The 60,948-nt window shown below is 46.3% G+C and overlaps 1 protein-coding gene across 1 annotated transcript; it reads left to right on the top strand.

Moving 5' to 3' along the window:
- The first annotated feature begins 252 nt into the window (after nucleotides 1-252).
- LOC126516695 (large ribosomal subunit protein uL1-like) lies at nucleotides 253-20,087 on the top strand. The gene is made up of 5 exons (XM_050166791.3): nucleotides 253-420; nucleotides 680-835; nucleotides 8,517-8,665; nucleotides 9,532-9,704; nucleotides 19,865-20,087. Exons 1-5 carry the CDS (start codon nucleotides 416-418, stop codon nucleotides 20,033-20,035), a joined length of 654 nt encoding a protein of 217 aa, XP_050022748.2. The 5' UTR covers nucleotides 253-415; the 3' UTR covers nucleotides 20,036-20,087.
- Nucleotides 20,088-60,948: the final 40,861 nt, after the last annotated feature.

The following is a 60,948-nucleotide window of genomic DNA, read 5'->3' as shown; positions in this document are numbered from 1 at the left end:
TTACCTCACAGAGCCGGGACCATTGTGTGGGTTGAAATCAGCCCGGCTGATTCTTTGAAGAATTATTTGAAGAACTGCGTTCGGACAATGAGAGGGCCCAGCGTTGAGGAAAAGCACAGGGGAGAAGGACGGCGGCAATCTTCAAAATATGGCGCTACTTTTGTTCTTTATTGAGGGGTTTCACTCCCTCCCCCCCCCCCCCCCCCCCGACACTGCAGCGCTCCTGCCGGCAAAGGGATGAAGCCCGAACAGAGTTGTAGTCAGCTCGTTCTGCAGACAGGCGGCGCCGTTCAGACATCCGTCTGTTCTACCGTGATCTAGCCGATCCAGCTGTGTTGAAGCCTTACGAGTGCTTCCACTTCCGCAAGTTCTTTTGGTCGTCTGCGGTGTTCGCCTGAACGTCGGATCTCAAAGTATGAGGTATGTAATCCTTTGCAATCTTTCGGTGAATTAATGTACAATGCTCTGATTTGTGTAACGATCGATAGCTAGATGCGTAACAATACAGCACGTGATTGTATTTTAGTAACTACGGTCGTTTTATTGTGTGTTTGTAAAGCTCCTACCTATGAGTAGTGCCCGCGCATTCCTTGTATGGACACGAGCCTGCAACCGCGCCCCGCCCGCACTTTATTAAATAGTCGCTGTGACACTCATTGACGTATTGTTCATGCCACAGCTCCAAAGTGACCCGTGACATGCTGTACGACTGCGTCAACGCGGTCTTGCGAGAGTCGGCGCGGAACCGCCGCAAATTCGTCGAGTCGGTGGAGCTGCAGATCTCGCTCAAGAACTACGATCCACAGAAGGACAAGCGTTTCTCTGGAACCGTCAAGTAAGCCTCGACGCGAGCACGCCGTCTTTGTCCGCCCCAAGCATCGCGCAAAGCTGACCTGAAACGGACAGCGTTTGGCCGCGTCGTACAGTGAAGTGCACTGCTGTGCAGTCTGTGTGAGTGGCCCGTTTCACGTGCGCTCTACGAGGACACGCCTGGCAGCGGCTGCTCGGTCTGAGGCTGTCCGCCCAGAAAAGCATGCGAAGCCTAGCAGACGTGCAGAACGGCTTTTCACGAGTGGCGACGTCGATAAGCGCCTTCGTTTAACCGAGCATGTGCTCGGCTTCATCGCGCTCATGGTTTCGCTGCGCCGCAATGCCATAGAATGACGCGCATGGGCTGATAACGAGCGCACGATCCTTTTGCGGCAAGTGGTGCGCGCTCACTGTTCGATGTAGCGTTCCTCTACCACTGTCTGTCAAGGAGCCATGCTTAAAGTGGGCGTACGGTAAAGGTGTTTGGTATTTATCGCACGAAAGGTTTCCAGCAGAAATCGCTGACAAGGACAGGAGGGATGATGACACACGCTGGCTCCAGCGTGAGTCGTCGTTCCTTCTGTCCTTGCCAGTGCTTTCTGTTGGAAACTATTCTTGCTATGTGTAACCAACCGGTTCAGACAACCACTGTTCTGAGGTATTTATAGTTATTCTAGCTCCTACACGCGTTATATATAGTCGCTTTATTGGTTCATGACATGTTGAATCAGTGAAGGCGAATGCTGTTTTTTTTTTAAATATTACGTGACGTGACGAATCGCAAAGGCGCGTACCAACATCGTCGGTGGTTAAAGGGACGCTAAAGGCAAATGTTAAGTCAAGCTAAAGTGATAGATTAATGTTGAGAATCTCTAAGGTGTCAATATTATCGCGAACAGAGCCTTAATAATCGAGGATTCGAGCTAAATTAAATGCAGGACATAATTAGACTCCCCCGGGCATTCAAGTACTTGCGCGATGACGAGAGCACTCCTCAGTTAAATTCTGTCACTAGTACTCAACCACTCGTTGCACAAAACATCCTTGCATTGTATTATAAGACGAAATAAAATGCTACTTGTCCAGTTCTATTTTGCTTTCAGAAAACTCATTGAAATAACCCTGACAATGATGCGGGAGGCCGAAAGCTTTCGTTTTCGCTCGGCTCCGGGCCGCCCACGCTTTCGCGTTTCACTAGTTATCGTGTGGTGCTGCGCTGGTTTTGCTGGCTCACGAAACTCGCACAAAGCGCAAGTAGCGAAGAATTCAACTTCCATGGGAAGCCCGAACGGTCTACGCCACTTGACCAAAAAGCAGCTGCAGCGGCGAATCCGCCGCTCTAGCTTTGCTCGGTACCGCCGTCTGTCGGGCGCCGTTTTACTCACAGACGGCAACAAAGGGTGGCGATGGCGTATGCAACGTCGCCACTTCCCCGGTTCGGTGGCAGGAGATTTGAATTTCCAAATAGGTATTCGGACCCTTCAGATGCAATTTTCTCGTAAACTAAGGCTTTTCTTGGTACGAACAAGCGTTGCGAGGTTTCAGGAACGGTATTTAAACAGTCCACGTCGACTTAATATTTGCCTTTAGTGTCCCTTTAAAAGCATTGCTCGCATATCTTCTATTAGGCCGCGCATGGTCCTCGGCACACTACCTCCGACCCAGCAACCGTCGCATGGCGTGGTCCCGTAGGGCGAAGTGGGATGCTTACGTGCTCTACGCAGTGGACCGCGCGATACGCTTCTCCAGAGCAAACCATGCCCTTAGCCCAAAATTTCATTGTAGCGTGACCAATAAGACCGGGCGGTTTCTCTGCAAGCTTTAATGTGAATGTTTCAAAGACTTTGGAGTTGAAGAGATATAGTGGAATTGGCACACCCACAGCGCATGCACACCCATTCGTGATGCGCTGTGGTAGTGACTAGAGTGGGGGAGTGGGTCCAGAGGACACCTTGGCAAGCGCCACGGGCGATTCGAAAACGCTGAAATTGCGGCGGCGCTACCGTGGCCTTATCCTGAAGCTCTGGCTTTTCGGCAGCGCCCATTGGCTGAGGCGAGCTCACGGGCTTAGGCGCTGTCGTCTGCTTGGCGCACCGTCGTTGTTGCGTCGTTTGCATCGTTTTCATCGGTCTTCCTCCATTTTATTGGGTGATGAACATAATCACTGTTTAGGCGCCACCGAGTATCAAAACTATTGCAGCAGAATAAAATTCCTGTCAAAGCTACATGCAGCTGCGGTAGGGTTTCCTACGTGACAAGTGCGCCGCCGGCGCGCAGGCCGCTCATTCAGGTGAAAGCGACTGTGGTGCGACCAACTTTTCAACAAAAGCCTCAGCAGGGAGCCCGCGCTGGAGTCACTCCCCCTATGTAGTAATCTAGCCAGGGAACGCTGTGCTATAGAACCACGGCTATGTCAGCTGGTGTACCCCCCAGGTAAACGGGAATTGCTTCACAAGCGCCACTTTATACCCTGGTGGAAGGTAGGCCATGCTTCTAAGAAAAAAAAAGTGACTGACGTTTCACTTCGTGTACGCGGGTTACGCGCAAGCGTATGGACGCTAGGAACATGCACAGCGAGCACCACGGCGTCGAGGCACAAACGGAAAGGGCGCGGTCGCTACAACTTATCTCCATGGTGCTATACGCCTGCTGTGCCACAAGGAACGCACCATCGCTACACATGCGAAGAGCACGAAGGCAAGATTTCTGGCAGAAACGCGGCTTATTGCGTGGGCCTTTTCTTTTGTTATTGTTACGCACATTTTATAATATTTCAAGTTTGAGAAAATTTAACGTAAAAGGCATGCGCTGTCAGTTTGTTTCATGTCATTTGTTTGTGGGCTGTCATTCTCAAAGGTCCGAGTAATAACTTTGTAAAGAATGTAAAGCAAACCGTGAGCAACTTTGGTGGTAGAACAACTTTAGTGCCGTATAAAAGGGTTCACGGCCTCGGACGAACACTGCCGATTCAAAGTGCTGACCAGGTTCGCTTGCACGTTAAACTAAATAAAATCAAGCGCGCTGTCATGGCAACGGTTCTGTTGGTGCGTGAGTGGGAGACGCCATCCCGCTAATCTGCTACGAGTTCTCGGCAGACGCAAGAGGAGACGAGCGCGGGTTGTTTACTTTTGCAGTCTGTTTTTTTTCCGACAGCTATGTTCTTCTTGACGTGACAATTTTTTTTGTGTCTGGTTGATCACGTACTATGTGCCAGCAGCGCCAACCGTACTTCTTAAAAGTTTACCCTATGGTGCTTTATTTCGCATTTTTATTAGCAAATTTTGCACAGCGTGAGATGCAATACACAAACTATTAGAGCTGAGTATCTCGTATCTACAGTTCAAACTACATTCGATATGCGCATCAGTACATAACAAGGCTTCGTACAATTTTTCTGAATAGCAAAAAGTCATTTTCTTTTTATTTGCATGTGACAATCCTACGAAAGCAAATTGTTGGTAGCAAGTTATTTTTTATAACTTGTGCAAAACATCAGTAAGCAAGACCGGTTGAAAGGCCGAAGACCGCACATTGCGCATACCCTGACACAGGCGAGACAGATTCAGGGTAGGTGGAGCTCGTGCTGGGGGCTGCCGTCAGGAAAAAAAATTTGGTAATAAGTTACATGCTTACACACAACGCAATTGCTAGAACAAATTTCAGCACGTTTCTTGTGGTATTTGCGCTAAAAATATAGCACAAAATTTTAACAAGCAAAGTTCTAACTTTATAACTGCCCCTATATTGAAGCAACAGGTTTGGTAATGCTTTCTCAACGGCTGCATGAAAATACTGGCCAGTTTCTGAAATTGTCGTGATCCATTAATTTCTTAATTCAGGCTGTAATTAAGGCACTGACAGATGAGTTTGTTCAACCTTATTTACGCCCCGGATCGTGTTCTGCCGAATGCCTATTACAGGAAGGCTAGCTTCCAAAACTTGTAAGCCACTGGTCAGCTGTCTACGAGCATGTCCTGCTCTAGAAGAATTCGCTGCACAGGGGGAGCAAATCTTTGCAGGAACACGCGCCGGGGCGCGCGGCTCGCTAAGCGCCGACGTAAGCACTTTCGTACGGAACGAGAACGCGCGGCAGCGCGAATTGTCGCGAAGTCGCTCGTTCTTGGCAAAACCTGCTCGATTGCTTAGTTCTCAGTTAACCGCGAACATTGAACATCGCAGATGAATAGATGAATATCTTATAAAGAACGGATGAGCAGGCTGCTTTCTTTTTTGCGACACGGAAAGTTTCGCTCAGTAACGTAAAATGCGCCCTGCGCCGTAGCAGACAAAGCGGAGAAAACAGCGCTTGCAGTGCTTTTTGCGCCTGCGCAGTGCTCCTCCAATTGGTTTCCGCACCTCGCGAAGCTCCAGGCGGCTTGCAATATGTAACCAACAATTAATAGGCAAGCACAGCGTTCTCTAACTCAGCCATCTCGTCCGTGCCGCACGCATTTAATTATCTTCAGCAAAGATTAATAAAACGAAGTAGCTTTCAGGAAAACAAACAGCAGTCGACGAGATAAAACGAAGCGCAATTTCCGTCAGCGGTTTAGCTAGCACTGCACTCGACTCAGGAGCTGATGTGGATAGGTAGCTTCAATGCCTTTACACACGCACAAATCTACCGCGTACGGAAGACCCTTCCTGTCGTCTTATAGCCGTTTCAATAAGGTCAGTGGCTATTCGCTACAAAACTACTGCCTGAAAAGCGTGCTTGACTTTCATTTTCTTAGAAGCGGAAAAAAGTGGCCCTGCTGGTCCGTCTCTGTGTTGGCCCAACATAGAGCCGCGCAGAACACCCTTCTTCTGTTTTCCTTGATTTGCTGGAAGCACTGGCTGATACAGAAACAATGTTGCAACGCACAGTTGACGTCAAACGCGTGTACTATCGGCGTCAAATGAAAGGCCAGCAACGGAGACCAGAACTGAAGGTGTACAGGGCACGCCGTCCAGTCATCATTTACAGGCGCGCACTTCGGGTTTGACCGCACTGCGCGATGACGTGCCCGCTATATTGCAATATTTTTGGTTCTTCTGTTATTTGAAAGCGAGAAGAGATGACGGCGCACTAATGATTACTCTGCAAACTGTACCACGAGCACCGCTGTTAGTGTTTCATTTGACGCACATAACGCTTGCAGTTTCGCCGCACTGAGCCATAATACTCGCCATATACTGAGATACTTTAGCTTCTGCTTTCTTTGATTTCTTTTTATTTCTAGCTTACAAGTGAGAGGGCCAGGACGCAAACGAAAAGGGGGAGCATCATCGCCCACTGCGGTCAAACCGGATGTGCGCGGCTATAATGACTGGACGGCGCGCAATGTAAACATTCAGTTATGCTCTCCGCTGTTCGCGTTTCATTCGACGCCGATAGTACGCGTGCAGTGTGCGCCAGGAGCAGGCGAACTGAATGACAGCCGGAATCATAACCACGGCTTTGGCGTTGCGCTGCTCATACCGAGGGAGCGAGATCAAGTCCCGACCGCGGAGGTTGCATTTCGATGGGGTGAGATGCAAAAACGCCCGTGCATTGGGTGCGCGTTAAAGAACATCAGGCGGTCATAATTTATACGGAGTCCCCGTAGAGTCCCCCACTACGGCGTGGCTCATAATCGTATCGTAGTTTTGGCACGTAAAACACCATAATTTAACTTTTAGCATTAACCGAGATAGTGTCGCCCGTTAGCGCATCGAATGAAGCGACCAAATACAAAAAGTACGCCAAAAAAGTAAAATGCGAGCAGTCACTTTTTTGTCTACATATAATTCTGTAATTTTACTTCAATCATTCGTAGGGTTCATTGTTAGAGCCAAGTATATATGCAAAAAGTATTTCATTTTCTGTTGCCTAACAGAAACATAGCGATACATATCAGCCAAATGCGTCCCAGTCCTAGGACCGCTATTGTTTTTAATTTATATTAATATCACATAGGCTAAAAAAAGACGTCGAAATGCGTTTGTTTGCTGATGATTGCCTTCTATTCCGTTCTATTATTTCTGTAAATGACCAAATAATACTGGACCACTCTGTCGATGAAACCACTACCTGGTGTGACTGCTGGGGCATGAAATTAAACCCTGATAAAACTGTATTTATGCGTATCACTAATAAGAAACAACCATTTATTTACCAATATAGTATCCAAGGAATCCCTGTTTTACTAACAGACAGTTACAAAAATCTTGGCGTCACAATCACTAGCCAACTCACTTGGTCCTCCCACATTGAAAAAATTTGTTCGTCCGCACGCAGGAAATTAGGCTTGCTAAGGCACAACTTAAAACCGCTCCTCCTAACACAAAACTCCTTGCATATAATACAATAATACGGCCTAGCTTGGAATATGCATCTGAGGTTTGGGATCAGCACACTAAAAATATTTTAACACCCTCGAGAAAATCCAAAGTTTAGCCGTTCGTTTTATTTACAACCATTTTCGCCACTCTGACTCCCCAACTGAGCTAATGAATAAAAATAAAATCCAATCTTTAGAATGGCGAAGGAAAATCGCAACACTGAAATTTCTTTTCCACCTATCTAGCAAAAGATGTATTCTAGACCTAACAGACATCCTTGCTCCGTTATATTCACGTCCCAAAAAGCGAAACCATTCACACTTCACTCCTATCTTTGCCCGTACTAACAATTTTAAATGCTCTTTTTTTTTTTTCTCACACGATAACAGGTAACAACCTGCCGCATCAAATTTTTTCCGGAAGCATACTAAAATTTATTGATAATTATTGTGAACTGTGATTTTGATATTGTACTTTACTATTTTACGTACCTTACTATATTGCATACCTGTTTGTTATTTTGCCAAGCCTGTATTATGTATTTGGTTGTGCGCATTTTTTCTGTAACACCTCCACTCCTGCTTGGGCCATTCCTTGGCCTGCAGTTATTTCTAAATAAAACTACCGAAACTAGCCTAGCTGTTTATACAGCGGTAGAACACTCCGATTTATGAATTCATTGCCAATTCGTACTCGTTGAACGTAGCGGGAGATTTCGCTGGTTGCGATTCTCGAAACGTCAAAGGCTTGTAGCGCAACAGGTAGCTCAGTTTTCTGTTAAGGAAAGCCAGGTGGACTCGAATTCAGTCTTAAAATTGCGAAGCTATTGCGCTGCGCCGGCACGAATAATTGCCGCTTGGAGGCTCCTAGAAGCCGGCCGTTATATATGTGGCTGTTGCGCTTACAACATACATCAGTTTCTTCGGAGAAGTCGCAGTAGACGGACGTCCTAAGGCCGTATTGTGTAACGATCCATTTTTCGTTCTTATGAACCCTCGTACGATGTCACCGATAACGACTTCCATGTCTGTGACGAAGGGTGCGGAAAATGAAATGGATCTAAAGTATGGCCCCCCACACTACGCTAGCGTTACGTCTGGAGTGGAATAGTAAGCAAGAATTTGACGTTTTCTGCGTCTGTTGCTGCGTTCGAAGTGCTGTGGCTGTCGCTTTTATGTGATTAAGAAATATTTTCGGAGTGCTGTGCTGCGACTTAGCTTCAAGATATGCTTCGGTCTTTATAAACTAAAGGGCTGCTGGAGTTGTGTGTATGGCTGCTGTGGTGGCTCCAGGATTGGGCAATGAATTACACTGATTGCACGTGCATTTCTGTGCAGTGTGACAGTTTCGTTGTATTTGCTTTTGGCAATTGCGATGCTAAAGGTGTTCCTTTTACCTCACAGGCTGAGGCACATCCCTAGGCCGAAGTTCCGTGTGTGCATTTTGGGTGATCAACAACACTGCGATGAGGCCAGAGTCAACAATCTCGACTGTATGGACGTTGAGCAACTGAAGAAGCTCAACAAAAACAAGAAGCAAGTGAAGAAACTTGGTGCGTGCTTGCTTGTGCTTTCCGGGGCGCTTGGTGCGCTAACCTTAATTTTTCTGTGACCTTATGTGTTCAAGTTTGACACATGATGTGGTGCTCTTTAAAGTCAGATATGAACACTGTTTATAGCATGCACTAAGCAAATCTGTGGGACGGCTAGTTCAGCTGCTACCAGAGTGATTTGATGAAAACTGCATTTGGATTCCAAGGGAAGGAAAGCGTAGTAGAGGGCGGCAGAAAGTTAGGTGGCCGGATGAGATTAAGAAGTTTGCAGGAACAACATGGCCACAATTAGTACATGACCGGGGTAGTTGAAGTATGGGAGAGGCCTTTGCCCTGCAGTGGGCATAACCAGGCTGATGATGATGATGCATCTGTCAGCTGAAGTTAGCGCAAACCCACAAAATGCACACCCCATCACACAAACGTTGGGTGTTGCGACGCTGTCAAGAGTAGACTCCGGGGACCAGCTCGATCTTGTCAGGAGCACGGGCCGGGCGGCCAGGACTAATGGGGTCCTGGACTGAGTGCTTCGCCCACGCCCGGGGCCTTTGAAGGACCCTGCTGTTTTTCTTTAATTCAATAATCTCTCTCTCTCTCTCTCTCGTGGTTGACACGATGTAGCCTGAACTGGTAGCTGGAACTGGAAGCCAACAGCCAACATATGCCTGGGCTAAGTACACTATTTGAAAGTTGACTCGTACTCAGCGGTAGCATGAAAAAAAATCAAGCTGATGTGTTTACCTTTGGTTTAAAAGTACCTATCAAGCTGTTTGCTCTTTTTCTGTAGGCATCACCTAGGCCTTCCTATTGGTATGCCTTTAGGTCGGGTCCTCCTTACTGATTTCTTTCCATTCTCACCACTTCAGCCAAGAAGTATCATGCGTTCATGGCGTCTGAATCGCTGATCAAGCAGATTCCGCGTCTACTGGGTCCTGGTCTGAACAAGGCGGGCAAGTTCCCCACGCTGCTTACCCACAATGAATCCATGATGACCAAGCTTGACGATGTGAAGGCCACAATCAGGTTCCAGATGAAGAAGGTATGCCGTGTAGTCCTTGTTCCGATTTGACAGGATTAGCTTTTCAAGCTGAGTTTCTATAATAATTTGATTGCCTTGCAGCATACAAGAAAGTGCAAATTCTTTTTATTTTGTATAGCATGCAGGAAGGTGGTGGTAGGGCAGATTGTACAAAACTTTGGATATTGACAGATTATATAGATTATATGCGTGGTTATACTCTAGTAGACAGATATCAGATTTCAAGCAGTCACTGGATAACTGCTGTTAGTTGTGGTAGCACGGTTCGCTGCCTGTATTTTTGTTGGTGTAACATACTTAATGCATTGTTCTGTGACATATGGCTAGACCTTTTTATTGTGTTATAGCCGTCTATGACAGCAGTTTTAGTGAGCTTTGATAGGGAGCATCCTGGTGCAAATGAGTGTGAAATGTGTCGCTCCAATATTTATTCAGTGTGGAAAAGTGAAGGCGCGAATGGAGATTAGATGAAAGGCAGCATTTTTTGGTTGCTTGCAGTGAACCAAGAAATCAATGAACCAAATGTATTTTCCAGTTAGATGAGGTGGTTATCAGGAATTAATGTGTACATAGGACGACGCGCCTGAATAGGGCTCTTGTTGCGGTTGTATTGTAATAGTGGCACCTCGTTTCTGCAGGTTTGTGAGCAGCGCTGCTTCCTCATAGCCGGTGTTAGTTTGGTGACCTCATATGTGCAATGCGAAGTATGCCTTGCTCTGCCAGTCAGTGTTGTTAATGCGGAAGTTTGTGCTACCGAATGGGTTGCCTTGACGTTCCCACAGTTCATTCAGCATGATTTTAATGTTGTGCAAACAGTAGAACGCCAAGGATTCAAGTCTACATTCCTTGATTCATATTGTAGCTAGCAGGAGTGCGCTAATAGCCCTTTTGAGACTGAATACGAATGTAAAAGTGTCAGAATGGAATCGAATATTGAATACAGTCGAACGCCTCTACAGCGACATGACAACGAAGGTTTATGTCCCGGCCGAATTCCTACCTTTTAAACGTATCGGGAGCGCCTCTTCAACGGAGCTTCTACAATGAATTTATCTGTACAACGAAGTAATTTTGGGATCTGCGGCAATTTGCTGATTTACAACGAACGCCGCTAGCTGTGTCACCGCGGCCTTCCGCAGACGTCACCGAGGTGTGCTCTGCGCTAGCGTTTACGGCGAAGCCAGCGATGCGCTTGACGAGCGTGTAGATGTCAAAATTATAGTTCGTTCGATGACAAAAGTCGAATTTCGCGGTTACGCCGTACACAGCGACACGATCGAACTACAACCGCACCTCCTCTCACCGTTTATAAAGCTTTTTTTATAAACGGTGCCTCCTCTGTCCAGAGGCAAGCTTTAAGCCTATTTACTGCGTTCTATTTTATGTCTCGCGCAAATACTTGGACACTTTAGTTTTTCTCACGGACGTGTACCGTAAATTAAGCGGCGTTTTGTTCTGGGTCGTGAGCGGCAGCGCCGACTAGTTGCGCCGGCGGCGCTTTCAGCGGAGTGAGGCGGCGACGCTCCGATATCGAAAAGCGGCAAAACAGACAGCAGAAATGGTGTGAGTGACGAAGCCAACGATTCGCCTCATCGATGCAATTCCGCATCGAGGAATGTTCCTGCACCGGAAGCTTGCGCAGTGCACACTTCGACCCAGCTTTATGCCGGCTCAGTACGGGACGTGGCTCAATACGTTTTGCGTAATGTCCACAGTTTACCAAGTTGTAAAACCTGAAAATAAAACATTAGCTTCTACATACCGGCAATAATAAAAAATTAATTAATTAAAAGTAAGAGATGAAACCAAAAGTTCAATAAAGATACTACTCCAGAGGCTTTATAGCGCTTGCCTCTGCAGCCAGGAGGTGCTCGTAACAGAAAAATTGTCCCCATTGGCTCTATGGATATGTCACTCCCCTAGTATAGACCTGATGCACTGCTCCAGGAATCGATCAATTGCTACGATGCATGCTGTAACGCATCAGTGGTTGTGACGACTGACGAATACGTCGTAGTTGATGGTGACGTGATGTAATCTTAACTGACGACAGACGATGTCTTTAAAGGCATCTAGGGCGGAAAGGACGCGAATGTCACCGTAGGCAACAGTGATGATCCTATAAACGAACCAATTCTGACGGCAAGGGAGGCGATATCGGAGTTCGACTATCTCAGCTTTACTTTGGGTGGCTCCTGCATTTCATCGCGGAGCATGCTCTGAAACTCGGTGCAATAACGTTGGCTGCATTCGCACATACCGTCGGACGAAGTTGGCAAAGAAAATGGCGACTTAATTCACCAAGTATCTATGAATTCGTGTTAAACGTTTGATTGATCGTGCTTAATTAGTCTCCTCTATTCAGAGTGGTAAGTTTCGCTATCTTTACAACGAAGTCACCCGTATAACGAAGGATTTTGGAGGTCCCGAGCACTTCGTTATACAGCCGTTTGACTATTGTTTGGATAGTTCGCAAATAATGTACATCCTTCTCACCATTAACACGAAACAATTTAAATACGTGGTACTCAGAATAAAAAGTTCGTCATTACACTCCATATTATAAAGCAGGTTTTATTAAAAGAATAAAGAGATCATTTAGAGCAACTAAACAGATTGTTCGCAAACTCGGAGTTCTTAGGAGAATACGCGGTCATGAATTAACATTTTAGAAAGGTAATCTTGAGGACCAATTAATATCTGAGTATTCCGTCTCGACCAGACATGCAGGTCGTCTGCGGGCGACGACCGAGTAAAAAAAAACTCATTCTGTAGATTGTCGCGGCAGATAGTGCCGCTGTCGTATAAAATATGGTGCAATGAAACATATTTTGATTTAATCCGGTGAGGACACGGGGTCTGCATCTATAAATAGTACCAAATACCGACTGTCGAATGCTATGTAACATTTTATTGCGAGTGACTGTGTTTAGACGAAAAATTGTGGCTGACTGAACGACGTAGTGTGCTCTAGTACGGTAGGTCTACTGTGGATGGGATGAAAACATATCGCATTTTCTACTTCAATTTCATGTTTGATCGTGTATAGTCGACGACGTAAAGTATTCAAAAAGTATTGGACAGATATTCATATATTCAAATTATGATTCCCTGGTCAGGAACGGCAGCAGATGAAGTCAGATAACAAGGCTGTCAAGGAAAAAAAGGGACGAATAGGACGATAGAAGAGAGATAGAATATGGCGATTAAGTTATTTTAAATGCTAAAAGGCTCCCAACTTTCGGGGACTTCTACATTTTGGCGCTGTGGACTACGGACTTGGACATATGGGTGACGTTCTACGGGACACAGCGAGAAGGCGAGCCAAGCTACAAGCCGGATGGGGAGGACTTAGCTTGTGCACAAGACAAGATGGCCACTCCGGCTCTGCTCGACGTCATCGCTAAAGGGGCTGCAAAAATCAACGTGGAATTGCGTGAACTCGTCCTCTGGACAAGTCGCGGTTTTCCTGCTAACTGCAACGCAACCGTAAGCGTGCCTTCGTCTCCCATTAATTTCTTAGATTCATACGTCAAGCTCGCCGCCATATAAATAGAACGGATTCATAGGCAGAAAGCTCTTATAGCTGCTCTTGCGAACTACGGAAGAGTTGAATTACCAGTGGAACCTGAGCCGTTAGATGGTGTTTCGTCTAGCGCTGCTACATGGTTCGACTATGAGTACTCTTGCGAACGCAATAACTGGTGCATCGATACTGATCGCGTGTTACACATGCGGAAGTACCTTGGAGTAAATGTCAAAAATGATTGACCTTCGCATCTCGGAACACAAGAAGTAGCCGTGGAAAGCATGGAGTGAGAGGTTTCTGTGTGCATTTAGAGGAAATCCACTTGACTTGCGTGACATGGCGATCGCTTATAACCAGAAAGTTGATGGTCTTTTGATTTTTTTTAATAACGCTGGTTGTTGCAAATAGCGGATACCATGCTTCTCGAGTCATCAGTGGTGCAACTTGTGATGCTCGGAATGAGAAGCGATCGAATGTTGGCAGCAAGTCCAAATCAGGTCACTTTCCGCCGTAGGTGACCTTAAGAAATGTCACCATCTCAGACCTACCACCTCCTGTCGAAACCACATTCCCAACAACCGGACAGCGGACAGACAAATCGGTTGAGAAAAGTGCTAATTAATCCAGTGTATATGCATCCTTGTGAGACCATAATTTCACAAAGGAGATTCACTGAATGTGAGGAACCACTTGTGAACTTACACTGCATTGACGATGACGCAATCAAACAAAATCAGAGTACATTTCTCGTTAAGACATTCTTTCTTGTCCTAATGCTTTCAAATGACCAGAAAATGACAGCGCTCGTAGACACTGGTGCATCAGCCTCGTAAATGAAAAGTCTAGACGAGGCGAACATTACCACTGGAAAGTCAAATCGAGTCTGTAGTTACGATGGAGCCTCGGAGGAGTTGAAACGATGGACAGACGCAAATGTCCTGTTTAGAGACCACGAGATCACGACAAAATGTTTGGTACTGTCTGGGGTTGAGTTTGATTTTCTCATTTGAAGGCCAGACATGAAGCTTTTCAAGATTAATATATTGGGGAATGACGTGATCACTACAGATGGACAAAGCAGAAAGGCAACAGACATCGAGAAGGCAAGGACTGTGTCATGTTCTGAAGATGTTCTAACTTTCCAGAATTAACATGTGTAGGCATATATCCACGACCTTCGACGGTTATAGAAGTTCCATTAAAGTTGCGAGGTGTCCGTTGTGAGGAAAAAGCCGTATAGTCTAAGTGAAGAGAAAGTTCTGGCTTAAGAGCTTCAAGGAGTGCTCAATTCTAGTATTAGACCATCAACTTAACCACTTGCTTCACCAATAACCATCGTCCCCAAGGAAGACTGATCACGCCGCTTATGCACGGACTACCAATCAATTAACATGCAAACTGAACTCTTCCTTTTTTCACTACCACGCATAGACGAAATCATTGAGACGGGTGGCTGTGAATGTTTCTCGAGAATAGACCTATGTAAAAGATACTGGCAGGTACCATTTAAAGAGGAAACGAAGAAGCTCACAGCACTTGCTACACCGTTTGTCATATACGAGTACAACAGGCTACCATTCGGGTAGAAAAATTCTGGAGCATCGTTCCAAGAAATGATAATCTGGTTCTAAAAGACTGTATAGGAAAGTTTCACAATGTCTACGTTGATTATATAATCGTGTACTCGAGAACAAGGGATGACCACGTGATCCACTTATCGGAAGTGCTTGAAGAACTCCCCCCCCCCCCCAGTCAAGCAAGACTGAAAATTAATATCAAGTTAGTTGTTTTGCCAGAAGGTTGTTTTCCTCAGCAGGGTTTTTGATGGAAGAACGAAGAGCACCAATGAGGAATGCGTGCAACGCATCTCGCAACTCGTCAAACCTTACGACTTGCACTCTCTCTGAGTATCCTTAGGACTCGCAGGACACTTCCGAGCGTTCATTAAAGACTTGCTATAAAGACAAGTTGCCTGACAGTTTTAACGGAAGAAAACGTTCTGAAGAATGCGAACATTGCTATGCTGAGCTCGTTAGGGCCATTTCATCAGACTCCATACTCACATTGGCTGACTTTGCCTTTCGAATTGTTTACTGACGCTTAACGGTATGGAACTGGCGTTGTCCTTTATCGACGAGACATGCGGAAGCCCAGCGGAAGGCAACAAGTGATTGCCTACTACTCCTGCACGCTTTCAAAAGCGCAGGTGAACTTCGCAACTACAGAAGAGGCGCTCGCAGTAGTTATGGCGCCGAGATATTTTTAGATACTTGGAAGGGCGCACTTTCAAGCTGTACACTGACAATCAAGCCTTCACACACCTTCCACTAGCTCCGACTAAAGGAAGGGTGACCCGGTGGATCGGCGAGATCCAGCCATTCACCTTCGAAGTGCTACATCGCCCTGGGGTAATTAAATCATCGGTATGCTGATGCTGGGTACCCGGCCATAGGGGAATCGGAGGTAACGTTTTGGCAGACCAGATGGCTACGTCAATCACACTCCCTGCTGTTCATAATACTGCCTTGGTGCCTCTCAGATCTGAAACCTTACATACGAAAGAAACTGCGAAACCACTGGCAACGCATGTGGGACGCAGAAATAAATAATAAACTGCACGTTATTAAGCCGCAGTTAGGTTCTTGGCCCTCCCCAACAAAATCTCGGCGAACAGATGTCCTATTCTGTCGCCTCAGAATAGGACACACATTTGGGACCCATCATTTTCTACTTACTGGAAGTGAACCTCCAACCTGTGGCAGATGCGGTGAGAGGCTGACCGTCCTCCATGTCCTCTTGGAGTGTCGGAAAGCTGAACCTGAAAGAAACATTTTCCGCTAGCATACCGTTATTACATCCCTCTGCACCCGGCTATGTTTCTTGGTCATGAACCGCTTTTTAACACCAAGGCAGTCCTCGACTTCTTAAAAGATGTAGTGCTACACGTTATATGCCCATTAAATTCGTAGAGCATCCTCGCTCCAGAGGATGCCGCTGCGATAATTGTTTTGAATAGCACATGCCTCCAGGCCCTTGTGTTTCAAGGGCTCTAAGGAGGCAGTAGTGCTCTAGCATATCTTATATAACCTGAAATATCTTTAGACATCATATCATTCTTTTTAAATGTCTTATTGTTCATAGTACACTTCATAAGTCATCGCCATAATCTTATTATACAGATTTTACGCACTTTAGCGCTACCATTTTTAAGGCCCCTCCACAGCCACGTCACACCAACTTCATAGTACTCATTATTTCACTGCAAACTATTTAACACGGACATGGCGCTCTTTGGCCATAGCTGGCCCTTGCGCCACTAAACCACACACATCATCATCATCATCACTGACCGGAAGTGAGCCTCCAAACTGTGGTAGATGCGGGGAGAGGCTGACCGTACTCCACGTCCTCCTGGAGTGTCGGGGAGCCGAATCCGAGAGGAGACATTTTTCCTTAGCACACCGCCAACACATTCCTCTTCATCCTCTAATGTTTCTCGGTCCAGAACCGCTTTTTAATACAGTGTCCTAGGTTTCCTCAGAGATCTCGTCTTACATGTTATTAGTCCCATGAATTCGTAGCGCCTCCTCTCTCGAGAGGATGCCACTGCGATAATTGTTTTGCGTAGCACATGCCTCCAGGCCCTTGTGCTTCAAGGGCTCTAAGGAGGCAGTAGTGCTCTGGCATTTCTTATAATCGTGATATATTTTACCTATCGTATCATTCTTTTTATATGCATCTAAATTTTCATAGTACAAGTCATACGTCATCGCCATAATTTTATCTTACAGATTTTACGCACTTTAGAGCGTATATTTTAAGGCCTCTTTACAGCCACCTCACACCAACTTCATAGCAATCATAATTACACCGCAAGCTCATTACCACAGACATGGCGCTCTTTGGCCACACCTGGCCCTTGCGCCATAAAACTCCACACATCATCATCATCATGCTGATGCGCTGTCAGGACTTCATGTATTCCAAGCAGTGAGTGCCGAAAGCGAAACTTGGCCAATCTATGGGAGGGAACACAATACTTAGAAGTGAAGAATGGCTGGTGTACGTACCTGAGACACGTTCCAACAATACTGCATCTATATCATAGTCCTGAGCCGGGAGGGCACGACGGTTTCTGGAGGACCTACTAAAAGCTGAGATTTATTTGGAATAACATAAAAACCGTGTGGCTAAGTACATCAAGACTTGCCATGGGTGCCATGAGTGTAACGTTCTGTTCAAACTTGAATTGGTCTAAGCATGTAGATTTAACTGCTCCAAGGCACTCGGGAAACTCGGGTTCTTAAAACGTACGTTAAAAATGCAACCAAAAACTGCAAGCTGACGGCGTACAAATCTTTAGTAAGGCCTGTACTTGAATATGCATCGGCGGTCTGGTCGCCACACTTCGCCAAAGACATCATTAAACTTGAAAATGTGCAGGAAAAATCAATATTTATATATAAGCGTTATGACCGTCACTTCTCTCCCACAGTTCACGCCCGCGCGTTATCACTTGACACACTTCAACACAGACGCATATGTGATCACATTATCCTACTTCACAAGATTATCAACAAGCATACTTATGTTGACGCCCCCTTTTCTTTCGCCAGTTCTTCAGCACGTGTCACTCGCCGTTCCAACCTGCTTAACATCGTGCCGTTTATGCCGTTTTTAGAGAGCTTCAAATTTTCATTTTTTTCCTTTCACAGTCGAATTGTGGAACGATTTAGATGGCACATTACGTGAGATGTCTGTTCATGATCATTTTGTGCGAGAATTGCCTAATCATGTATTTTCTTTATGATACTGTACTGTTTTCTCTGTAAATCTTTGCACTCACATTTGTAATCATGCACTTTCCTAATATTGTTTATGTATCATCTTCTGTACAGTACCACTCCTGCAATGTCCCAATTCATGGGATAGCAGTATTTGTAAATAAAAAAAATATGCTAGGTGAAATTCAGACCTCGTAGAAACCTTATGGTCATGCCAACCTGCTCAAACACCCCATTCGAAGTAGTTCACCTTGATTTCGCCGAACTTAAAGAAGAAAAAAAAGGGGGGGGGGGAGTACGAAAGACCCAAGAATTTCTAGTAGTAATAGATGAATGCACCCGATTTGTGGCTACTAAGCCCGGCAAGGAAGACGATTTGTGGCTGCTAAGCAAGGCAAGGAAGCAAGTCTGCGTCATTTAGCTTCTTGAAAGGGATATATTTAGGAAAGTAATTCGTGGTCGCCGACAAAGGTCCCGCTTTTTGTAGCCACAACCTTCGTGCTTGGGCCCAGCAACGCGGCGTCCAACTAAGTTTTCCCACCCCGTACCATCCAGAAGCCGATTCTATCACAGTCATACGTGATCTGAAGACATTCCTGGCTCTCTACACTGACTTCAAGGGTAGCTGGTAGCACTCGTCCTGTCTTAGTCTTCATCTGTGTCCCTTCACGCTACAAACCAAAAATGTTACCGTACCAGCTCGCCCAACTGTCCATCCTTTTGGAAGTGTTCATGAGAATCGGCTGTTTCGCATCACAACGGTTCCTACACTGCTGGATTAGGACGCAACCCTCATTTCTCCGCTTTTGGAACATCTTTGTGGCTTGCAGCCTATAAGAAACCAGATTATAGACAAAGTTACACTCCGGGAAAAGTCGCTGTCTGCAGAACAACGACGGAGATACCGCCATACTATGAAAAGGAAGTTTCATGAACCGCATCGGGGCCAAGATGCCGGATATAACTCCTGGAGACATGGCTTTGGTGAAAAAGGACCTTGATTCAAGGACTCCATTCTCCGGCCCGTATCATTTTACCAAAACAACCAGGCAACACGGGATCCTGAAAACTGTTTATTACGAAGAACCCAGAGGGAAGAAAGAAGCTTCCACCCGAAATATAATTCCGTATGATCCAGGGAGGGACGAGGACAGCAGATGGGAAGGATATAAGATTCCCTGGTCAGGAACGGAAGCAGGTGAAGATGAAGGCGACCGACGTAGGAAGTGAGAAAAGGGACCGGAATAGTACTGGGAGTGCGCTCTTTCCTGTCCCTCACTTCCTACGCTGGTCGTCGCGCAGCTAACCAATGACAATATTTGCTTCACTATTCAAAAGTTGCGAATATCGCACACTCATTATTTAAAAACTTTTTGTGCGCAAACAAACAGGGACAAAGAAGAGGAGAAACACAAGGACGAGCGCTTTTTTGTTTGTTTGCGCACAAAAAGCTTTTAAATAATGAATCTGTTCCAACTAGGCCGACTCGCAGTTATGCTTATTCGCACACCCCTGTATAAAGTTAATGGCCATGAAGCTTAGTTTTGCATTATTATAAGCTTTTGAAAGATGCAACCGTTCTGAATGTTTGTGAGGCAGTAATAAGCGTTTCAATCATCTACATTTATTTCCAACGGGTTTTGTGATTAACCGATCACAATGGTTTCAGCATTAAACTTAATAGGGCATTTTATTATAAAGATACTTCTGTTCTGGAAATGTATGCTATGAATTTACCACTAGTCATCGATGGTTTCATTGTTCACGCCTTGTGCAGCTCTGATGCCCATTATTCCCTTCAGTGTCCCATGTTATATTCTCACCATAAACCATTTTTTCCGTCCTAGGTACTGTGCCTTGCAGTTGCCGTCGGACATATCCGGATGAGTGCAGACGAGCTGGTGCTGAACCTCACCCTGGCCATCAACTACCTAGTATCTCTTTTGAAGAAGAACTGGCAGAACATTCGTTCCCTGCACATAAAGTCCACCATGGGTCCGCCCCAGAGACTCTACTGAGCCCTGTTTTGGTGTACAGCGTTAGGTGGCTCATTAAATGCGCATCACCTTGCGTGAATTGTTTTTCGGCTGCTTGGCAAGCTCTGCAAAGTGGATGCCGAGATCTTGTCGCAAATGTCAAGTTTATTTCCACACAAATACAGTTAGGTGGTCGTCGGCCATCAGGGAGTCTATTCTCGGCACACATATGGCGCCTGCATGGCCGCCACTATCCGCCATGTTGGCTGTGATTGGTAGTCGAGAGGTCACGTGTTAACATTTGTGCCGGGAAGCGGAAGTTTCACAAAATGCAATTTTGTGTTTTCATCAAGATGACGAAACGTGACCAATTCTATCCACTAATACTTCCTTCTGGTACTTGCAGCTATATATTGCGACGTTAGCGCTTCAAAAAAGAAAGTGAATGGTAGCGTGCAGAATCCCGCGCAATGCATCTGCAATTTCATGGTTGTGTGGTGGTCCGAGATAGCCGCCATATCAGCTTGCTAATTGGCTGAAAGAATATCCCGTGAGGAGCGTCAAAGGAAGGGCTGTTCCGTAAACGTCAATTTGACGTTGCATGACCATGCGCTGGGCCGTTATTGCAGAGCTTTTCTGCTATAACTTGTCGTGCAACAAGCCGCACAAATTATCCTAAGTGGTCATATGCAACGGCGGCCGAGAGGCATGCGTATCGCCGCATTTTCCCAGTCGTTTGGGGCCGTGAAACTGTCTTGGTTAAAAGGTAAACAAAAACCCGGGGCACTTCGCCGACCAAATAAAGGTCGGCGAAGTGCCCCGGGTTTTTGTTTACCTTTTAACCATGTTTCATCCCGACCAGACGGGCTTCCGTCAAACACTGAACTTCATGAAACTGTCTTGTTCATTCGAAATGCCTTGTTCATAACGCATGCTCATAGCACTTGCATCGCTCTCGGGTGGTGTTGGCATTTGTCTTGGGCCACCATTTCTTATTGCGATAGCAATTATATGGACACTCCAGGCGCATTTTTGTCGTCGGCGTGAGCTTCTGTATAAAGTCCAAGGGCGATGAAATTGCCGCCACGCGCCGTATGCTGTATGTGCGACTGAAAGCGTGCGAAGGTGAGCCAGCAATCGCAACTTAATCTCTCGCACGGAAGCGTGGAAAGCGGGGAGGAAGGGCGCAGTCTTCCGTCGCACGCAGTGCTCCGGGGGTGCGCATTTTACTCCGTGCGGCAGTACGCGCTCGCTCGGGCTTCAGACTAAATACATAATTGCTGCTGGTGCTTCCGTGAGTGACGGAGTGGGCATATTCTCTCCGCACCTTGGTCTTTCTCTCCGACTTCCTGATTTTACACCTATTTTTCAGGCTGAATTAATGGCCATCATTCTAGTCCTGTGCAAGTTGCCCTCAAATGTGTCATCCGTTATTTTAAGAGATTCGCTATCCATGTGCTCAGCACTTACTGGGAAAACAGACTCGAAAATATAGAGAACATTATTTGATTATTTACTTCCAGAACATTTACAGGCAGTAAACTTAATTTGTGTACCGAGTCGCTGTGGTACAAATTTAAACGAAATGGCAGACTTTTCCGTTTCGCCGGTTACGGCGTACGTCACTTCATTAAGATGCAGAAAATTGTCTTAATAAAAAGGCTACAAAACAAACAATACTATCTAATTCAGACTTCCGGCACCTGTGGTGGTGGTGATGGTGGTTAAGACGTTATGTTTGTCCGGCAAAATAATAGGGTGGGATTCACCTTGCTTGCCCGGGCGTCTGGCACGAGCCCTTGGGTTGTGGCGGCGTCGTCGTCGGCCGGCTCGACGGCCCACAGTTGATCTTCTATAGGGCTGAGCTGAGCAGCGCAGCACACCAACGCCCGCGGAGGCTTTCGCTAGCGGCTGTTGCTACACGTCAGCAGCCCATTGCATTCCCAGAGCGCACATGCTCAAGAGTCGCTCTTCAGCCACATAGCTCACATTCGTTCGTCTTGTATATATCTGGATAAATTATGTTCCACATTACTGGATTACAATATGGCCTTGTTTGTAATTGCCGCCACCGGATAGACTGCGACTTATTTAGTTTTTTGATGAGGTGGTCGATAAGTGCACCTCTGCATTTCGTAATGTATCGTTACATTTTTGCATACGGTCAATCTGTCTCCCCACTCCCAATCTTCCTCACCTTCTTCTGCGGCCCCCGAGTTGACGGCATCAATGTTTGTCGCAACTCGGTCGGTTAGCCCCCGAGCTGCGTTGTGCGCCGCCTCGTTGTTTCCGCTGTGAAGAACGTGGAGGCGCTGTTAAGAACGGCCCAGCTGACGTGCAAGTTTTGCCAGCCTGTTGCGACAGCGAGCGTCAACTTTCTTGGAACGCCACCGTTACGCTCTAGCCTCGTCACCGTTGTGACTGAATGCGTTTGGCGGACCAACTATTGTTACCGAACTCACCAACGCCGACCTGCTCTGCTATGAGCGGGGGAGTTGCCGCGGGAACGTCTACGAAGGCCCCTTCCCACGCGCCGTCCAAGACGCAAGACAATGGGCACCTGGCGGCGCGCTGCGGGGGTCAGCTCGGGGAATAAAAGGCACCTTTCCTGACACAAGCCCCGAGTTCTACGAAGTCCGTCTGACGTCGGCTCCGGACCGTGAACCTCGCGCAAGGAAGTGTGTGTGTGAGTGTGTGTGTGTAAACCGTCCCGCAGAGAGGCGACTTGTTTACGATGACTGGACGGCCGTTTCCGTCACCTGGCTATCGGGGGAGGACCAAGTGTTCATAAACCGCTGTTGTGCGGCTGCTCAGTGCACTTTCTTAAGCAGTCATGTTAGACTGAGGCACTTTCTTAAACAGTCATGTTAGACTGATGCACTTTCTCAAGAAGTCGTGCTAGACTGATGTAGATACTGCAAATAAACCCATATTCCTCGTTCTCGATGAGTAGCAGTCCTTCCCTTCATCAACGTCCTCAGCGTGGATAAGTTGGACGACGGCATGGGCCAGCTACCTTCTAATTCATGCCCGACTCCAATCTTGACAACTGATTACGAGCGATGGGATTGAGCCCCCAATCCTAACAACTGGCTGACAGCGATGAGATGGACTTTGCGACGTAGTGCTGTGACTGCGATGAGTGCTTGGTTCTTGCTTTGACTCTCTAGGCTTCATTTTGCGGTTGTTCTGTTTAGAACAGTAGGGAAGCTAGATTGTTGATTGTTAGCTAGGTTGTGTTTTCCTAGGTAGATTTAGCGAGCAGTACCAAGGCAGTAAAGCAGCAATCATGGAGTTAAGGAGACTGCTGAGAGACGGGTTGTTGATTGTTGGTGAGGAACTGGGCCTAGGTGTACGCAAGGAAATGCTAAAATCGGAATTATGGGAGCTAATTTCCGAACAGGCCAGTCAGGAAGAAATAGAAATGGGATTGGAACTTCTAAAAAGAGAGAGAAACGGGAAAGAGAACAATGGGACAGAGAAAAACGAGAGAGAGAGGGAGAGAGAGAGGAACGCGACAAAGATCGCGAGTTAAGAAAAATGCAATTTGAACTTGAAAGCAAACGTTTGGAGTTGTCTCAAGTAAGTGAAGGGGCTCTGGGACGATCAAGTGAGGCAGAATCATACCGCATGGACAGGCTGTTAAAGCCATTTGAGATCGGGACCGACATAGGCTTGTTCCTAAGCAATTCTGAAAGGACTTGCGAGAAGATGAACTTCGGTCCGAGTAGATGGCCACAGCGGTTGCTGTCTATGTTGCCGTGTGAGGCGGCGGAAGTAATCGCCAGACTGAGTGCACAGGATGCATATGATTATACAAAAGTTAAGGCTAGTCTCCTGAAGAAATACCGCCTTTCAGCCGAAGCTTTTCGGCAAATGTTTAGGAGCACAGGCAAGAAAGATAGCGAGGGGTATCCGGAGTTTGCATACGGCTTAAAGGCCAACCTAGTCGAGTGGCTGAAAAGCGCGGAAGCGTACGACAGCAGAGACATGATCATTGAATGCATGTGTCTAGAGCAGTTTTACAAAAGCATCCCCCAAGCTGTGAAACTGTGGGTGCAAGACAGAGGGAGTGTAAACACTGTGGAAAGGGCGGCTGAATTAGCCGAAGAGTACGCAACGCGTAGAAAGTTGAACGCCGAGGACGGAAATTGGGACGGTCGAAATGGACCGCGGAAACCATTTCCGTTCAAAAAGGGTTCGCAGACTAGACGACCGGAGCCTGTAGACGTGGAGGAAAAGCCCGCAGAAAAGAGCGAGGAGAAAGCTAACGGCGAAACTGTACAAAAAGAGCAGAAAAAGAATTCGAATCTTTTAGACCGATCCGCTGCTATAAGTGCCACAAACTGGGACATATCGCTGTGAACTGCGGGAAGCCTAGCGTAGTTTTCTCCTACGTGGATGAAGAGGACGAGAATATGGAACTTTTAAGCCCATATCTTCACGACCTGCAAGTTTGTGGCAAACCATGCCGAGTGCTAAGAGACAGTGCCGCCACGATGGACATTGTCCATCCGTCTTACGTGACGGTAGATGACTTCACCGGAGAATTAGCATGGATCAAACAGGTTGTAGAAGAACAAAGCGTGTGTCTGCCCATGGCCAAAGTCAAAATCAGTGGACCATTCGGAAAGCTAGTGACCGAGGCTGCAGTTTCCAAATTTTTGTCACTGCAGTACCCTTACATTTTTTCGAATCGTTCTAATCGGTTACTGCGTGAAAAGGGGCTTAAACTGGGAGAGGGCATAGTACAGGCATTGACCCGGGGGGGGGGAGGCCAAGCTCGTAAAATAGCGTCACTTTCGGCTGAAAATGCACAAGCTGCTCCAGCGTAAGCAGAAAAGGGATAACCTCAATACCCGAATCCGAGCTAGGCCCGAGGGATAAAAACACAGTTGAGGAGAGCCTGCCAGCTGACCAGCTCAATGAGAGCGTAGCACTAGAGTGTAAAAGTTCAAGCCTGCAGGAAGAGCAAGCTGACGCAATCGCAAGCGAGACAGGGTCGTTATTATCACCGGCCTCAAAGAACTTTGATAAACTCTTACGTGTGGACAGAGAGTCACTGGCAGCGGAGCAAAAGAAGGATGACAGCTTAGCTAAATTATACCATAAAGCTAAAGAAGGCATTGCTAGGCACAACGTGACGATACAAGAGAGAGGAGGATTGTTGCATCGGCACTACAGAGATCGAAAGGGTAGAATTCTAGATCAATTAGTCGTACCTACTAAGTACAGGGAGGACCTTTTGAGTCTCTGTCATGGAAATGGGTGGTCCGGCCACCTAGGCATAAACAAATCAAAGGAAATATTGCTTATGGAATACTACTGGTCTGGCTGTTTCAAAGACGTAGAAAACTTTGTAAGATCATGCGACGCCTGCCAGCGCTCGGGTAAACCAGGAGAGACATGGAAAGCTCCACTAAAGGTAGTGCCCTTAATAACAGAACCTTTCAGACGACTTGTAATAGACACGGTAGGGCCTCTACCAAAAACAAAATCGGGTTACGGGTACTTGTTTACCATGCTGTGTCCGGCTACAAAGTTTCCAGAAGCAATCCCTCTGAAAGAGCTCAGCTCCACCGAAGTAGTAGACGCGCTTTTGACAGTGTTTGCACGAGTTGGGTTTCCAGCCGAAATTCAGGCGGATCAAGGGTCAGTATTCACCAGCGCACTGACTTCCACATTCTTGCAAAAGTGCGTGGTAAAGTTCATGCACAGTTCCGTCTATCACCCTCAGTCAAACAGTGTAGAGAGGTGGCATTCAGTGCTTAAGCGAGTTTTGCGTGCGCTCTGTTACGAGCACAAGGAGGACTGGGAGAACTGTCTGCCGGCAACTTTGTTTGCTTTGCGAACGGTTCCACGTGAAGCTACAGGGTTCTCGCCAGCAGAACTAGTGTATGGGAGGAGACTCCGTTCTCCACTGAGAATGTTAAGAGAGATGTGGGAGGAAAGAGGAGAGAGTCCAACAGTGGTCGAATACGTGCTAAATCTGCTGGAACGGCTAAGCGCAACCCAAGAACTAGTCGGAAAGAACATGGGAGTAGCTCAAAAGAACGCCAAATTCTATTACGACAAAAATGCGAGGCTTCGTACGTTTAACGCTGGAGACCAGGTAATGATCCTCAAACCTTCAAGAAAGAACAAGCTTGAAGTTCACTGGGACGAGCCCGTTAAAGTGTTGCACAAACTTTCAGATACTAACTATGCTCTGAAGATGCCTGGTCGCAGGAAGCAGGTGAGTATATATAATTGCAATTTGATGAAGCCGTATTTAGAGCGGAGCGGAGTCGTTAACTATACCATCAAAGAGCAGGAGGGCACTAGTACCAAGTTTAAGGAGTATAGGGCGACCTCCAACTCTGAAATCGGCCTAGAAGTAGTAAAACATTCGGTAAGCTCGCACGCTCTAAGACCCGAGCAGCTAGATGAGCTAAAAGAGGTGTTAGGGGAATATCTCGACAGATTCAGCGATCAGCCGGGTAGAACCGAACTAATAACGCATGAAATAGAGCTGACATCGACCGAACCCGTAAGATCAAAGCCTTACAGGTTGTCTCCAAGACAGAGAGAAATTATGGAGGCAGAGATACAGCGCATGCTAGAGTTGGGAGTTATTGAGCCCGCTGAGAGTGACTACACGCCACCGCTAATACTGGTAGAAACCCCTAACAAGGACCCTCGTCCGTGTGTTGACTACAGGAAGTTAAATGCCATCACTAGGGATCAGCTGTATCCGATACCCAACATTGAGGGACGAATTGAAAGAGTTAGCGCTGCTAAATACATTTCAACCAGAGATCTCGTGCGGGGTACTGGCAAATTCCCCTTTCACAAAGTGCCAGCCGCTATGCCGCATTCATCTCACCTGTAGGCACTTTTCGCCCTCTCGCACTCAGCTTCGGGCTGAAGAACGCGCCGTTTAGCTTCTCTAAGTTAATGGATATTGTCCTAAAAGACTTGCAGGAGTTCGCCTTGCCATATCTTGATGATGTAGCAATTTTTTCGGACAGCTGGCAACAACACGTATCGCACCTCAAACAGGTGTTCTCACGGTTGAGGGAAGCCAGCTTAACGATGAAAGCGGAAAAGTGTAGATTTGGTTGTTCACGGGTTACTTATCTGGGCCATGTTGTCGGCCAGGGCACGAGACGGCCGGCCGAGCTGAAAATAACTACGATTGGAGAATTTTCTCAGCCGCGCACGAAAACAGACCTTCGTTTATTTTTGGGACTTGTGGGGTACTATCAACGGTACATTACGAATTACTCGCAAATGGCAAGTCTATTAACGGACGCCCTCCGAAAGGGAGCAGCGAGTAACGTACACTGGGATAAGGACAAAGAAAACGCTTTCCAAAGTTTGAAAACGCTATTAGTTTCTCATCCTGTGCTTCGCGCGTCAGACTACACAAAGGAATTCATAGTTCAATGCGACGCAAGCGACAGAGGTATGGGCGTGGTACTTAGTCAGGTCGGCGACGATAACGAGGAGCATCCTATCCTCAATGCCAGCCGTAAACTAAATGTAAGAGAGGAAGCCTACAGCGCTTCAGAGAAGGAATGTGATTGTTTAGTTTGGGCCGCCAAGAAGTTGTCGTGTTACGTGTACGGAGCGAAGTTCATCTTCTAGACCGACCACTGTCCTCTGACGTGGCTCAATCAAATGTCACACAAAAAAGGCCGCTTGCTCCGACGGAGTCTCACTCTCCAAGAGTACAACTTCTCCGTTAGATATAAGAAGGGCAAGTTGCATAGCAATGCGGATGGTTTGAGCAGGTTAATTTAAATTCTGCGTTTAAGGGTCCCGCCTAATTTTAGGGTTATTATTGTTAATTTCGTTAAGCCAAGATCCCCTCTCATTTAGCAGAATTCCCTCCATGATTGCTGAATTTGTCAGCACGAAATTGCTTCAAAAATTGGCATAGCGAAATGCAGCATTTTTTTGTTTCTGCACTTACGTTTTCTTTGAAGCCTAGCTGGTCTAAAGTGAGAGCCAAGGTACGTCATCTCGGCGCAGAGCCGTGTTGTGGGTTTGTTTTGCAGTTTCCTGTCCTTGTTGGATGTTTTGGGGCGGTGACATCATTGCACAAGTGGTTGCTGCGAGCCAAGACATCACCCCCTGGCGCCCAGCCGTTCTCTTCCTGCCCAGCGGTTGTCAGCGGTGGACAGTCGAGATTTTCCAGGCCATGGAGGCGCTGTTAAGAACGTGGAGGCGCTGTTAAGAACGGCCCAGCTGACGTGCAAGTTTTGCCAGCCTGTTGCGACAGCGAGCGTCAACTTTCTTGGAACGCCACCGTTACGCTCTAGCCTCGTCACCGTTGTGACTGAATGCGTTTGGCGGACCAACTATTGTTACCGAACCCACCAGCGCCGACCTGTTCTGCTATGAGCGGGGGAGTTGCCGCGGGAACGTCTACGAAGGCCCCTTCCCACGCGCCGTCCAAGACGCAAGACAATGGGCACCTGGCGGCGCGCTGCGGGGGTCAGCTCGGGGAATAAAAGGCACCTTTCCTGACACAAGCCCCGAGTTCCACGAAGTCCGTCTGACGTCGGCTCCGGACCGTGAACCTCGCGCAAGGAAGTGTGTGTGTGAGTGTGTGTGTGTGTGTGTAAACCGTCCCGCAGAGAGGCGACTTGCTTACGATGACTGGACGGCCGTTTCCGTCACCTGGGTATCGGGGGAGGACCGAGTGTTTATAAACCGCTGTTGTGCGGCTGTTCAGTGCACTTTCTTAAGCAGTCATGTTAGACTGAGGCACTTTCTTAAGCAGTCATGTTAGACTGATGCACTTTCTTAAGTAGTCATGTTAGACTGATGCACTTTCTTAAGCAGTCATGCTAAACTGATGAAGATACCGTAAATAAACCCATATTCTTCGTTCTCGGTGAGAAGCAGTCCTTCCCTTCATCAACGTCCTCAGCGTGGATAAGTTGGACGACGGCATGGGCCAGCTACCTTCTAATTCATGCCCGACTCCAATCTTGACAACTGATTACGAGCGATGGGATTGAGCCCCCAATCCTAACAACTGGCTGACAGCGATGAGATGGACTTTGCGACGTAGTGCTGTGACTGCGATGAGTGCTTGGTTCTTGCTTTGACTCTCTAGGCTTCATTTTGCGGTTGTTCTGTTTAGAACAGTAGGGAAGCTAGATTGTTGATTGTTAGCTAGGTTGTGTTTTCCTAGGTAGATTTAGCGAGCAGTACCAAGGCAGTAAAGCAGCAATCATGGAGTCATGGGCTCAATCATGGGCTCAATCCCATCACGAGCGATGGGATTGAGCCCCCAATCCTAACACCACCGTCCCCTAGTGAGGTCAAAGCATCTGTAGTTCCAGTGGAATTATCAGTGGTGTCCATCACGCCAACAAGAGGTTGCATTTACAAGAGTGCGATGCCACATTCCATATGTAATTTTTCATTTGCACAGGGCTGGTCTGATGCAGTCCCCTCTCTGTCACTTCTGTAATGAACTGGAGGCAACTGATCATTTCTTCTTGTCCTGCCGTCGATTCTCGCTACAACTAAAAGACTTCTCGAGGCTCCGTTTCACAAACTCGGACTACTATTGATCTCTTAAATTATCCTTTCTGTCGAGGCTTCTGCCGGCGGCTTCATTTGCAGGGACGTTTGCCTTACCATATGCAATTTTATTGGCAATACAAAAAGATTGGTGCGATAATTTAATATTATCCTCCTCATTAATTGCACATTTCTCATGCAAAAGTCCGAGTTTATTTCGACTGGTTTTAATGCATCCTGCACGATTACTCTTCGATTTCTATTCTTAACACTTATATTGTCCTTTATTTCTTCATATAATCTCATTTGTCTTTAATTGTACCATCCGCATCTTGGCCGATCCCCCGAGGTGACATGTGAAAGAAATCATCATCATCATCGGCAGTGGCCTTTCGTGCAGCTTCGGGTTGTGCTGTACAACACGAGGTACGCAATTACCGCGTACCTTGTTTGCTGCTCTATAACTTGTTTAGATCTGACTTGATAAAGATAGAACTGAACATGTGCAGGTTTCGCCAAAAGTAGACGAGTAACTCTGCGCCTTCACCATGTGTATGTCGTTCGGTTGAGTGGTGCAGTGCTCGTGGCGCTTCTGACACTCCATACCTCTGAACGCCCTGAGAATTGTGGGGCTCTCGTATACGAGAGTCCCTGAATTCGTTGAAATATTTTGGCCTACCTCAAGGACGTCATTTAAATAGGCTTTAGTCAGCATGGAGGTTGTAGGCAACGTAGCCCATATACTTTTGAGAAATAGTGTACATTTTTATACACTTCCGTGTTTGTGCTACGAAATTGACAGCTGTGCTTTTGTTTTCTCCATACTAATTCCTGGTGCGCTTTTGTGCTCGCGATACAGCGCTGAATACTGTTACTCTGTGGTCACACGCTGCGATCATGTAGTACACCCCCGCAAAGAAACCTGGTCGTAAAGAACCCCAGGTGTTCGAAATTTCCGGAGTCCTCCACTACGGCGTGCCTCATAATCAGAAAGTGGTTTTGGCACGTAAAACCCCATAATTTAATTTTTAGCCTGGTCGCCGCGGCCGGGTGTTTAATTCGCGAGCCCGTACGCGGCGGCAGAACGTCTGAGTGAGGAGGAAAGAAAGATACCAGGGAGACAGCATGACGTCACGCCGCCAGCTTTCGCGAGCCGTAGGCTCACGCTCGCACGCGTTCACTCGAACCCACAGCATACGGCGCGCGGCCGGGATGTTATCGCGCTTGGACTTTTTACGGAACGTCACGGCGACGGCGTCGAAAATTCGCTGGAGTGTCCGTACAATATCGCATTCAAACGACTAGGACGGAGCATGATGTCAGGTTGCTGGCCTCGCCAAGGCAACATCCACCTTTCCTTCAGGGCACATCTTCGCGTTGGCTCTTCGGAAATATAGTCCCTACATTGTTGCTAGCGTTTCACGAAATTCTTTCGCACGTGCATGATAGCTCTTAGTGACGTTCTCGCCACGATCGGCGCTTGCCAACCGCTCTACTCTCCTTCACACTCTGTGCGCGTGGCGGCTAGAAACTACCGCTTGTCTATCACGTGGTGAGGAAATATTTCCCATGTGCATTTCCTTCATAACTTCTAAACCTCGAAATTGTCACGTGACGCTCCCTCCCAATTTTGTTCTTTCCTCCATAATTGCTTCAGTTTTATCATGTGACACTCTTTACTAGTTATTTCCCTTTTCCCTGCGTCAGGGCCACTAATCCATCTCTGCGGGTGATTAACCGCGCTTTCGAAAACGAAATGACCTCACTGACGCCACTAGCGAAACAGCTGGTTATGAGTTTTACCAGCAAAAAAAAATGACGTTTTTCCGTCTCCTGCAATTGCGCTCAGGGCATGCAGAGCTCAACAGCATGGCCATTGTGAGATTGGCTTCCTGTACTCCGAGAGATTCGTCCCTAGAGGATATGCGATTTAGTGGCCACATATTCTTTATCCTTCTTTTCTTTATTTTATTTTTAAACAACACCAAAGTTAGCCGAGAGCTGCTTAACGAGTGCATCAAAGCTATCATTGAGGAGTCTGTCCACCGGATCAGCAAGTTTGGCGACATGGTGGAGATGCAAATCGCTCTCAAGGACCTCTGCCTGCTCAAGGACAAGCCTACTTCCTGCATATTTAGGTACGTTAGACCTCAGACAGTTTGCGAATGAACACCCTGTTTTTGGTTTGATTAGCTGATGTACCGCAATGCACAAAGGTTTTAAAGCAGTACTGCATATTTCCGACATTTTGTTTGCGTTAGATGAAGGTCCTCGACCAAGAGATACTAGAAAAAGTACTCGCAAGCCTCGGAGCACCTCAGTAATTTACTATAATAGCTATTCTACTAAGCAGCTTCGGTTTAGTTTCCCAGGACGTGACGGTGAAGGCAGTCACGTGAGAGCAGAACATCATGATACATAGTCATATAGCGATAGTCATATGTAGTCATATCGTAAAAACCAACAAGCAATGACACCAAGCACAGCATAGGGGAAATAATCTAAAGCTATTGATTGAATTTAAGTAGAAATGGAAGTGAAAGTGGATGAAAAAACAACTGGCCGCAGGTGGGATAGGAACCCACGTCTTCGCATTACGCATGCGATACTCCTGCTAGTTGAGCTACCGCGGCGTCGTTTTCCCATCCACTTTCTGGAGTATGTTTATGTTTGTCTACTAGAACTAACCCTGGGGATGTTAGCCAGCGCCAACGCTCACAGCCTTGGCGGCGGATGTGGAACATCCTTTCTGCCGTAGTCTTCACGTCTATGTGAACATTTTGGGTGAAGGCAAATGATCAATATATATATATATATATATATATATATATATACTGATAACATATGAAGCCAACAAACAAAGACACCAAGGGCAGCATAGGAGAAATTACTTGCACGTATTAACTGCATTAAAGAAATGATAAATTAATGAAAACGAAAGTCGGTCCGCCGGATCAGCAAGTTTGGAGGTTTGGAGAGATGGTGGAAATGCAAATCACTCTCAAGTACCTCTTCCCTCTCAATTCAATCAATAACTGCAGAAAGTCTCCCCTTTGCTGTCCTTGGTGTCATTGTTCGTGTTTATGATGACTATATATATATATATATATATATATATATATATATATATATATATACAGTCTAGCCCGGTTATAACGAAGTCGGCGGGAATCGGAAATCACTGCAAATCACTGCAAATTGCAAACACGGGCATACCGATTATTTGCCGCTGAAAGAAGTGGTCCAGCGTCCCCTGAACACGTTTCGCGAGTGCGGACTTCATGATTGCGGCTTCCATACCATTCAACTGCGAACCAAAGATCTGGTCGATCTCCGGACTCCCGAGGCGATTGGCCAAGATGGCCGCTCTCCGCGACGTCATCAAAAAAAGAAAAAAAAAAGTCGTCTCTTTTCTTTTTTACATTTTTCCCCTGCGCGGTGTGCTCTACCGCTCTACGCCGTGACGCCGTTCAAGGACGGCGCAACACGAGACCGGCGTGCCCTGCGATGCAGTGAAGCAACCTTTCGCTCCGCGGGAGAGCAGACGACGCCACGAAAGGACGCCGTCAGCCGAATTTTGCTCTTATTTTCGCGGAAAAAATCGCCTCAAGGACGCAAAAATGTCTTGATTGACAGATTATTTTTCGGTTGGTATTAAATCTCTTCGTTATATCCGCTGACGCGCTCTTATTCACTTCGTTAAAACCGGACACAAAATGTATCGAAAATGCAAAAATGGGAATGGGAAATGGAAATCCCTTCGTTATAACCGCTATTTCGTTATAAGTGGCTTCGTTATAACCGGGCTAGACTGTATATATATATATATATATATATATATATATATATATATATATACAATCATGATGTTCTGCTCCCACGTGACTGCCTTCAGCGTCATGACATCACGGCACGTCCTCGAAAACTACAACTAGGCAGCTGGGATACGAAGCGACGTCTTCGCATTACGCGTGCGATGCTCTTACCAACTGTGCTACCGCGGCGCCGTTTTCCCACCCACTTTCCGAGGTATTTATGTTCTGCTAGAACTAACCCTGGCAGCGTTAGCCACGTAATGAAAAAAGTAATTGAATTGCAGCGAGCCTTAAGGAGTAAACAAAGTAAGCGTTAAATTAAAAAAACTGCCAGAATATGTAACTGATTACAAGTAATTAATTACATGTAATCTGTTACGTACACATCTGTCAGCTGAATTGTCGCCCGCAGCAACGTTTACAGATCCGCAGGGACGTCCATCGCGTGAATACAATGACGCGTTTTTTTTTACCTTTGCAAACACATTTTAGACCAGGAAAGGAAGAAAACGCCGACTATAAATTAAGACGAAAACGCAGCACCTGTGTTGTATTGTTGAACTAGTCTGCGTGTTTCTTTTTATTCTGCGCTCAGGGGTGTACTGTGTTTATTAAATGCTAGTTCACCCAAAGAAACACCTTATTAGCTTCCCTCACCCGCAGAAGAAAACAGAGATTTTGTCCCTCCCATACTCTGTTCTTGCTCAAATTTTGCAAAATCGCATTTTATGGTCCAAGTTGTTCGATATAACACTTACCACTGTGACCTGACTGGCTTGGCAAGAAGAAACTGCGAAGTTGCCTTCGTCTGCGCCTCTCAGATGCGCCTCCGAGCGATTAATGGTAATCAATCTCAAACTCAATGATTTGCCGTACTGCAGACACCACAAATAACATAGCCGTCAGGTTTAACACATCACTCCCAGCGAAAGGTGCACACGAAGACAAATTCAGATTTTTTTGTTGTTGTTGTTAACAAACTAGGCATTAGATGGCTTCACTGCGTTTAGTTAAGAGCTACTTAAGAAATCGTTATCAATTTACCAAAATAAATGGCTCTCCTTCAAACTTAGGAGTCGTTATGCATGATGTGCCGCAGGGATCCATCCTTGGGCCACCTTTATTCATAACGTACATCAACTAATTTGCTGACATCTCTTGTATATAGCACTTAGTTTTATATGCGAAGGATGCAAACATTTCTTTTTCTCAAGTGAAAATAGTCATAGCCTTGAAGTTCAGTGTAACATGCGGTTGCGGCACTTGAGCTACTGGGTAAATGCTAACCAGCTTCAATTTACCGTTTTGAAAACAAAGCGTGTTTTAATAAAGGGAAAATCAGACATCCACCCGTTCGTAGCTATTGCTACAAGGGAAACCCATACGGGTTTCTCGAAAGAAAAGCCTCAGAGTTGAAGAAAAATTCGTCCTGGTCCGGGACTCGAACCCGGGACCACCGCCCCTCCGGGGCAGCCGCTCTACCATCTGAGCTAACCAGGCGGCTAGCAGATGGCAGGGCGAAGTCGAATTTGTCGACAACACGAAGCGAAGGCAAGTGATTGACGTAGTAGTTGCGGGTTTCCGCAGAACTACTACGTCAAAGCATGTTTTGTTTACCACTCGAATCAAAACAAAAATCATGATCAATTCTGTCTTACCTATTAAAATAGTATTATGAGCGCGCGAGTTTACAAAAAATTTTTTGTGTTGTCTTCGATGAACATATTGGGGACGAGCTACACCACTGGAAAAGCTGGCGCCACCGTCGGCGTGACGTGGCATGAGGGATCACGTGGACACAGCGGTCGCGTCGGCTGCTTCGGAAGCGCCGAAGCGAACTGAAAACGAAAGTTTAAGGTCCCACCTCAGCTGCGGTTCTGATTAAGTGGTGAAGTTTTCCCGCCTTGGGGTGTCTGCTTGACAGCATTTGAAAGCACTATAATAGTGCTACGGAATAGTATTACCGATGACGAAGAGGCGAGCAGTAAGAAGACGACGACGACGATTGGAGGCTAGCGTGGGCTGTTGCCTCTTGGCCAAGTGCGGCGTATTGCGTTGTAAATATACTTGTATATAGCTTTTCATCTGCGTCTTCTTACGTAACATATCTGGTGGAGGTGGACGTTCCCTGTACCTCGTCACGGAGCTTCGCAGTGGACGGTACGTCGAGCCTAGCTTCATGGCTCCCGGCGATGACAACTCGACTGAGCCGCCTCCGACACCTGCTGCCACTTCGACGACCTACATCACTCTCCCTGCTCCTCGTGATCCTGGCATATTCTCGGGCAAAGATGGGGAAGACGTCGACGACTGGATCAGCCTGTACGAACACGTCAGCCGCAATAACCGGTGGGACCCTACTATCATGCTCGCCAACGTTGTCTTTTACCTCGGTGGCACACCTCGAGTTTGGTTTCGGACGCACGAAGAGGAGCTCACCAGTTGGGATTCGCTCAAGCAAAAGCTCCGAGACTTGTTCGGCAACCCCTACGGTCACAAACTTGCCGCGCAGAAGGCGCTTTCCGGCCGTGTGCAGACGTCAACAGAGCCCTATGTCACGTACATTCAGGACGTCGTGGCTCTGTGCCGCAAAGTTGATGCACACATGACTGAGTCAGACAAGGTATCCCACATCCTCAAAGGCATTGCCGATGACGCCTTCAACTTGCTCGTATTCAACAACGTCGCGACGGTGGATGCTGTTATAAAAGAGTGCCGCCGCCTGGAACTCGCTAAAAGCAGACGTATCGATCAGCAGTTTGCCCGTTTGCCCAACACCCCAGCGACATCTTCCTGTGCCGACGCTCCTCGTCCCAACAACACTGGCGATATTGCCAAGATCGTCCGGCGTGAGATTGAGGCCGCCTATCCGGCTGCCTTCGACTCCAGCCCCACCAACGCACCTGCAGTCACGGTTTCCCTGATCCAGGCAGTTGTCCGCCAGGAGTTCGAAAACATGGGCCTTCACACCATCTGCTCGGCCCATCGCCCTGATACCCATCCGGCTTCTTCGATTCCGCCCCGTCCCGCATCTTCTTATCCACCACATTTCCGCAACCCAGCTGAATGGCGCACTGCTGACGACAAGCCCATTTGTTTTCACTGCCGTCGCGTCGGGCACATTTCTCGGCACTGTCGAAGTCGCTGGACTTCCCCGACCCGGTCTGCTTATACTGCCTACTCTCGCCCCTCAGGTGGCCCTTCTCGTCCCTATGCCGCACGCTCCGATAATGCCGCCACTGACTCTCCTGCGCCGAACCGCCCCTATTCTCGTTCACCTTCGCCCCAACGACGACAATCTCGCTCTCCCCAGTCCCGTCGCTCCTTTTCGCCGACTCTCTTCGGACGCCGCTCCCAGCCGGAAAACTAGATGATGCAGCGCCTCGAGGTGACGCTGCATTGCTCCCTACGCCGCCAAATCCTCCACTGACGTTGCCCACTCATCTGAACCTTCTTGACGTGCAAGTCGACGGTGTTCCTGTATCTGCTCTTATAGACACTGGGGCGCATTTGTCGGTAATGAGCGCGGACTTTCGTACCCGCCTGAAAAAAATAATCACGCCCGCCACGACGCATGTTGTCCGTGTCGCCGATGGCGGAAGAGCCCCCGTAATTGGTATGTGTGCCGCCCGTGTCGCCTTCGCCGACCGTTCCACAATTGTGCTATTCACAGTCATCGCCCACTGTCCCCACGACATCATCCTCGGCTTAGACTTCCTCTCCGCACATTCTGCTCTCATTGATTGTTCCGCCAGTACTCTCCGCCTTGACGTGCCTGTTCTGGATCCCGCTGAACCACACCCCAGTCGCCTCAGTTCCGTCGACTTCGTTCGCTTGCCACCTACGGCACTGACTTACGTTGACCTAGTGTCATCCCCACCAGTGCCCGACGGTCACTATATCGCGGCTCCTATGCAAGACGTCCTCCTTACACACGGGATCACGGTACCTCATACCGTTTTATCTATTACGGCTAATTGCGTCTGCCTGCCAGTGGTCAATTTTGGCTTGACGACACAAGTGCTGCCACGCGGGATGTCTCTGGCCCAGCTTTGCTCATTCGAGGATGGATCATTCAATAGCATCTATTGAGGTAGACGACAATTCAGCCGATCCTCCTCTACCATCGCAGTCGACAACTTGTACCATCGCCGACTTACAGAAAATGATTGCGCCCGACATGCCGTCCGAGCACGCTCGTGAGCTCTACCACGTTCTGTTTTCCTACAACGATATTTTTGACTTTAATGATCGAGCTTTGGCCCAAACTACAACTGTTAAACATCGCATTAATACCGGCGATGCCCCTCCTATTCATCGCAGCCCGTATCGAGTGTCACCGGCTGAGCGTCAAGTTATTCACGCAAAAGTTCGCAAAATGCTTGCCAAGAACATCATAGAACCGTCATGTAGTCCATGGGCGTCACCTGTTGTACTGGTAAAAAAGAAGGATGGCTCATGGCGCTTTTGCGTGGATTATCGGCACCTTAACAGGGTTACCAAAAAGGACGTGTATCCCCTACCTCGGATCGATGACGCCCTTGACTGCCTCCATGGTGCTCGCTACTTCTCTTCTATTGACCTCCGCTCCGGCTACTGGCAGATTGCCGTGGACGATCTCGACCGCGAGAAGACTGCTTTTGTAACTCCGGACGGTCTTTATCAATTCAAAGTGATGCCGTTCGGTCTATGTAACGCTCCTGCCACTTTTGAACGCATGATGGACTCCCTTCTTCACGGTTTCAAATGGTCCACATGCCTGTGCTACTTGGACGACGTCATAGTATTCTCCCCAACGTTCGCTACGCACCTCGAGCGCCTCTCGGCAGTCCTTGACGTTTTTCGTCGAGCCGGTCTGCAACTCAACGCATCGAAGTGTCAATTCGGCCGTCGCCAGATTACCGTCCTTGGGCATCTCGTTGACGCGAACGGAGTGCAACCGGACCCAGGCAAGATCCATGCTGTTACGCACTTCCCTGTTCCGAAGTGTGTCAAGGATGTGCGCAGCTTCATCGGCCTTTGTTCCTACTTCCGCCGTTTCGTGAAAAATTTCGCGGCCATAGCACGACCACTAACCGAGCTTTTGAAAAAAGACGCCCCTTTCCAGTGGGGCGATAACGAGGCCTCTGCATTCTCGCATCTAATCGACGTTCTCACAACGCCTCCCGTTCTGGCCCATTTCGATCCTTCTGCGCCTACCGAAGTCCGTACTGATGCCAGCGGTCACGGAATTGGCGCAGTACTGGCACAACGCCAGCGCGGCAACGACAGTGTTATCGCTTACGCCAGCAGGCTCCTCTCACCCGCGGAGCGCAACTATTCCATCACTGAGCGTGAGTGTCTGGCCCCAGTTTGGGCGGTTGCGAAGTTCCGCCCATACTTATATGGCCGACCCTTTTCCGTTGTCACAGACCATCACGCGCTTTGCTGGTTATGCTCACTGAAAGATCCTACAGGAAGACTTCGTCGCTGGGCATTACGCCTCCAAGAATATTCATATACTGTCACCTACAAATCTGGCCGACTACACAAGGACGCTGACTGCCTGTCTCGTTACCCGGTAGACGAGCCTGACGACGCCGACAGTAGTACCGCCAACGGCATTTTCTCTGTGTCTGCCTTCGCTAACATCGCCGATGAGCAGTACCGAGACCTACCGCTGCGAGCACTCATCGAACGTCTGCGCTCTACACCTACCGACGCGTCCGTTCGCCGCTATGTTCTCCAGGGCGGCATTCTGTACCGAAGGAACTTCCTCCCTGACGGATCTGATCTTCTTGTCGTGCCAAAACATCTACGACAGACTGTGCTCTTTGAGATGCATGACGCACCTACTGCAGGACATCTTGGCGTAACCCGCACGTACGACCGCGTCCGCCGCCGCTTCTATTGGCCTGGTCTCGCTCGCTCCGCCCGACGCTATGTTGCTGCCTGTGATACCTGCCAGCGTCGGAAAACACCTCAGGTGCTACCTGCCGGTCATCTCCAGCCGATCACTGTCCCTGTGGAACCGTTCTTTCGTGTTGGATTAGACCTCCTCGGTCCCTTTCTCACGTCATCCTCTGGGAACAAATGGGTAGCCGTCGCAACTGATTACGCCACCCGATACGCTATCACGCGGGCTCTCCCTACCACTTGCGCCACTGACGTCGCGGACTTTCTCTTGCGTGACATTATCTTACTTCATGGCGCCCCGCGACAGCTGCTCACTGACCGTGGTCGTAACTTCCTCTCGAAAGTTATCGCCGACATTGTACGTTCCTGCTCCACTCAACACAAGCTGACTACCTCATACCATCCTCAAACCAATGGCCTGACAGAGCGGTTAAACCGTACTCTTACCGATATGTTGTCCAAGTACGTTTCCAAGGGCCACCACGACTGGGACATTGCCCTTCCTTACGTCACATTTGCTTATAATTCTTCCCGGCACGACACCGCCGGATTTTCTCCCTTTTATCTACTCTACGGTCGCGAACCGACCTTGCCCCTTGACACGGCACTTCCTCCTGCTTCGATCTCAACAAGCGAGTATGCGCGCGACACCATCGCCCTCGCCGACCATGCACGCCAGCTTGCCCGTGCTCGACTGACGGACTCACAAACCACTCAGCAGCGTCAGTACAACGCCCGCCACCGTGACGTACAGTTTTCGCCTGGTGCGCTCGTGCTCTTGTGGTCGCCCTCTCGTCACGTCAGACTTTCACAAAAGCTCCTTTCGCGATACACAGGGCCCTACCACGTGCTGCGCCAGGTGACGCCTGTGACGTACGAAATTGCTCCTGTGAGCTCAACCTCGTCATCTACTGTGGCATCTAGTGATGTCGTGCACGTCAGTAGGCTCAAGGCCTACTACACTGCTTCCGAGTCCGGTAGTGGCTGCTTTTGGAGGCGTGCAGCATGATAGGCTACTGCTCGGTGCCACAGTGCCGGACGTACGCAACGGAGCCCGGTGTCAGCCTTATTCACACGTAGCCGCAGGACAAGGAGCTGCGTGAAGCTTGGCTCGCGAAACTTAGAACCGGCAGACAGCCATCGGCTACAACTCGGGTATGCAGCATATACAGACGCGAGGAAGATTTCTGCTACGGCGCCAGAACTGCGATGTGCGGTGAGTAGCAGAAAACACAAACTGAGACGCTCGCCTGCACCCGCTGCCCGGCTAAAGTCGTCACGGTTTGGTCTGTGAACTTGTTGATGCTAGATTTTGGTAAGTTCACTGAAATGGAAAGGGAGCGGTAAGAAGCACATTAAAAAAAAGGCATGGCATATGGATATGTTTGTGTTACGAATTAACGCACTGGATTACGAAAAAGCAGCAGCGGGAAATCACACGCTGAGAATACCGATAAACATACAGTGCGACGCAACTTGAGAAATAATGTTGAAACGTCGAAGAATTGAATCATCCTGAAGGCACATCTCAGTCGCCATAGGCGTCGAAGTCTCCATAACGAAAGTATTCTTGAACAGATCTGATAGTGTCCACACAACTCTGGTTGTTTGCGTATTGTCAAATGCTCATATGCTGCGGCCTAAAGCTCACGGCACGGTGCGAAAACGCGCTCACAGCGAAAGCAAAACATTGCGCGCGGGCATGCATGCAGACGCGCAGTCGGTCGCTGCGAACACGTGCGATCGCTGCATTGAGGATTCATTCTGTTATGCTCCATCTGGTTATACAGACAGCCCACTGTAAGAACATATTTCACATAGTTTACTCTCAGCGTTTGCCTACCTTTCACGCCAGAAGCCGGTTTGGGAGACTCCATCGCGGCGACCGCGCGCAGTGGCGTTCACTGTACGTATTCGGTAAAGAGATAGCGTCTGTAAACGATTCTGTGCTTTCAGTTTGCCCAAGATTATTATATCAACAGTCAAAAACTTCTCTCGTTTTGAGAGTAACCACATAACTGTCCAGGAGGGCTGCCGCGTGGAGTTTTTCTTGAGCGCCGTAAGTGAAACCTATGAGGAGTGCTCCGCGTGATCCCTCATACTACGCAAGGGAGGTGCTTCCGACAGATGGCGACTCCGTAAGTTCTCGCCCCCAATAAGCTGGAGTGAGCATGTTGCTACAATATTAAGGATTTCGTTATCGAAATCATTAAGACTTTTAGGTAACTATATAAACGCGTACTGCCTGAGCGGCTTACAATAGTTCTATACCACCGCCTTATAGAATCCCCACTGCAATATCGTCCGTTGGTTTCGTTTTTTTACAACACAGCGAAATATTTCTGCCCTTCACATTCTACAAAAGCGCGCTATCCGTGCTATTTATTGCTTACACAGGTATGAGCACTCCACGCTATATTTCATTCGATCGAAGATATTTCCTTTTCAACACCTAAGACAGCTCAAGAGTTATGTGCTTGTTTTCGCCCAATTTCGTGTTCACCCTGATGCAATTATGCAAAAATATGTGAAATGTAGCACCTACAATCTGAGGGGGGCACGATTTGTTGTACCTCGCCGTCAAACTAACTGCTGTTCTCAACTATAAGAGAACGTGTCGTAGCGCACTTCATCGTTTTTCTTTTGTATGCGCTGTGTCTAATGATGTGAAATCCATTCAGCTATTTAAATGTATAACTAAATCATACCTGTTACCTTGCATGTATTGATGATCCTTTTTCTCACATTATGCTAATGATTTAGAACTAATACTGTCACTGTTTGTCACTATTTGTCACTGTTAGTCATTAGGAGGCAGCTGCCTCGTATTGCTGTGTGTGAAATTTGTACTGTTTATGCTGACTGTATGAGGGCGTCTTAGGGGCCCGGGGCCTCGTCAGACAAAGATCTATGCCTTTCATTCCGGTGCCCCTGGCCATTTTTTTTTAAATGTGCGAGAAACCTTATTTTATTCTATTCTAAGTGACAGCGTCAAATTTATATTGAACGATGCTGCACAATAAAATGCGATCATGCTGCAAATTTTTAGCAAGAACATAGCAGCAGTAAGCGCAATATCTTTGCTTAACGATCTTAAGGGACCCAAGTACGCAACTCTCTGTGCATCATCATCATTTACTCTGAGTTCCGCGGATACGATGGTCGCGCAGAAATCCGACCACATTTAATTACAAGGGTCCGTGATAGCGTTTGTAATTCACTGGCGCAGGCTTGGCAGCCACTACTCTACTGTATAGGGCGCAAGGCAGCGTTTTCCTACGTTGTAATCGCAATTTTGTGAACACTCGCTCTAGTTGTTTTGGAGGCAGCGTAGATGCGGTTGCTCTTGAGAGGGGGAGAGGGTGGGACAAAAGGGCGCGCATCATGCGGTGGTGCGGCGCACTTCTATATTCTTCTCGACTGCATGCAGGTGGACATGTTGGCTAAGTTGCTGCTTGCTTAATGACATTAACGCTGCGCAACGACAGAACCGCCATGAAATACATATTGAAACACGTCACAGTCCGTACTTCATGCACAGTTCTCGAAACTTTGCAAGAATATACCAACGGATCTGTATATTTCCATTTTCCTCAGCCAAGAAGTATGACTATTTCCTCGGGTCGACGATCGTCATGAAGGACGTCACCAATTTCGCGAGTCCCACGCTGAAGAAAGTGGGCAAGCAGCCTTTGACTCTCTGGACTGCGGCGATCCCTTGCCCGAGAAGATCCACGAGGTCAAGACCACCACGAGGCTCCAAATGAAGAGGGTGAGACAGCCTAATCTCACAGGTCCCAATCCGCACCGAAGCTGCCAAGAGGAAGCTTCTGCTCGGGGCCAACTCCAATTTCCCCCATTCAAATGCATGTAAAATGCAGGAATATGCTCACATGAAACTACCGCTGGACCGATTTGAATGAAATGTCTTTCTTTTCGTGAGAGAGAGAGAGAGAGAGAGTTAATTACAGGAACTGCAGCAAGCATAATTTTCATTCATAGCCTCGTTTTCTTTACAAGCACTACCCAAATTCACAAAGTTCAAAAGAAATGAAGCGCAAAGTTTACAAATTCGTAACTCAGCACCAAAAAGAGGTATCGCAGTTATGTGTATCAAATCATTTAGAGCTTCTAGAGCGGACAAACCTCACATCTGAGCTTACAGCTTACATTAAGTTGTTACAATGCTTACAAGGGCTTTACTAAAGTCATATATACTCTCAAGTTAGTGGCACATCTGAAAGCGATGTATAGCACATCGATTTCGTCCGCTTAAGATGTCTTAATAGACGTATGCAGTTGTCTTAATAGACGTATGCAGTCGACGCGGTCGCTGTGTCCACGTGATCCCTCATGCCATGTCACGCCGACGGTGACGCCAACTTTTCCAGGTGTGGAGCTCGCCCCCAATATATAGGTAGGGTTCTTCTAAAGGGAGAGGGGTAAGGCGGGTGGGTGCGGTAACGAGCGAAGCTGTGCTAACGGCAAGGGTGTAGAATTGAGAATAAAGGAGTGCTGTGCACAAGGCCGGTAACACGGCCGTCTGTCAGTCACATGTCAACGGCCGTGTGTCAGTCGGCGTGTCAACGGCGCGCACAGCACCCCTCTATTACCTTTTTGGCTGGTGGTTATGGGTATAGTGTACTAGATTAGTTGTAGGCTATTCTGTCTGTGAAAGAGATAATAGAAGGAGCGGCAGAAACCGGTGCTCGTGGAAAAAAATATATATAAGAAAATACTGAAATGGAATAAATAAATAAAGGAAAAAAAGAAAGAAAGGCAAAGAAAAAAAGAAAAGGGAAAAAAGGAAGAAGAAGAAAAATTGGAAAAGAAACAACTCTGTGCCCTCCACTCTGTGAAGAAGGATGACCAGCGATTAATGGCGAACTGCACCTCCGCCACGAGTCGGCCCGGCAATGAACAATCTTCGGGATCGGCCCACGTGTGGGGAGTGCTTAAAGGGCCCCTCACCAGGTCTGACCATTTTGAGTTGACAAGCGCAGAGAATACATTGCGCGATAACAATCGTGTCTACAAATTATCACATCGCTAAGCGACGCGGAAACCCGCCGTGGTTGCTCAGTGGCTATGGTGTTGGGCTGCTGAGCACGAGATCGCGGGATCGAATCCCGGCCACGGCGGCCGCATTTCGATGGGGCTGAAATGTGAAAACACCCGTGTACTTAGATTTAGGTGCACGTTAAAGAACCCCAGGTGGTCGAAATTTCCGGAGTCCTCCACTACGGCGTGCCTCATAATCAGAAAGTGGTTTTGGCACGTAAAACCCCATTATTTTTTTTTAAGCGCCGCGGAAAGGCCTGAAATTTCAGTCCGAACGCCGTCCCTCTTCACTCGCGGCGAATCCACCCGGAGAGAGACGGTGACGTAGTCGGGCTCCTGCGCCTACGTAATCGTGTCCACAGTGTGACGCCACTCGTGGTGACACGTGGCTTCGAGAATTCTTCAAGACATCTGTTATCTGTGCGATCTGTTGCTTGAATTGACGAATTGAAGTTTATAGAGAAATAATAAAACACACAAACTGAATGTCTGCGTGTTTTTCTGTTTTACTTCGCGCTGAAGCTGAAATGGGATATAATAGGGCTCAGTGAAGTTAGGAGGCCAAAAGAAGCATATACAGTGCTAAAAAGCGGGCACGTCCTGTGCTACCAGGGCTTAGCAGAGAGAAGAGAACTAGGAGTCGGATTCCTGATTAATAAGAATATAGCTGGTAACATACAGGAATTCTATAGCATTAACGAGAGGGTGGCAGCTCTTGTTGTGAAACTTAATAAGAGGTACAAAATGAAGATTGTACAGGTCTACGCCCCTACATCCAGTCATGATGACCAGGAAGTCGAAAGCTTCTATGAAGACGTGGAATCGGCGATGGGTAGGGTGAAAACTAAATACACTATACTAATGGGCGACTTTAATGCCAAGGTAGGCAAGAAGCAGGCTGGAGACAAGGCAGTGGGGGAATATGGCATAGGCACTAGGAATAGCAGGGGAGAGTTATTAGTAGAGTTTGCGGAACAGAATAATATGAGGATAATGAATACCTTCTTCCGCAAGCGGGATAGCCGAAAGTGGACGTGGAGGAGCCCGAACGGCGAGACTAGAAATGAAATAGACTTCATACTCTGCGCTAACCCTGGCATCATACAAGATGTGGACGTGCTCGGCAAGGTGCGCTGCAGTGACCACAGGATGGTAAGAACTCGAATTAGCCTAGACCTGAGGAGGGAACGGAAGAAACTGGCACATAAGAAGCCGATTAATGAGTTAGCGGTAAGAGGGAAAATAGAGGAATTCCAGATCAAGCTACAGAACAAGTATTCGGCTTTAACTCAGGAAGAGGACCTTAGTGTTGAAGCAATGAACGACAATCTTGTGGGCATCATTAAGGAGTGTGCAATGAAAGTCGGTGGTAACTCCATTAAGCAGGATACCAGCAAACTATCGCAGGAGACGAAAGATCTGATCAAGAAGCGCCAATGTATGAAAGCCTCTAACCCTACAGCTAGAATAGAACTGGCAGAACTTTCGAAGTTAATCAACAAGCGTAAGACAGCTGACATAAGGAAGTATAATATGGATAGAATTGAACATGCTCTCAGGAACGGAGGAAGCCTAAAAACAGTGAAGAAGAAACTAGGAATTGGCAAGAATCAGATGTATGCGTTAAGAGACAGAGCCGGCAATATCATTACTAATATGGATGAGATAGTTCAAGTGGCTGAGGAGTTCTATAGAGATTTATACAGTACCAGTGGCACCCACGACGATAATGGAAGAGAAAATAGTCTAGAGGAATTCGAAATCCCAAAGGTAACGCCGGAAGAAGTAAAGAAAGCCTTGGGAGATATGCAAAGGGGGAAGGCAGCTGGCGAGGATCAGGTAACAACAGATTTGTTGAAGGATGGTGGACAGATTGTTCTAGAGAAACTGGCCGCCCTGTATACGCAATGCCTCATGACCTCGAGCGTACCGGAATCTTGGAAGAACGCTAACATAATCCTAATTCATAAGAAAGGAGACGCCAAAGACTTGAAAAATTATAGACCGATCAGCTTACTGTCCGTTGCCTACAAACTATTTACTAAGGTAATCGCAAATAGAATCAGGAACACCTTAGACTTCTGTCAAGCAAAGGACCAGGCAGGATTCCGTAAAGGCTACTCAACAATAGATCATATTCACACTATCAATCAGGTGATAGGGAAATGTGCGGAATATAACCAACCCTTATATATAGATTTCATTGATTACGAGAAGGCGTTTGATTCTGTCGAAACCTCAGCAGTCATGGAGGCATTACGGAATCAGGGTGTAGACGAGCCGTATGTAAATATACTGAAAGATATCTATAGCGGCTCCACAGCCACCGTAGTCCTCCATAAAGCAAGCAACAAAATCCCAATAAAGAAAGGCGTCAGGCAGGGAGATACGATCTCTCCAATGCTATTCACAGCGTGTTTACAGGAGGTATTCAGAGACCTAGATTGGGAAGAATTGGGGATAAAAGTTAATGGAGAATACCTTAGTAACTTGCGATTCGCTGATGACATTGCCTTGCTTAGTAACTCAGGGGACCAATTGCAATGCATGCTCACTGACCTGGAGAGGCAAAGCAGAAGAGTGGGTCTAAAAATTAATGTGCAAAAAACTAAAGTAATGTTTAACAGTCTCGGAAGAGAACAGCAATTTGCAATAGGCAGAGAGACACTGGAAGTCGTAAGGGAATACACCTACTTAGGGCAGGTAGTGACGGCGGATCCGGATCATGAGACGGAAATAATCAGAAGAATAAGAATGGGCTGGGGTGCGTTTGGCAAGCATTCTCAGATCATGAACAGCAGGTTGCCATTATCCCTCAAGAGAAAAGTATATAATAGCTGTGTCTTACCAGTACTCACGTACGGGGCAGAAACCTGGAGGCTTACGAAAAGAGTTCTACTCAAATTGAGGACGACGCAACGAGCTATGGAAAGAAGAATGATAGGTGTAACGTTAAGGGATAAGAAAAGAGCAGATTGGGTGAGGGAACAAACGCGAGTTAATGACATCTTAGTTGAAATCAAGAAAAAGAAATGGGCATGGGCAGGACATGTAATGAGGAGGGAAGATAACCGATGGTCATTAAGGGTTACGGACTGGATCCCAAGGGAAGGGAAGCGTAGCAGGGGGCGGCAGAAAGTTAGGTGGGCGGATGAGATTAAGAAGTTTGCAGGGACGGCATGGCCACAATTAGCACATGACCGGGGTTGTTGAAGAAGTATGGCAGAGGCCTTTGCCCTGCAGTGGGCGTAACCAGGCTGATGATGATGATGATGATGATGATGATGATGAAGCAAGAGAGATGTACTTCCGCTTCGTCTGCTTGTTGCCACGGTCATGAGGTCACATGCGCAGGTAGCGAAACAATGTCATTTTCTACCGTGTTCCGGCGCGTGATCACGCTCTGCGATCCGCTTGTTCTGCCTCAGTATTCCTGTAGCAATTAAATATATCGCTAGTCATGTGCCCTTGTGCACAGCGCGCAAAAATCGTGCGCTGCGCGAACGAGACAACTAGAGTTATCTGCTACCTAAGGTAGCATATACAGTAACTCTAGAGACAGCAGCTCGCGCGCGACGCCGTCGGCGGAAATGCGTAGCGCCAAAAAAAAGAAGTGAAGACGGGGCCTGTGATGTTTGCGTCACGCGATTCTCGAGGTCCGGTGTGGGAGAACGCAGGGAATGAATTTCGCTTGCGTAGGCTAGACGGGGCGAGTGGAGAGAGTGTCTTGCTTGGCAGTGGAGCCCGCCTGCTGAAATCATGGGTTCGCGGCACTGAAATATTTGTATCTCGACTATTAATGAGCCGATTTGAAAAATTTTTGCGGCAGAACGCTCCCTAGAGGACACGTAACAACTTCCAGCGTATAACCAAAATTTGCTATGGGGCCTGGTGAGGGGCCTTTTAACGCCTGCTTCACCTCCGCCGTGGGTCGTGCCGGTATTGCACTATCTTCGGAATCGGCCCGCGCCTGCTTCACCTCCGGCGCGGGTCGGCCCGGCATTGCACTATATTCGGGATTGGCCCACGTATGGGGCTATTTAACGCCTGCGTCACCTCCGCCGCGAGTCGGCGGCAGTGCACTATCTTCGGGATCGGCCTACGTATGGGGAGTGCTTAACGCCTGCTTCACCTCCGCAGCGGGTCGGCCCGACATTGCACTATCTTCGGGGTCGGCCCACGTATGGGGAGTGCTTAAGAGGAAGCTTTAGCTCGGTTGCTCCTATCTAATTACATGTAAAAAGAGAATTCGTTTTTCTCGGCAACCACTGCATCAAATTTGACGAGGTTTGTTGTATTTAAAAGAAAAACTTAAAACCTAGTGACTGTTGGTTTAGGATTTTTTATTTAGGTCAATCTTTTATTAAAAATTGGCAAAAATCAAAAATTTTTGAAAAACGAGACTATCAAGTTTACAACTCTGTAACTCAACAACGAAAATTGATAATACAATTCCGTGAATTGCACCTAATAGTACATCCAACGCGGACAAAATTGATATGTTACACCTGAATCTCAAAAAATTTAATATGGAAATACAGCTTTTGCAGAACCCTTGAAAACGACGTAACAAATTCACGTAAGATACAAAATGACCTATCGAATTTGTCCGCTTTCAATGATCTAATGGATTTCGTTTACAGAACCGCGATATCTGTTTTTTACGCAGAGCTATGAATCTGTAAACTTCGTGCTTCTATGTACATTTCTCAAACTTTCAAATTTTTGAAAATCTTTATAACAAAATTCAGGACCTAAATCAAAATTCCGCTACCAACAGTCACTAGAATTTAACTTTCTCTCTCAAATGCAACAAATTTCATTAAAATCGGTCGAGTGGTTATCTCCGAAAAACGTTTTTGCGTTTTACATGTATTTGAATAGGCCTCGTCGGAGTTGGGCCCGAGCTATAACGCATGCTTCACCTCCGACGCGGGTCGGGCAGGTATTGCACTATGTCCGGGATCGACCCACGTATGCGGAGTTTTTTGCTTACGACACGAAAATATCCTTGGACGGTATAGAGGTATACAGCTTCGCTGCAAAAACACTAAGCAACCAAAGTAAGTGTCGTTGCATATAGCTTGAAATTTAGCACAGAGAATAGATTCTAAAGTTTCCTTTGAAATGTCTATGCCTATTGGTTGCAATGTCTTGGAACTTATGGATAAGGTATGATTCTCTGTAGTTTCTTTCTCGTTCAGAACGGAAATTTGACTGTAGGATGTAGAGTTATGCTCATCAAAGTTATGACCTGATTGGATGAAATGCTCGGCGACGGCTTTGGGAAGCTTCTTAGCTGTGTCCGCGTGATGTCTGTTTAATCTGACGTTCAATCATTGTCCCGTTTCGCCGACATATTGCGTGTTACAGAAGGAACATTCAAGCATATAAATCCCATCCGAACTTGTACAAGTAAAGCTAGTTTTGACTTCGTGTGTATAATTATTTGCGGTGCTTTTAATTTTAATGTCACTTTGAAGGTGCCTGCAGGTTTTTCATCTGGGGCAACAACGTGCTTGTATTACGGGGGAATGATGTTGGCTGACTTTTGCGCGCACTAACATATGTCTTTAAAGTTCCTGTTGCGGTGATAGGTAACCCTTGGTACAACCGGGAACGCTTTTCTCAGACGCTCATTACTTGATAATATTGAGTGGTACCTTCGTAGTATGTTGTTTATGCTTGGGAGTGCATTAGAATATTTTGTTATAAAGGCTGGCGGTCTGTCAGATTCTAGGGTAGGTTGTTTGTTAGCTAATTCCGACTGTCTCTCCAATCTTGACGCGACATCATAAGTTCTGTTGAGAACAACTTGTGGATAGTTTTTCTGCTAGCGTTGTTTTAAGGTCATTTAGGTGGTGGGTATAATTGTTACTTCGCTGCAGATTCTTCTTATTCATTTTGCTTGTCGAAAAATTCCTTGCTTGCAGTGTCAATGAGTGTTGTAGTCTAAGATATTGCTGGCTATCCGTTGGCTTCCAGTAAAGTGTCGTTCTCAGTTTTTCGTTTTCTATGTAGACTGTCGTGTCGAGGAAGTTTATTTGACTACGAGAGTGATGAGCATGCAGCAAATTTAATACTCGGGTGAAAGCGATTGAAATGGCTAATTAAATCTGTTAACGAGCTTGTGACATGTTCCCATATTATAGATATGTCGCATCGCATCAAATATGTTGCATGGAGGGTCAGACATGAACATAACTTTCAGTCTAAGCGCCAAATACTCTTTCGACGCCGTTTTAACACACACACACACACACACACACGCACACGCACACGCACACGCACGCACGAACGCACGCACGCACGCACAAACACACACACACAAACACATATAATCCTTGATATGTTGTTTGTTATGCAGAGTGTAATATTGAACCTTTGGTCGCCAGAAAGAAATTTAACTTTGCCGAACACCGTCTCCCAACTGCAGCCAGATTTGTCTCACTGAGACTTTAGAATTGGAGTTCAGCAGATATGGTCGTATCAAAAATCGAATACAGCCTTCTCATTCAAATACATGATTAAATCAATTCTTGTTAAAAAACGTTAAGTATTTTTGTAGCTCTCTCTGTCGTGGTTAACATCTGTTAAATAAAGGAAAATGAAAATGCATTTGCGTCATTGGAAAAAATTGGCAGTGGCTTAGCTCGGCTATGCCAGGATATACGTAGCGAAAGCTAAGGCATAGCATGGTTAGCCTTGGTTAATCTTGATTGCAAGTCCAGTTTAGTCTGGTTGTCTAGCTATGTTGCGGCGTTTAGCCAGTCGTTCGACGCGCTGTTCGTCTGCTTCCTGGGCGATTCGTTTCGTCTTCATCTCATTCCGATGTCGATTCCAAGCCTCCTCCTGCTTATCAGAATTGTCGCCGTCCATACTGCCGCCTCAACTGTGGTTGCGGCGCACGCGAGCTCTCCTTTTCAATCCTCCGACATGTTATCAGGCATGCGACGCAGCTGACGAAGCGAGCGGAGGCGAACACAACGACGAGGAACGCGGTGTGACGTCATGTGCCTCCTCGGAGCACGGCCACGGCGAAATCGCAAGTTCGCGGCCAATAATGCTTTCGCTTTAAAAAGTAAATTTTCAGAAGGCTTAATAAATATTAGGGGCAGGGGGGGGGTCGTGGTTACTACTATAATGGAAGGGTCACGTATTGATAAATCGGGTCACGTATTAGTATAACGCAGAAATGCTCTTCTGGGATAACCCCTGGGCTGACTTTGATGAAATTTGTTGCATTGTAGAGAGGAAGTCCAATTCTATTCACTGTTGGTGGTGGAACTTTGATTTAGGGCTTGATATTTTTTTTGTAAATTTGCCAAAAATCGATAAGCTTGAAAAAAATAGAAGCCCGAAGTTTACATATCCGTAACTCTGCACCCAAACAGATATTGCATTTCTGTAAACTGCATCCATTAGAACATGTAAAGTGCACAAATGTCGTATATTGTTATTTTACGTAAATTTGTTACCGCATTAGGGTTTTGCAGAAGTCCTACTCACATATCAGAAGTGCATTCAAGAGCGATATATATTGCACACATTTTTCTCCACTATATATGTGCTATTAGATACAGTTTACAGAATTGTGATGTCATTTTTCATTGCAGAGTTCGAGTTGTAAGCTTGACAGTATCATTTTCTGAAAATTCGCAATTTTCAACAATATTTATTTTAAAAATTGACAGCCTATACAAAAGATCTGTTCTCAACAGTCACTAGATTATAACTTTCTCTTTTAAATGCAACAAACCTCATCAAATTTGCTGTAGTGGTTGCCGAGAAAAACTATTTCTCCTTTCCAATGTGTTTAGATAGGAGCCCCCGAGCTAAAACTTCCTCTTAAACATTAGGACCCAAATTGCACATTGTAGAGACAATGTAGTTTACTGGGTGCATATATAAAATATGAATCTTGCACAATATACACGAGTTTAATCATTTATACAACATTAAACGAATCTCTCACCATCAGTGCACCACCACTTGAATGCTTATCACATTACAACGATAAACATCCTCAAAGAATAGGTTCTGCCTCCATTTATCTATGTCCTCTACATTTGGCTGCTATGCAAAGCTGGAATAATGTCGTGATATAGTCACCAAAGTACATGAGTCGAAATGTACACCTCATCATCTGTTGCTCTGAGAGCACTTGATGCAGCAGCAAAGCTTCAAGAACAGCATGAACAAACGAGTTTCATACTTTATTACTATTTCCAGACACAAAAGAAAAGAAGCGCTCTGACAATAATGCTGCTCACAAACGAATGTAACTTTGCAGTTTGGTTGGTTGTCCAGGCTGGCTGCTTATCTTTATAGAGAGTAAATGTGCTGGAAGATGGATGCAGGTAACACTGTTAACATTGTGCCTGAGGCCAGATAATGGTACATACTACAAACACAAAGACCGATGCACTCATGACAGTGTGCCTTGTGGCCACCAAGATTGCCACATTGCGAGTTGAGCAGATGCAAGCAAAAGTACACTAATATAAATACAGAGGCATGCATTTTCCAGCCAAAGTATTTTAACGAAATTGCTGCATAATGATGAATCCCAATACCTTAAACAAGGATCAAAATTCGGTGCTAAGGATCCTCTCTCTGGACCAAACTAGTGAAATCTGCCTATCGGGTTAGCCAAGGTAATTGCCAAACTAGCATTTGTTTTAGTTCCAGCTGCACAGGTACATCATTACAGTTTTGAGTCTTTTCAGCATGCAGCACGCAAATGCTATGATGCACAGTCATGTGCGTACATGAAGCCAAAGTACACAGTTTTGCTTTCTTCATAAGTGCAGTAATACAGAGTATGATAGAGTAAACATCAGTGTAAAAACAAATAATACTGCCTCACAGACCTGTAGATTAACACCGCATTTTTGTAATAGATGTGAAGATGAACAAAGCAGATTATTGCAGACGGATCTGCTTCAAGAAAGAAAATGCTCGTCTAAAACCAAGTGATAAGCAATAAGATAACCTAGCTGTTACTACGTGAGCCAAAAATGATAAAAAAAAGCAACCAAGGACACATATGGAAGCTGTATTCATGTTAGCACTGTGCATGGTACGACTACCTATTCAGCGAACATCGCTGCACTACTGGTAGTCTGTAGTTTTAAAGCACAATGAAAGAAACCACATGCTTTTCTTTCACAAGTGCTTGATAACTCTACAGCAAGATCAATAGTGCCTGCAATTTGAGGGGAAAAACATTACAACATTTTTGCATTGAGGTATATTTTGGCACATATGATGGGAAATCCTCTCTTTTCTGTGTCACCATGTAGTCATCCAACTGAGAACATGTAGGCCACTGATCCTTCACTCTATTTCACAATAATATGGCATTGAAGTGGCAGCTACAAGGCATGCTGCAGCACTCGGGAGTGTGCTTGAGGCTGCACAGATGACACGCTGTTGTTGAGGGACACATAGCACTGGGACATGTGCATTCAAATTATCACATTCATGACTGCCTGACACTAGCTGTAGCTTCCACTAGGTGCCATGTTATGAAAGTGGTGTCATTTTCATGTCTGTTCAGAGTGATTGTGCCCAGGTACCGTTAATACATTGCTGTTCACCCTGGGGTTAGCCCTGCTTTCTAAAAAGGCAAAGCTCACTCACAACACTGCAAGATGCCGAATAAATTGGACCTCTCAGAGAGTTCAAGATATGAAGGCAGCAACTAGAACAACTGGAACAGAAAACTTTGAGTCTTGCACAGAGCATAACTAAACTTGCACTGTCTATGCAGCTCTATAATCTTTTGTGCCCTTTGTTGAAATGTTCAACAGACAATGACAGTGGCACTTTTAAATTTACTGGCTCTATCGAAGTGTGCCTGTCTTCCTTTTTGGTATCAATGGCTGCTACACACATTCATAAGGATCTCCAAACTAGGATGCAGTGGAATACACCTCAATGAGACTTAAATGCAAACTTACAATAAACTTCCAGTGAAACATGTGTTTTATGAGTGAACATTAACTCTAGCACAAAATTTGCAAGCGACATCATGACACGTACTCCTCCAAAGGGCAAGGAGCATCATGCCTGTGAAAAGGGATCGTTGCACTACCAATTCAGTAAAGTGTAACCCTCTTGCTGTGCAACTGAAGAGCACAGGCACCAGAAAAGCCTCTGGTTCCTGCAATGAATACCAGTCGCCACTGGTTGACATCTGCTTTTGGTGTAATGTGCAGTCCCGCATTCACCAATCGAGGGGCGCTGTAGAGGTGAAAATGGCTTGTATCCTTTCAAGGTGCATGCACTCACAATGAGAACACTCAGCACTCATGTGCAAAGTATAGCCATCACCACTTCCACCTTGCACATGCGGAAACTGGTTTGTTTCATCCTAACTTCCAAAGTGTCTGTCATCATTCGGGATGGCGATTTGTCAGTGAAGTGGCAAAGTGCACAAGTCCCTTCTGTGCAGCTTCCATGTTCTCTTTCCCATTGCAGTTCTGTAGCCTGTTATAAAGGATATCCCGACCATGGAACCAGTGCATTTGAAGTGCACAATAACGCCTTTTACTAAGAAAAGACATCCGAAAAATGTAGAGCTGTCCATTATTTGCTAGACAGCAGGATCAAAGGACTATAAGATTGCACATCACTGGGTGCATACTGGGTGTCTTATTTTAACGTTCACATAATTTTCAAGATCACCTGTAGCACATAGCACAAATCTACTTATTAATCTGCATTACTCAAAGATGCAGATACTACTTCAACTAAAAATCTAAATGGGTAACTAATTAACAAGGTTTCACTAATCAACTTCCACATCTTGCAATGCATGAATTGAAGCCAGTGATTTCATAAGACACATCCATTTAGAATGAAGTTTGAAACTAGCGGCAGCTTTGAGACAAGCGCCGTCAAAATTGTGGTAAAAATGTACTGTTCCACTTACTTTTTTAACAAAACTCCTTTTTGTGCATTAAAGCTCAAAAGTTACTGGAACACTAATGGATCTCGTCGCAAACTTTGGGAATGTATATCTTAAAGCTAGCGTCATCCTCAGAATTAATTCCATGTGGATATGATTTTCAATGTTGCTAGATACAATTAGTAAATTGCAATATGTGCCATGAAGTAATTAGTTTAAAAGTTCATTTGTAAACAATTATTAATTAGACAAATATTCGTTTTGATTTCTTGTGCAAACAATGCCTGCCTCCGAGAGTAATCTAGCTAAAGAAGAACTGTGCTACATGCCACAAGTGATGAGTTCTGTTAATGATAAAAAGGCACCTCACATTTACATTCATACATGTCTTCTCTTGTAAAGACCCTACAGCTCTGACAGTTACACTTTCTGTCCTTTCTCTGTCTCATTCATGTCCTTCAGCATATTAATTATAGTCATGAATCAAACATGTCAGGCATGTTAAAAATGGCATTATAGCAAGCTTTTCAATTCTGATCATCCTCTGATAGTACTAGGAGTAAAAGTATGCAAAAAAAAATGCAAGCAATCACTAAGCAAACTGGAAGGATGAGAGCGGTCTCATGCACACATACAAATGTAGGTCACTCTCAAAGTTGCATTGCAATGTACGGTCATCCCCTGCGGCCATCTATTTTTTTTTCTTGATGTATGGTAAAAACTTGTCAAGCTACTGTACTAGCAGACATTTTCAAACTATAGCTGCATTGCTCAGATTAAAAAAAGCACTAAAAGCTAACCAGCACAAAAAATTAGTAGCAGTACCAACTCCTTGCAAATGACAGATTGAAATCTGTGACTTAAGCATCAAACAAAGAATGTTAATTTTTGTTTGACCACATCCTAAACAATAAGTTTCTGACCAACTGTACTTCTTCATAAAGAAATTATGTACATCCAGTACACAGCTTCGAATCTATGTAAAGTGAAGCTCTCGTGAAGCAGTTAATGAATTGCTATAAATTTGCCAATTTCATTACTGCATATTTTGTGTAATGAAACTGCTGCATGTGCACGTGCTCTTGGGCACCCATGCTATGCAATGTGACACACAGCAATTGTCTCAAAGAGCTAGTTGGCATTGGCCCGAGAGCAGTAGGCATGCAATTGCATGCAATGGTTAGAGCATCGGGCTGCTGTGCTGGGGGACCGAGTTTCAATCCCACCATCGAGCCTGTAATTCATTTTTTAAGTATGAGCTATTCGGCAAGACAGCAGCAGCATCCAGCAGCCATGATCAGGAAAGTCTGGGAAAGCTCGCTAATAAAGCTTCGCTTTAACCCCTTCAGGCACCATGTGCACAATTGTGCATGCCAAGATAGTGCATCAAAAGCAACAGCACTGATGAAAATAATGTATTAAATGTGTTGCATACGTCTTGATACACTTTTGATTAAACCTGTGCTAGAAGTTTGAATAATTTGTGTTAAGGTTTTTAGTCAAATGAATTGGAACTAGACGGCTAGGTGTTTGCTCTTGGTGCTACGTCGACATGTAGCGGGTTCACTCTATAGCTTTTCTCAGTGTTTTACATTAGGCATAATTCTCCACCGGAAAATAAAAAAAAATAAAAACCGTGTGTTGAGAAAATTGCACAAACAGGCCTGGAGTGCGGCCTGATCCCGGTGACCAGAACTGGTAACGCACTCTCTCACCAGAGCAGGATTGGTGCAGTACTTGGCCACAACCTCCTATATGAATACAACAATCGAACCCCGGCCCTCAGTCCCCAGCAGCCGCGAAGCAACTGACCACGGCGGAGGTCAGATCTGCGACGCTGCAGAGGGTGCTAAGAATACCTGGCTCCGGACAGGCCGCCATTGGAATCTGAACCTGGCAACGTTTAACGTTAGAACGCTATCTAGTGAGGCGAGTCTAGCAGTGTTATTGGAGGAATTAGAAGGTAGTAAATGGGATATATTAGGGCTCAGTGAGGTTAGGAGGACAAAAGAAGCATATACAGTGCTAAAAAGCGGGCATGTACTGTGTTACCGGGGCTTAGCGGAGAGACGAGAACTAGGAGTCGGATTCCTGATTAATAAGGAAATAGCTGGTAACATACAGGAATTCTATAGCATTAACGAGAGGGTGGCATGTCTTGTTGTGAAACTTAATAAGAGGTACAAAATGAAGGTTGTACAGGTCTACGCTCCTACATCTAGTCATGATGACCAGGAAGTCGAAAGCTTTTATGAAGACGTAGAATCGGCGATGGGTAAAGTCAAAACAAAATACACTATACTGATGGGCGACTTCAATGCCAGGGTAGGCAAGAAGCAGGCTGGAGACAAGTCAGTGGGGGAATATGGCATAGGCTCTAGGAATAGCAGAGGAGAATTATTAGTAGAGTTTGCAGAACAGAATAATATGCGGATAATGAATACCTTTTTCCGCAAGCGGGTTAGTCGAAAGTGGACGTGGAGGAGCCCGAATGGTGAGACTAGAAATGAAATCGACTTCATACTCTGCGTGAACCCTGGCATCATTCAAGATGTAGACGCGCTCGGCAAGGTACGCTGCAGTGACCACAGGATGGTAAGAACTCGAATTAGCCTAGACTTGAGGAGGGAACGAAAGAAACTGGTACACAAGAAGCCAATCAATGAGTTAGCGGTAAGGGGGAAACTAGAGGAATTCCGGATCAAGCTACAGAACAGGTATTCGGCTTTAACTCAGGAAGAGGACCTTAGTGTTGAAGCAATGAACGACAATCTCATGGGCATCATTAAGGAGTGCGCAATAGAAGTCGGTGGTAACGCCGTTAGACAGGAAACCAGTAAGCTATCGCAGGAGACGAAAGATCTGATCAAGAAACGCCAATGTATGAAAGCCTCTAATCCTACAGCTAGAATAGCGCTGGCAGAACTTTCCAAGTTAATCAACAAGCGTAAGACAGCGGACATAAGGACCTATAATATGGATAGAATTGAACAGGCTCTCAGGAACGAAGGAAACCTAAAAGCAGTGAAGAAGAAACTAGGAATAGGCAAGAATCACATGTGTGCGTTAAGAGACAAAGCCGGCAATATTGTTACTAATATGGATGAGATAGTTCAAGTGGCTGAAGAGTTTTATAGAGATTTATACAGTACCAGTGGCACCCACGACGATAGTGGAAGAGAGAATAGCCTAGAGGAATTCGAAATCCCACAGGTAACGCCAGAAGAAGTAAAGAAAGCCTTAGGAGCTATGCAAAGGGGGAAGGCAGCTGGGGAGGATCAGGTAACAGCAGATTTGTTGAAGGATGGTGGTCAGATTGTTCTAGAGAAACTGGCCACCCTGTATACGCAATGCCTCATAACCTCGAGCGTACCGGAATCTTGGAAGAACGCTAACATAATCCTAATCCATAAGAAAGGGGACGCCAAAGACTTGAAAAATTATAGACCGATCAGCTTACTGTCCGTTGCCTACAAAGTATTTACTAAGGTAATCGCAAATAGAATCAGGAACACCTTAGACTTCTGTCAACCAAAGGACCAGGCAGGATTCCGTAATGGCTACTCAACAATAGACCATATTCACACTATCAATCAAGTGATAGAGAAATGTGCAGAATATAACCAACCCTTATATATAGCTTTCATTGATTACGAGAAAGCGTTTGATTCAGTCGAAACCTCAGCAGTCATGGAGGCATTACGGAATCAGGGTGTTGATGAGCCATATGTAAAAATACTGGAAGATATCTATAGCGGCTCCACAGCCACCGTAGTCCTCCACAAAGAAAGCAACAAAATCCCTATAAAGAAAGGCGTCAGACAGGGGGATACGATTTCTCCAATGCTATTCACAGCATGTTTACAGGAGGTATTCAGAGGCGTGGAGTGGGAAGAATTGGGGATAAAAGTTGATGGAGAATACCTTAGCAACTTGCGATTCGCTGATGATATTGCCTTGCTTAGTAACTCAGGAGACCAATTGCAATGCATGCTCACTGACCTGGAGAGGAAAAGCAGAAGGGTGGGTCTGAAAATTAATCTGCAGAAAACTAAAGTATTGTTTAACAGTCTCGGAAGAGAACAGCAGTTTACGATAGGTAACGAAGCACTGGAAGTGGTAAGGGAATACATCTACTTAGGGCAGGTAGCGACCACGGATCCGGATCATGAGACTGAAATAACCAGAAGAATAAGAATGGGTTGGGGTGCGTTTGGCAGGCATTCTCAAATCATGAACAGCAGGTTGCCACTATCCCTCAAAAGGAAAGTGTACAACAGCTGTGTGTTACCAGTACTCACATATGGGGCAGAAACCTGGAGGCTTACGAAAAGGGTTCTGCTGAAATTGAGGACGACGCAACGAGCTACGGAAAGAAGAATGATGAGTGTAACGTTAAGGGATAAGAAAAGAGCAGATTGGGTGAGGCAACAAACGCGGGTAAACGACATCTTAGTCGAAATCAAGAAAAAGAAATGGGCATGGGCCGGACATGTAATGAGGAGGGAAGATAACCGATGGTCACTAAGAGTTACGGACTGGATTCCAAGGGAAGGGAAGCGTAGCAGGGGGCGGCAGAAAGTTAGGTGGGCGGATGACATTAAGACGTTTGCAGGGACAACATGGCCACAATTAGTACATGACCGGGGTAGTTGGAGAAGTATGGGAGAGGCCTTTGCCCTGCAGTGGGCGTAACTAGGCTGATGATGATGATGATGATCTTTCAAGTGTCTGGATGGGTGCTTTCAAAGTATGCCAGGGGAGAAATAGTTGATGTTCTCGTATATGACATCCCTGTAGAGAGTTGTCACATAGAGTCCACATTCTGAAAAGAAAACTCACTGAATAATTAAAAATTCTCAATCCTTTCTGCAGCTATATGCTTTTAATGATTCATAAGATGCAAGAAACGTGGTGGAATTAAATTTCCAATGCATCGGATTAACTGCTGCCTGAAGGGGTTAAAAGCAAAAAAAGAAAAGCTATGTTGAGGGTTGAGGAGTTTTGAGACTAATGTGTCTGAAAAGTTCTCGATCAAAATAAAGAAGGGAATTTTAGAGTCTTGGAAACAACTGCATTGCTTCAAAATCTGAAGGCACAGACCTTCTTTGTAAACTCACATTCGGGTCTCGCAGGTGCTTTCAGATAAATTTGTTAACTTGTTCCCTCGTCGCAGTATGCACATATGCATGCCACATGAACCATTCCTTTGACTCAAAGGGCACCGCTTTGTAACAGAGCTCAGTTCCTCTGTAGTGCCTGCCAGACCCATCATAAAGTCATCACCGATTCATAAGCACTGAAACCGCACACACACAATATGATGGCTGGCAAAGCAGCACCCTGCACACATTTCAGTTGCTAGGAGCACATATATCAAGTGGGTGTGTGACAAGTACAAAAGGGTGAGCACGCACTGTGCTGAAGGATGTATACCCGAGCTGCCCGAAAGGGAACGTCAAAGTTGTTTCCATACAACAATTACTCGTGACAAGGGATTATGTTTCAAGTAGCCAACAACTTAACATTTTGTCTTGAGAAACATATTTACATTCAACAGATATTTAGCCAATGTGGTCCCGTGAATGCAAATTATAATGTTCCCTTTCATGCTGCAAAGAAGGGCACATATGTCATGCACTGGCCTAGACAGCAACTGCTTGGTGTCAGATGACGTGGCGATTCATTTTAGATCACAGCCGCTCTCTCTATATGCTGCTCTTAGGTCTGCAGTCTGCATGCCGTAC

The sequence above is a fragment of the Dermacentor andersoni genome, chromosome 1, assembly GCF_023375885.2.
Source record: "Dermacentor andersoni chromosome 1, qqDerAnde1_hic_scaffold, whole genome shotgun sequence".
In the NCBI taxonomy this organism is placed as follows: domain Eukaryota; kingdom Metazoa; phylum Arthropoda; class Arachnida; order Ixodida; family Ixodidae; genus Dermacentor; species Dermacentor andersoni.
The sequence above is the reverse complement of the archived record's forward strand: the minus strand, read 5'-3'. Positions and strand labels throughout refer to the sequence as shown.

Bases quoted from the DNA above. Each gene is read 5' to 3' on its own strand.
- LOC126516695 (XM_050166791.3), top strand. The intron at 836-8,516 runs GTAAGCCTCGAC...TTTACCTCACAG, and splicing joins CGTTTCTCTGGAACCGTCAA to GCTGAGGCACATCCCTAGGC. The intron at 8,666-9,531 runs GTGCGTGCTTGC...TCACCACTTCAG, and splicing joins GAAGCAAGTGAAGAAACTTG to CCAAGAAGTATCATGCGTTC.